Source organism: Lissotriton vulgaris, chromosome 10 (genome assembly GCF_964263255.1).
Source record: "Lissotriton vulgaris chromosome 10, aLisVul1.2, whole genome shotgun sequence".
NCBI lineage: Eukaryota > Metazoa > Chordata > Amphibia > Caudata > Salamandridae > Lissotriton > Lissotriton vulgaris.
The window spans coordinates 197,607,000-197,679,088 of NC_141698.1; the positions used below are offsets into that span (position 1 = coordinate 197,607,000).

A 72,089-nucleotide genomic window follows, 5' to 3' on the forward strand; every position below is an offset into this window, starting at 1 on the left:
CTTTGTCCATAATATTTTCAAAATTAACATGACAGATTCATTTCAATTTAGACTTCCTAGCTACTAATGCTAAAATATATTTTTCTTCTCAAATTCCACCACACCATATACAGAGTCAAAACTTTTACATGAATGCACGTACATGTTGGAGCTTCATAGAGTAAATATAATTTATTTTTCTATGTATTTACTTTCAGGTCCGGACTGGTCATAGCAGGCATCGGGCAATCCCCCGGTGTGCCGCACGGGTGGGGGCCGGTTTTGGGCCCCTGGGGGGCGTTTTTGTTACAAGGCCGTTTTTGCAGCATTGCTGCAAAATCGGCCCTGTACCAAAATCTGCCGAAAACCGGCCCCAGTGGGGAGGGGGGGGGGGGGGCAGCACCTTCTTGTCAGGGCCTGTTGGGGTTCCAGTCCAGCCCTGTTTTCTTTTTTCTCTTCTGTGGCTCGCTACACCCCAGATAAATCAGAGTGCATTAGTGAGTAGAGAATGAACTGGGGCTCAGTATGAAGTTAGTTTTCTGGCCTATAATGGGTTACTACGACCTCGTCAAGATTTCTCACTAAACCTATGTTGCCCGTGGTCCACAGCCACTGCTATATCAGTCACTAAGATGTTCCACTTGTCCCAGAATTGTTCACTAGTATCTACCTCAACTGTAATGTATCATCTATCTATCTATCTATCTATCTATCTATCTATCTATCTATCTATCTATCTATCTATCTATCTATCTATCTATCTATCTATCTGTCTGTCTGTCTGTCTGTCTGTCTGTCTGTCTGTCTGTCTGTCTGTCTGTCTGTCTATTTATTACCTTCTGGCAGTCATCAGTAGGTAGTTATAGTTAGGATATAGTTTCCATAGGAAAAGTGTGTTTTGTTTTGCTAATAGCTATAGTACTGTTTGACGAATCTTCACAAGATTTTCAAAACTAGCACACTCCTGAGTTGAGCTGCTGTGTGGAAAGTTTCAGAGTGAATCATCAAGCTGGCACCAATGAAAAAGAGGGGGTCCCAAAACGCGTTTTCCCTACAACCCGAACCGCTGAAAGGAATTACACCAAATTTGGCAGACAGCTATCTCTTGGTCCAGAAAGAGCACTTTTTGTGACTTGGTGTAAATTGTTCCAGAAGTTTTGGAATTATAAAACAAAAAGATATCTAGGGACTTGAACCCTTCTGCGGATCTGACAGATCTCATGCTGAGATATGATTGGCTGCCAACACTTCAACCAGGAAGTGTTGGCAGACAATTGAAGACTCAACTCAGCGGAGTCCCAATGAAAACGTTTAAAAAAGAGAAGGGAGCAGGATAGGAATACCCTGACTCCCAAGGTCTAGTAGTGGGGTTCCCACCACGGGACAAAAAGCTTTTTTTTTAAAACATGTTCCAGCGATATTCACAGTGGATCTGTGAATATCCGAAAATTATTTTTAAAAAAACAAGCATGGTCTCCCATACTTGTTTCAACCCCAGCCCCCGAGAGGGCCAGGTCCCGGGGGCATAATATAATAATTATAATGGAAGGGGGATGCTTGCGTCTCCCTTCCCCAGGGCTGATTTCCACCTGGAAACACCACCTCCCCTGGGCATGCCAGTAATAAGTGTGAGGGGGGCCACAGAGTTCCCCTCCAACGGCCGTTTATGGCCCAAGGACCGTTACCTTCCCAGGGAAAGGTCCATTATCTCAGAATGGAGGGGGCCGCATGGACCCCCCTACAGGGGCGTAACGAAACTTGAGGGGGTCCCCCTGGAAAGCACATGGAGGGGCCCCCCCGCGACGCGACCCACCATGCCTCCCCGGTGGCGCGGCCCACCATGTACCACTTTGCCCTACCACCCAGAAATCTAGCATATTTTGCTTTGAAACCTCCAACATTTAAATGAAATGCCTCTATATTGTCTTTCTGTAAGTTCTAGTGAGAAAGTGGGAAACATCACCGTTCTTTAGCCCACTCTGCCACCCCAGTTCAGACATGGCCATATGCAAATCAGTCTGACCCCGTGCCTCATGGGAACATGGAAACAGTCCAGCCCGAACTGCCAAGCCATGTCATAACATCTAACATTTGGGCCTAATTGCGACAGAGCAACCTGTCCAACAACCGACAAGCTCTAAATCAGGCCCTAAGCTTTCATAAGACCTGGAAGCCGCACAAAATGCCAGTGTGTAACTTGTTTATTCTGGCAATAAGTCATAGTGGTCATTTTGTGGTAGAGTGTCTGGCATAGCAATGCCTTCCTGGCCTAGCCTCGCTACCATCTCATTCTCTACAGTCTGCCTGCAGACAGACTTTGGCTTACGTTTGTAACAATTTGTATGGCACTAAAGGGTTGTTGACATCGATATTACATGCCGAATATCTATGCAGACCCAGGATTGTAAGATCACAGTCCGTTACCCTTGTTTGTGTAATAGCACAATGCCAGGACAACAGTACTCTCATGAGGACTCCAAAGGCTACTGTAGGGAATCCTACTTTCAGACAAACAATTAGGAATGAGATGGAATACAATTTTAGGAAAATGATGAGTTGACCTGTGAGGTGCTACGGACAAGTCACTGAATCATACATTAATCATACATGCTGCTACCCAAGTTTATGAATATCGAAAGCTAGTGCGCCAGTCCGTCATGATTTATGAAGTCAAAGTGCTGTTATTTACAATTCAACGCTGTTTTGCCATCACGTTTAAACAAAAGGGATTTTTTTTAAATGCGTCTTATCCATTCTCATCAAAGTTGCCGTTTTGACACAAGGACATTTCTCTATTTTAAAAATGTTGCCAGCTTAGCGTGTACCATAACCTTTTATCAAAACTTTCAAAGCGTCATTCCCAAGATTTGCCCAGTTCAATATTGCTGCTTCAGTTGCATGCATGTGTTGGTGCCCCTCCTCGCGCGCAGCAGCGCACCTGTAAGGACCTTAACATTCTTATGAAGAGGTTCTGCGCTGGTAAAGCAAAAGACACAGTTGAAACAAACATGCACTCACCAGCATGTAGAGCACAGCGCAGTGACTCTGTGACCATCGGACCTCGTGGCTGCTCGAGCTAGATACCTCAAAATCACTTGAGTACCCTTTCCAATGAGATAGGGAAGAAAGCAATCACTGGCAAATGCCATTGAGTTAGACTTGTGTTTGCTGAAAGGTTTTAACAAGCTTCACTGGCCTACAGCAGGGTTACAGCATGGGCAGCAACAGTTTAAGCTTCCCTAACACGAGGAGCAAGAGCAAGCTAGCAGACAAATTTGTAAAATATGAAGTCCAGGTGCTCAAATGTTTGTCAGAGGCCACACCCACTTCCCCCAGCTCCACCCACTTCCTATATTTGCTCCACTCACATCCTCGTCTGGCACTGCTAAAAGCCAGATGTAATACCACCATGCAATTCTTGGGGATGTCAAGGCTGGAGAGTGAAACAATATCTTTAATGCTCCCACCCTGCTCACTGCCCAATTTCTGTATTATGTGTGTAATCCCTGGTTCTCGCGGGTGTGCAAACAAAACTCTTTTGTTCTGAGTTTGCACTGGTGACCCTAGAACCAGCAGCCCATTGACTCAGCAGCTCAGCCTTCAAGGCACCTACACTGAGTCAGAACTTAGTTCGAACAGAGCTTCAAATGCACCTACACCTGGGTTGAATGCAGAAAAAGGGTCACCACATTACAACATTGGAGAAGATTGTACCTTAGCAATCCAGATTCTAACATACCATAAAATGTGCATTTGTAGCACACACGCTCGCCCTAGAGAAAGCCTCTTGGCGCTACTGGCAGGCATTGGATGTTTATTGATACCCAACTCAATGATACTGATTTATTTTGATCTTTTTTCAGTTGTCATAGGGAGAAGTGAACTTGTTCAGGGGCATTAAAGCGATTTACGCAAGTACCAGATTACATTCCACAAGGTCTGTTTTTTTTAGGCAGGGAAGATTAAGTGATTTGTCCAGAATCACAAAAGGACCCAATGCCGGACTCAAACCTGGTTCCACAGTTCCAATCTAGGCAGCTCAGGCCCTTTGGCCCCCATCTCCTTAGAAAGATGAAAGTCTGAGAGGACACAGAGAGAACATTAGTTTCAACAAATGTCCCTGCAATGGATGTGCAAGTCCAGGAGGAGGGACTAAGTCCAGCTATAACTCAACTGACTCTGAGAGAGCCTCCTTTACCTTCAACATTTTTAGAGCCCTGAAGTACCCAGAAAGGAGACATGCAGGGTGCTGTAAAACTCCCACACAGATAAAAAAATAATAACTCACCCCCAAACTACCCGTCCTAACTGTTCAGCTGCTGATCGCAGTGGTCCAGGCCCCCTCACAGCACAGATTACCTTTGACTTGAGATAACCCAGTTTAACCAGCTGTGCTTCTTCCCCAAACAACCATTTCTGCTGCAACTTCCAGCTGGGCCATTATAGGGCTGGTGTGCTCTTATCCCGAAACACATTTAGCCCATATTTTTAAGAATGTTTGTAAACATTTTGGTATCTTGTTTTTCCTCTGTAATTACTTTCCCCTTCTATCAGTTTGCTGCTGGACAAGCCCACCTCAGCGCCGAAAAGCCCTGACTGGACTTGCTGATCCAGGTACAGGGAGAATTTCTGGCCCAGCACCTGCAATGCAGGCTCATTACGCCTAACAAAACCACAAAAAACATAAATGATTAAACAAAATATTGCAAGGCATGATCTGACATGAGGATGACGCACCCCCCCTACTGGGCTCGTTGTGCTCCCGGGGACCACCACCTCCCAGGGCAAGACCAATTTAGTAAGAGGGGGAGGAGTGCTTCGGGCCCCCTCCCATGGTGTTTTCGGCCCCGGGAATCATCACCTCCCCGGGGCAGGCCCTGAAAATAGAAAGGCGGATGCTACACGGCCCATTCCTGGACCCATTAATGGCCCTGGGGACAGCCACTCTCCAGGGCCAGCTCCTTTTGTCCTGAGGTGCCAACCCTGTGGACATAAATGTTTTTTTTGCTTGGTGGGAGCTTTGACTGCTCCCGCCAACTGAGAGAAAACAGTAAATCCGCTCCCAGTGGGCGGGAGCAGGAAAACTGCTCCAGCCCGCTGGAAGCAGACTTTTCATATGTGTCCCTGCCCGCTATCAAGCAGGCAGGAAAACAAATGAACGAGTTGTTCCTTCATCGGGAGCAGCATTCCATGCTACTCTCTTTGTGCAGGAGCAATCGCCCCCGCTGGTGGCAGGGAGCTGGCAGGGACAGTGGACACTACGTGCCCTGGGTGGGGCCAGGGCACCCAAGATGAACTGGCCAGGCCCGGGGGATGGGCTGTGTGGAGTCAAAATTGGCCGAGGGAGGGGGGCCGCATGGACCTCCCCCTTTTCAAAAATTGCCCAGACCCCGTTTGGTGATGTCCCCAAGGTCCAAACTGGCCCAGTGAGTGGGTTTCATGTGGCCCCTTTCACAAATTGGCCTGGCCCTGGGGTATGGGGTCCATGTGGCCAAAGGCAGACTAGCGAGGGGGACCTCTTGGCCATCATCCCCCAAACTAACTGGGCCTCGAGGGATGGGGTCCCCGGGTCCAAAATTGGTTTGGGGAGGGGGGTGCCTCCGCCATGTGCACCCTCCTTCTTAAGGCTTAATAGGACCTGGGACCCCTTCACCTGAGGCCAAATACTAAGGGGAAGGGGCGTGAAACCCCCTACCCCTTGCTTAGGTGTAGTATCCCCATACCTACCTTTACATATAGACACATATATACCTATAAGTCACTCCTATGGCAGGACTTAACAATCCTGGAGGCAGAGTGCTTGGTTTTATGTGAGGGGAGGCTCTAGCATGAGCTGAGCCTGTCTGCAGCTTTCGGAACCATGTCCTTATAGCTGTTCTATGATATAGACATACCATTTCCCCTCTGGCCTGAAGGAAGTGGTTAACATACATGATACCCTGTTCGCCAAGATTAAAAAACATTTCTTGAAACCTGCTAGGCCAAATGGGGCTAGAGCTAGTAAAGATGCTAAATGGTACAATGCCGAATGTAGGGCTGCACGTCTGGCTCTAGGGCAGGCAATTAAAATGAGGGTGGCTGAAAACACTCGTCTAGCCAGAAAGAATTATAAAACCTGCATAGTGAAAGCTAAAAGAGACTGGGATGAGCTACACTGGTGTAAACTGAAAAAAGCAAGTGATAGAAAGGATTCCAGAGCGTTCTGGAATATCGTTACGTAAATGGGGTAGCGAGAGAGTAGAGGAATCCCCTAATAATAACGTACCTCAGGAAGCTTGGGTAGAATTTTTTAGCTCGCAGTATGCTCTCAATACACAGATTAGAGGGGAGGACAGTATTAATATGTCTTTTTCCCACGGTAGTCTTTTTAATGATAAAGAGGTTTTGACTGCTATAAACGCTGTGCACAGAGGACGCGCACCAGGATCAGATGGCGTTCCCGCAGATATCTTTTTAAATGATAAAGAGCGGTGGTGTAAATACATCTATATGCTTATTAATTTTATTGCCAAGGGTGCTGATGTCCCTGCCTCTTGGAGAGGTGCGGTGATTATCCCTGTGTTTAAAAAGGGAGACCGTGTACAGCTGGGTAATTATAGGCCAATAAGCCTTATCGACACTGTACAAAAAATAGTCAGCCGTGCAGTGGTAAATAGGCTCCTAGATTGGGCAGAGGACAACAATATTCTATCACCGTACCAAGCAGGATTCAGAAGGGCAACTAGCACGGTTGACCAAGTGTTCCGTTTTCAACTGCTTCAGTGGAAGACTGTGGTGCTGGGAGGAGGCAGCCTTTATGCAGCATTTGTTGATTTGAGGGCTGACTTCGACCTGGTCCCACGGGCAAAACTGTGGCAAGTTCTACAGAGTTTGGGGGTCCCTGAGTGTTGGATTTCACCCAACTCGACCCACACCACGGAAGCGAGGATGGCCCCAATCCTCTGCCCCTATCCGGAACGCAACACGCCCATTGTATCACAGCGTGACAGCGGACCGAACAAAGGAAGAAGGTAGGAAAAAACAAAAAGAAAGAGAAACACCAAGACTCCTTCTATGTTTCAGCTAGGCAGACCCTGTTCTTGTGGGTATATATAGGTCTTCTAACCTGCAGCAGAACAAGAGAAGAAACAAAGAAAAAACAGAATGTCAACACAGTTCCCCGTGTCCTCTCACCTGTTTCCTCCACAGTACACACTTATCACTGCCCAACACAACCCAAGTCCCCTCCTTACTTGTGTAACACAGAAGAATCCTCAGGAAAGAGACTTGTGGTGGAAAGTCCAAAAGGTAAAAGTAGACAAGCTCCCTTTGTTACTAGCGTTTCGTTACAGGGGGAAAAAAGTCATAAATTTGACAGAAAAAAACCCTTAAAAAGCTATTAACAGCAAAACCGCTGTATTTGCATAGCGTTTAACCTAACTTGTGGCCACAAACTAAAAGCGCGTTCCTCGCAAAACGCCAGAAGCAAACTGCTTCGTGAAATCGTCCAAAGTTTCACATAACGATGTGAAACGGGTTACACTAAACCCGGAAATCGGCACTGCCGTGTATATCAATATCCACACACGGTCTAAGCAAAAAGACGTACACTATCCAAAAAAGAAATATCCCAATCCTTCCTAGTTCACAAGCGGTCTGAAGCACACCGTCCAACTCCGACTGAGAACAGCTGACTGGAAGGCGTCCGACGCGTCCCGACTCCAGGAAGCAGAACGAAGCCTCGTTCTGCTCGGCAAAGATTCCCAGCGTTCACTTGAATCCGAATGCGGTGGAACACAACAAGAAGGAGAAACGCTAACTCCCCAAAACACAAACTGGATATAAAAAACCAACCAGGTTAGAAACCAAGCCCCGAGTACTGGCTCTGGCTCCTAGATAAGGAAGGAGGAGAAAAAGGGGCGGAGGCTACCGGAAAGGAGGAAACAGAGAGAGGACACCGATGATACCATGCACAAAGAAGCACAGAAAAAGAAAAATCGGCTAACATCAGCTAATTCCCAACACTGAGGAATTATTGACCTTGGTAATGCGATTACACAAACTCACTTTTGCCAAAATCCAGTGGGGAGGGCATGACATGGTCACAGATGAATTTCCAGTTGAAAGGGGGGGTTCGACAGGGGCGTTCAATGGCCCCAACCTTGTTCACTCTGTATATAAACGGCGTTGTCCCCCGTATGGTAACAGCTCCTGTAGACGCTCCATCTCTCTCAGGGTTAAAAATCCCTATATTAATGTTTGCGGACGACACGCTTATTATGTCAAAAACGCCTAGTGGTTTGCAGCGTGCTCTGTGTATTTTTGAGAATTTCTGTGGGGAGCATGGGTTAGAGGTGAAGGCCACTAAAACCAAACTCATGGCTTTTAAACCACATTGTAGCTGTAAGTCCAACATCATCATGAGTGGGCGGCCTCTTGAGGTGGTAAACTCATTTACATATCTAGGAATTCTCATTGCAGATAACAGTCGATGGAGCCAGCATATAAACATCGCCACTCTGCGACATAAGCAATTGTCGGGTGCCATTAATATGGAACATAGGAAATCTCTGATCAAACCTATTAAGCCAGCTTTATTGGTTTACGAAGCGAAGGCTATAGGGTCGGCACTTTATGGTGCGGAGATATGGGGCTTGGAAAACTTGAACTCACTACAGGGATCTGAGAATAAATTCTTAAAATTACTCACTGGTACCCCAAAAAGCACCCCTCTCCTGCCTTTAAGATATGAGCTTGGTAGGAAGCAAATCAAGGATCTAGCCAGACTACGTCCAATTTTATATTGACGAAGATTATGGACTACCCCCGAGCTTGCGCATTATGCCGAAGGTTTTATTGATGTCATAAAGGCGGACTGTTTTCATAGAATTAGTTGGCTCAATTCACTGAAGGCAATACTGTACGAGCTTGGGTTAAGTTCTATATGGCTTGATCCAACAGGTGCATCATTTCCTACCAAGTCAGCCCTAAAAATTATATTCTGGGAACATGTTGCTAATAAGAGCTTGAGTAATCTGAGTAATGGGTCTATGTCCGTTGGTTTCCTTGAGGTAAAACTGTACCCGGTCTTGGAGTCGTACTGGGACATTGTTTCTAAACCAGGAAACAGGAAGCTCCTATTCCAACTGAGAGCTGGAGCCCTCACTATAAGATCATTGACAGCCAAATGGCGCTCAGGGGGGAGTGACATCTGCCCAGCCTGTGGAACGGGGAAGGAAACTCTTGGACATTTTCTGTTCGCTTGTAAAGCATATTGTGTCCCTCGACGTGTTTGGTTAGCCCCTATGTGTAGGAACCTTGGTACTACTTGCAGTTCCGTTGCTCTACACATTATATGCTCAAGCCCATTAACATGGATATCAATAGCGACAGCTAAATATATTGGCTGGGCATGGGCGATCCGTCAGAGATTGCTAGTCAATTAACTATTCTCTGGGTGATCAGGCAGAGACTGCTAGTTATTTAACTATTCACTGCCTGTAAAATTTGTTTAAAAAATTTTTTCTTTAGTTTTTAGAATAATAATGAACTTGATAGATATTCAGAGACTGCTAGTTATTTGACTATTCTCTGTATGTAAAATTTCCACTGAAACTGACACCGCTCGCTTTTTAAATTGTATATATTCTTTTTAATGTATAAATCAAACCTCTTATGAATTCTTTTTAAATTTTTTGTAATACTGCGAGACTTTGTTCTAACCAAATGTATTGTATGTATTTACTAGTGCTTTGTAAATGTGTCTGATTGTAGATTTAATTCTATTTTAATATTGTCAATATTTTGTGTATGTTTGCTTTTATGAGTATACACTCGATTAAACACTTTTGAATTGAATTGCCATACCATATACTCTTAAGTGCATTATAATCCTCGTGGTTGAATGCTAACTTTGGTTTGGCTTTATCAAAACATGTCGTGTAAGGTGTCCAACGCTTTGGAATAGTACCCCCTCGCCAGTTCTGGCGACGGGGGTAGCATTCCACCCTTCTAGAGAGAGAAGACATGTTGTTCCCACTAAACCCGGTTAAAGTTAACCAGAGCCTCAGCATCACACAATGGATGCTGCTGCCACAGACACAAGTCTGACCTCCTGCTGCTGGGAGTCCTTCTAGCGAGGGAGGCTTGGACAATAGGTTTCCTGTCTTGGGAGGTGCTAGCACCACCCCAGACATGCCATAGTGTATTGGGGCAGGGAGGGCTGAATGAAATGAGACACTGCCTGGGGCACACAAGGTGTCCCATGCATAGCCCGGTTCAAACCAGTTGCTGGGGCACTCCAGCCCCAGCTCTGGCGCGAAACTGGACAAAGGGAAAGGGGTGTAACCACCCCCTTCCCTGGTCCCACCCATAGGAGGGACCTAGCAGGTAATCCAGCCCCTTAGATTAGTATATAGGTAGGAGCTGAGTCTAGAGACTTTAGATTTATCCTGACTGAAACTTGAAAAGAAACTCTGGACCTTCGACATTCTACTTGAAGATAGAAGACTGAAGAATCTCCCTTGTGGTCAAGGAGTGACCACCCTGTGCAAGCAGGCACCATCAAGCGATCAACGGTTTGCTTTGTCGTCGCTCCCGCCGAAGCCCGCACCCAGAGCCTGACAAGACTCGGACTTCCAGACTTCCTTCAGCCCGATCCACAGCCACAGCAAAGCTGAGACCCGTGGAGGCGACGAGAGATGAGAGACGTGGGACCGGCCATCTTGGAAAGCCAGCGAATTGCAACTTCTGAGGCACCCTCGAAGTTGTGCATTGGGGACTGAAAAGCCCCAGCCCCGAGCATCATCTGCACCAAAGACCAGCCCTCCACACTCCACGAGTGCCGCGTGGGGCCCTTTTGCATTTTCCTGCTCGACGCGTCTGTCCGGTCACTGGCCCGTTGGCTAGTGGCCTCTGTGACGGTGAACCTTTGAATTTCCACTGCTTGCCTGATTGCTCCAGGCTGGCCCTTGCTTCCCTGATAAGGAGAAGCCCATCAGACCTTGCTGGTCCGATCCAGAAGCCATCTTCGATTCCTGCGTGGGTTGCCTTAGCCAAGGCTTGTTGACTCCAGTCCGGAAGCCGACACCGCCGACAGCGAGATCCTTCGTGGGACAGTCCGTGCCCAGCTCCTAGTCATCGTTGTCACCTCCTGGTCCACGTGGCTGCAGAGACAAGCTTCACAACATCACCTGATTTCTTCGCGACATCGCCTGGTTCCTTCCTGGTCACTGGCTAGTGACCCAGACTCTGTCCCCTCTGCTTTCAGGTACTCTTCATCCTCGATCGGCCCTTGGATCCAACCGGACACTTCTCTCCTAGTTGCCTGCAGCATCTTTCGCCAAGGCTCCATAGGATTCAGTGATGAAATCCGACACACTTTGACACCTATGCACCCGCTTCCTGTGGGTGAGGTAACGCGAGTACTCCAGTGCTCCTGTGGGTATTAACTATCCTAGTGTCCCAGTTTTCAGTAGCTTCCTCCTAGTCCATCCGGAAGTGACCTAAAAGAACTAGTTTCCAATTCTTTTGTTCCCATTCTAACTCTATGGTAACTCGTTTGTATGTAAAGACACTGCACACGCCTCCCATGGGCCTCCTACTTCCTATCCTTTGGTAGTACAGTGTAGCCCCAGCGATTCCCAAGGCCCTAGGCCTATCCTTTGATCGTGACGTGGTTCTTATACCACTATTTTAGTATATGGTTTGAAGTGCCCCTAGGGTGCTACTGTATATTGTGCAACTTATTGTATGATAATTAAGTATCTTGTTATGTGCTTGTGCCTCTGACCTCTTAAAGATTTCAGAGGGGTTGTGTTAGAAATAAATACATCTATATTTTATACATAACCTGTGTGGTGTCCTTTCATCCTTTCATCTATACTACTATAATAAAGCAAGAACTTTGGACCTTTGAGGCGGGTAAACTCGGGAACCACAGCGCCAATCCACACACCCGATACATCATTGTAATCGTCAGGGTGTGCAGATGGACATAGTCTATATAAATAAAAAAAATATACGTTATTTAAAAAATTGACAATAAAAAAAAAGTAGCCCCTTGCAAGTAGCGCGGGCCGCGACCTGCGTGGTGACATCAGGAGCGCGGAGAGGAGCGGCGTAAAGGAGCAGAAGAGGAGCGGCAGACATCAGCGCGGGGAGGAGCGGCGAGGAGCGGCGGAGCGGTGAACTGAAGAGCAAGGGGGAGGAGCGGCGGCAGAGGTAAGGCTTCAGGGGACCCAGGGACAATGTCGGGGCGGGCGGGGGCCGAGCTTCTACTACGGGGGACCCAGGGACAATGTCGGGGTGGGCGGGGGCCCTGAAGACTCATTGCGAGGAGCGGCGGCTGAGGTAAGGCTCCAAGGGACCCAGGGACAATGTCGTCGGGGGCCTGGCTTCTACTCCGGGGGACCCACGGACAATGTCGGGGCGGGCGGGGGCCCTGAAGCCTCATTGCTTCCCGGACAAGGTTGGGACAGGCTATTAAAGCGGTTACATATGGTAAAACAGCTGGCTTCACATGCCCTCTTGAGTTTAGCCTAAGACTACTTTGTCCATGCTACCACTAGGATAGCTGGTCTATAAGGTTGACTTTACACGCATCACCATAAGGGTTGTTTGGACTGATACAGGGTGCCCACTAGAATAGTGGACATCACATATCAGGCCAACTTCTCACAACTACAACCATTTGACAATGCCCCCCAAGTCTCCATAACCACTGTCTCCTAGATTCATTTGGTTTTAGAGCGCCACTCAAGCCAGTTTAAGGTGTTAGAACACTTTACATCAAACATACGTTGCACGGAGACAATCAAACGTATATAAATCAGTGTATAGGATATGTTACATTTGGCAGGGTCCTACACGGTGTAGGAGTCACATGGCATCCATACTGGTAGGCGCTATAGTTTAAGAGTCCTTGGTCTCAAAAAGCACAAATTCAAAATTTAAAATGTAACACCATTGTTAGAGGTTTTGTTTAATATTAAGAATTGATTTCTACCCAAATGAACCCTTTTTGCAATATTAGGATGAGGAAAGACTGGGCAAAAAAACATGTAGCTGTAATATATTCCTTGCAGTTGACAGTTATTAGCCCACTGCTCTATAATAGGAATTTAACTTTTAAACTGCACATAACATAGGGGTCTCTCTGACAAAAGCGATAGCCTATTGACCTCTTTATATTATATGCACTTTGTGATGTGAATGGGACACGTTCTTTGCAGCAGGCATATTAACCTTCGCTATGATGAGTCAAAACTTCCACCACCAGACAAAGCTCAGGGCTGTCTCCAGGAAGAACATTAATTACTGGCGTTATGGTGACATTTTTAGGGCTTGTCCTTTCCTATTCTGTAGGAATAGGAAACGAGCCCTAATGCAGTCAACCCATTTCTTAAAGCCAAGGGCTATCAGAGGATTTTGGGAAGTGCACGCCGCCTCGTGCACGAGCTTGCCTGAGCCGTCTGCCTATCAGCCTGCCAGTTCTCCTCCCCTAATTATTCACTTCACTTGTGACTCCCCACATCAAAGCCTCAGCCTCCCTCCCTTGCCATTTGCTTCCTAACCAGCCTGCCTCCCATAATTGCATCAGACCCGACACTTCAAAGGAATGCGCCCTCCCCACTTTCACGGCCGTGCATTTCTCTTCCCCCCCTCCCCACAGCAATGCCAGGAGCTTGTTCTTCACTTTTTCTTGTTAGTACAGCCGTGTTTCCAGTCATGAATATTGTTACTGGGCCTTACGAGTATTAAAAGCCTTAATTATAACACACTTCTTTAATATACTTTAGATCCCTCATACGTGCCAAGTAATGTTGTCTGAAAGGTGTTTGTTTGGGGTGCTTGTGCATGTGGTTAGCCACAACCTTACCCCGAGGGTCATGGAAGTGCACTAGGCAGAGGAACAGATAACTTTGGGAGATACACATACAGTGGGGAGACTGAAAGGGAACAGTTGGATGAGAAACATATATTAGCTGGATAAACATGAGATTATAGAGGTCTTTTAGGGTAACGTTAGTATGCGCAGATCTCGCCATTTAAGGCAAATTAGGGAGCCTTCCACTCACCCATTAAGCTCTTCATGTAATAGAGTACTCTTTGGCTTTCTTAATGGTATCTCGAAAAATCCCTTTTTCATCAATGGCAACAGTGTTTATTGATTTTGAAATGCATTTTACATTGAACATGACATTATTTACGATGTAGTAATTTTGCATTATCCTTTCAAGATTTGCTAAGTATTTTGAAAAGAATACAATGTGAACGAGAAAAGAAATTGTGCCTGCAACAAACAACGTGTTGAATGTAATGCTTGCGTTAATCTCAGGCACTGGTGAGCACTGTGGCCTCAATCCAGTCCATCATTGTTGCTCATTATGTCACTACAAAAAAACCTGCGAAATGCAAATCAACCGTGAGCGTCTCCAGTAAGATTGTCAAACTTGATCTGCTCGGTCTGGCCCCCTCTTTAAAGGAACACCATAACCCCAGATTCGTTTCAGCCTACTTAGGCCAGAGAGGGAATAATAGCATGTGTGCTGCGACCCACGTCTGGGCATAATTGTCGCATTTAGGACATTAACTTCAACAAACAATACGATTATAGATGGAATACTTAAATTCCTCTCAGCCATTGGCGATCGCTTAGTTCACATTCCAGTCTATCACAAAAGTGAGTGACCATTCCTAAAAACGACCCCCTGTCGCCAGCGCTTCCCTCCCACTCGCTCACTCCCCTGGTCCTTTTGCGGCCGATTTTCGTTTCGCGGCCGCTATTGCTGCCGCTAATGTTTGTTTTTTTCGGAAGGTCATATCATCAGTTTGTAAACTCTGAATTGTCATTTGTCCCTTGGTTTTCTTTTCACCTTTTAAACATGAATTCAGTCTAATGTATTTTCAAGTGAAACCTACCCGCTTTTGAAACTGTTTCGCACGCAAATCTCCCGTTCTTCAAGTTTAAGGTAACAAGAAGTTCTGGCCGCTGTGGCGCAGAGTAATAATAGTGTCAGAGGTTTTTGGCATGGTGATCCTTGCTTGCCTCGTTTGTCACCATTTTGTTTTTACTAAGTTACTTCATCAATATAATTATACATGTTTGTTGTTTTGTCTATTGACAAGAACGTAATTTACAGCTTAAAAGATGGAAATCCTATTTTGAGGTCCCTCCCCTGTCTGGCACTCCCAGACTGACCCGTTTAACCTAATTCGTGAAAGCTTGACTCCGCATTTCATCATGCTGAGGTTGAAAAGCATCAGCACTCGAATGAGGTAATATCACCTATTGTTTCCAGTGCTTTAATTTAGTGCTCATAATTAACCATTATGGTATCTATATCTACTTACAACTAGCTTTTTCCTCGCTTGCCAATTTTTATTTCCAAGTTGTTAGAACCTGGGATGTCAGGTCACCTAGGGTAGCCTGGCCTAGGGCAAGACATGCAATTCTAGAGGCACAAGTGTGAAGGTTGCAAACCACCCAGCAGTAAATCCACGCAATAACACTCAAAAAGGACACTACACCAATTTGTTATGAAAATATGTACTGGTTTATAAAAATAATATCTCTGCTCTTTGGTTTCAAAATTTACACTTTAGGCATTTCAGTTTGTCATGGAAGCATTAACTACACTCTTAAGTGCTAAAACATATTAACAACCAGCATTTATAGTACATTACATTTAGTAAGACCTCTTAACCAACCCTGGCAGGTAACTCCTATACTTCAATAGCTCAGTTATGCATTTACTGTACTCTGCTTTACTCTACAGCATCTCTCATTACAGCATTACTTTAAAAGAGGCAAGATCAGCACTTATATTAGATCAGGTAAGCAATCCCCTTTACATGAATAACTCTACAATTCTCCTTCTTAACTTGTTACAGAGGAATTTGTTATAACCACTTAAATCAGCTTTCAATAAAGCCCTGTCAGGGATTCCTCATGGACTCTGCACTCCTGGAGACAGAGTCTCTGTTTACTCACTGGTAAAGTCTCAAGCTATGACACCAGTTTCTCATGTGGCAGTCACTTCCCCCACGTGTTTACCTCCTTACTTGTAACGGAGTATGCTGGAATCGTCTTGCGCCAGACACCAAGGGGGAATAGCAGAAGATGGGGCCAAGGAACCGAGGCTGGAAAGGCTCACTCGCCTCAGAGGACTCCTCTAAGCTTCCTCCCCTGCTCGGGCCGACTTCTCAGTGAGGCACTCGAGCGGAAGGCAACCAAGGCAGACACCACGATGCTCCCCAGGCCCCTACCGGGCCTCTAAACTCTCCCTCCCTGCTCGGGCCAGCTCTTCAGTGTGGCGCTCGAGCAGGAGGAAAAGGGCAGATCACTCGGCAAGCTGAGGAAGCCCCCGGCGCCTCTCCTCAGCGCTGGTCGGCGAAGACACTCCTCCAGCGGGCATGCGCGGTAGCGCTCGTGCTGGTGCTGCCTCCCACTGCGCCCGCTCGAAGGAAGGACGCTTCACTCCCGGGCCTGCTCACTTCTTTGCCCCTCCTTCCGGGGATAACTGCGTCAGACTGGGCATGCGCGAAGGCGCCTTCACTTTCCCCTGACAACCGGGGCGCTGCAGGCAACGCGTCTGAAGAGCGGTAGGGGCCCCCAGGGTCCCGCTCACGAAGGGAAGCCTCGCAAGGCTTCTCAGGCTCAGTGGATCCCGGGGAGGCGCTGTCACAGAGCGCGATCAGTGCCCCAGGGGTCCCGCTCACAGCCAAGGCGGCGCTGCCTCCGGGAAACCGGCACCCTTCACCCCTCGTCAGTTCCCAAGAAAATCAGGGGATCTGCTGACTGCACGTCCGGCCAGGATCTTCTGGGACACAGGGGCACAAGTCTTCCCCCACACCAAGGAAGGTAGGAACAGCGCTGGATCTCTTCTCACATCAGCTCCCACTTCCTAGCCCTACAAAGTCCTTTTACCACTCAACACTGAAGGGAGGCTGGTGTCAAGGGATGAGGGTTATTCTTTCAGAGTTCCTTCCACTGGGCAGAGGACTGCGCTCCACAGCGCCACAGTCTCCTTCTCCTGTTTACACCCCACTATTTTGAAGCTAGGGGTCAGTCAGGCACCCAGGGTCTCCCTTAAACATCCACAGCGGGGACAAGACAAGGATCCCAAAGGAGGAGTAGAGAAGTGGATTAATTAGGCTGCTTCCCAGTCCAGGAGATCAACCCTTTCACTAGTCTCCCCCCACCTTCCAGGATAGCCTGTCCTCCAGCTGACTCTCTCAGGTAGACAAAATGGCTGCCCAGCATTCCGCCTTATATAGGCTGACCCTCAGTGGTCCAGAGGGGACCAGAAGGTTCTGGAACGCCCTATACTAGTCTATGGGCAAGTTCTGGGTTTGGCAGTTAGGGCAGTTGGTAGCCACCATTTTGCGGTTCCAACTTTTCCTGTCAGAACAGACCTCTGGGCCTGAGGTGAAAAGCTATGAGGGGAAAAAGAACACCTATCCCCTTGACCAACACCTAGAAAAAGTTAGTGGACAAAAATTATTAAAGGTATGAGGGGCAAAAAGGGGACAAAATAAATAATAATTTGGAGGGACTACGCAAAAAGCCAGACAGGTCTAACACGCGTCCCCCCCAGCTGAAAGTGGGGAGAACTACCCAACCCCTTGGGAGTCCTCATCACTAAGGCGGAAATACCTGGAGAGACCATCTGCATTGGCGTGGTCCACTCCAGGCCGATGTTCCACCCGGAAGTCCATTCCCTGTAGGGAAATGGACCACCTCAACAGCTTGGGATTTTCCCCCTTCATTTGCATCAGCCAACGAAGGGGTCGGTGGTCAGTCTGAACCAGGAAGTGCGAGCCAAAGAGGTATGGCCGCAGCTTCTTCAGAGCCCACACCACCGCAATAGCTTCCCTCTCAATTGCACTCCACTTCTGTTCCCGGGGAAGCAGTCTCCTGGATAAGAAGACTACAGGCTGATCCAGGCCCTCTTCATTTAGTTGCGATAACACTGCCCCAATGCCATGTTCTGATGCATCTGTTTGGACAATGAACTCCTTGGAGAAGTCTGGGGCCTTCAGGACCGGTGCCGCACACATCGCCTGCTTCAATTTCTCAAAAGCTTGCTGACAAGCTCCCGTCCAAACTACCCGTTGAGGTTGTTTCTTTGAGGTGAGCTCTGTGAGGGGCGCTACAATAGTGCCATACCCCTTCACAAAGCGACAGTAGTAGCCTGTGAGGCCCAGGAAAGCTCGGACCTCAGTCTGTGTCTTGGGGGGTTCCCAGGCCATGATTGCCTCAATCTTCACCTGCAGGGGCTGCACAGTCCCCCTGCCCACCAAGTGTCCAAGGTACACAACCGACCCCTGCCCAATCTGGCATTTGCTGGCCTTGATTGTCAATCCAGCTTGTTTCAGGGCCTGGAGAACTGCTTGCAAATGCTGCAAATGGTCCTCCCAACTGGAGAAGTGTGGCTCAGGGGTTAGAGGCGGCAGACCCGGAAGCTGAGATCGGCCCTGGACCAGGGTTCAATTCCCCGCCTCGACGGGGCTTGGGCTCAATAATTCCACGGACTCGATAATTCTCGCTCCGGTGCCTACTCGACTCACGGGTTCACACTCTACGACTCTGGGCAATAGCTTGCTTAATCTCCACAACGGCCCCTCGCGGCGGGATGCCTGGCTTTCACCTTGTGGATACCCTTCCGGGGTTATCTCACAGGGAAATACCAGCACGGGTTCCCTAAGCAAGCGCTTAGATGCCTGCGATGTGGGTAATTTGCGCTATATAAATACATGTACATTTACATTTACATTTACTGCTACTGAAGACAGCAATGTCATCAAGGTAAGCAGCAGAGAAACTCTCCATTCCAGAGAGGACCTGGTTCACCAGCCGCTGAAATGTGGCAGGGGCATTTTTGAGCCCAAAGGGCATCACGCAAAACTGGATGTGTCCCTCAGGCGTGGAGAAGGCTGACCTTTCCTTTGCTCCATCTGTCAAGGAGATCTGCCAGTACCCCGAAGTGAGGTCAAAGGTACTCAGATATTGGGCAGCTCCTAGCCAGTCAATTAATTCATCCGCCCTAGAGATCGGATGAGCATCAGTCTTTGTGACTGAGTTCAGTCCTCGGTAATCCACACAGAACCTCAGTTCGGGTGTGGTTCCTGGTGGTGCGGCTTTTGGCACGAGCACCACCGGACTGGACCAAGGGCTGTTAGAAGGTTCAATAACTCCCAGCTCTAGCATCTTGGCAACCTCTCCATGGATGCTAGCCTTCACCTTGTCGGACAGCCGGTAGGTCTTTGACTTCACTGGTGGGCTGTCCCCTGTGTCCACATCATGGGTACACAGGTGAGTCCTTCCCGGGACAAGGGAGAACAACGTAGAGTACTGCTCCAGGACCTGGCGGCAGTCCTCCCGTTGCTCAGGAGTTAGAGTGGGAGAGAGAATCACTCTCTCCACTGACCCATCCTTCTCTTGAGACGAGAATAGATCTGGGAGAGGTTCGCTTTCCGCTTCCTCTTCCCCGTCAGTCACCATCATCAACATGACTTTGGGCCTCTCATGGTGGGGTTTGAGACGGTTGGCATGCAGCACCCGTAGGGGCTGTCGAGGGGTCTTAAGGTCCACCAGGTATGTGGCCTTACCCTTCTTCTCCAACACTTCAAAGTGACCTGTCCAGCGATCCTGGAGGGCACTAAGCTCTCCAGGCTCCATCACCCACACTTTCTGGCCAGGCTCCAATTCCACCTGGTGAGCATTGTGGTCATACCACTCTTTCATGACTGCCTGGCTGGCCTCCAAGTTGTCAGAAGCCTGCTTCCACAACTTCGCCATTTGGCTCCTGAAGGCCAGCATGTAGCTCACCACATCCTGGGGGGTTTCCTGGGAGACTTCTCCCAACCTTCCTTCACCAGGCTGAGAGGACCGCGTACAGGGTGCCCATACAGAAGTTCAAAGGGGCTGAAGCCCACTCCCTTCTGTGGCACTTCCCTGTAGGAAAAGAGCAAACAGGGTAGGAGGACGTCCCATTTCCTCCGCAGGCTTTCGGGCAGACTCCTGATCATGCCCTTCAAGGTTTTATTGAACCTCTCAACCAGTCCATTTGACTGGGGGTGATAAAGAGTGGTGAACCGGTAGGTCACTCCACACTCCTTCCACATTGCCCGCATGTAAGCTGACATGAAGTTGGTCCCCCTGTCGGACACAACTTCCTTGGGGAATCCCACTCGGGTAAAGATCCCCATTATGGCTCTAGCCACTACAGGTGCAGTGACTGTCCTCAGAGGAATTGCCTCTGGGTACCGTGTGGCATGATCCACCAGTACCAGGATAAACCTGTGACCAGCTGTTGTTGGTGGATCTAAAGGCCCTACAATGTCGATGCCCACCCTCTCAAAGGGTGTGCTAACGACTGGAAGTGGTTCCAGGGGAGCCTTTAGCTTCACCCCTGTTTTCCCACTGGCCTGGCAGGTTACACATGTCCGACAGTAAGTGTTGGACGCCACTTTCATCTGAGGCCAGTAAAAGTGGAGGACAAGACGTGCAAAGGTCTTGTCCTGGCCTAAGTGTCCTGCCAGGGGTATAGCATGAGCCAATCCAAAAGAAAGGCTCGGTATTGTTGCGGGACTACCAAGGCCCTTGACGAACCAGGTAAGGGTACCTTGGGTTCACTGTAGAGGAGTCCATCCTCCCAGTAAATATGGTAGTGTCCCGTAACATCACCTGCTGCTTGGGCTTCAGCCTGTCGCCTCAGTCCCTCAATGGTGGGGCACTCTCTCTGCCCCTTACAGAATTCCTCTCTGGTAGGACCTCCCTCCACATGTCACTCAGCAGGGATGGGTAAATCCTCCAGAGAGTCTACTTCCCCCTCCAAGGACTCCTGGTCCACCACCGCAGGTGGCCGATCTGTCACATGGGGTGTGGAAGCCGGAGCAGGCTCTCCCTGTCTCCGGGTCTGTCCCTTTTTAGCAGCGGGTTGGGCCATTGTTCCAGGCTCCAACCCAGGCGAACTCCCTCTCCGGGCAGTCGCAGACCGTGTGCTCACACAGGCCCAGTCAGGTGTACCCAGCATCGCAGAATGCGTCCGGTATTCCACCTCTCTCCAAGTGTTGTGTTCCATGTCATTGCCCAACAGACAATCGACTGGCACGGCAGGGCTTACGGCAACTCGAAGTGAACCTGCAACCCCCTCCCACTCAAAGGGAACCTCATCCACTGGATAGTGGCCCATTCTGCCGTCAGCCATCGCGGCGGGGTGGAGTACATTGGGAACCACCTGCTCTGAAGACACCAGTTGACTTCTCACCATAGTCATACTGGCTCCTGTATCTCTCAGAGCCTCCCCTCTCTGGCCATTGATGGTGACCCATTGCCCATACTTTGTAGTATTTGGGGGCACCTGGATCTTTGGAACCATCTCCCGCTCTCCCAGGGACACTAAGGTGACACCCGCCCACTCACCCCCCTTATCTAAGGGCAACTCCTCCCCGAGCGCTACACTAGCTACTCCCAGTGACTTTCCTCCGGTGGGAGGGGGTGGTCTCTTTGGGCATCTGACATCTCCCTTACAATGTCCAACACCACCACATTCAAAACAGTGGAGAACCCTTGGCTGCCGGCTTTGGCCAGGATTAGGGTTTCTGGGCGGGTTTGCCCTAGGGGTGAAACCTGCTCCCTTTCCTTGGAAATTATTTTGGGGACCTTTGGAGAACTCCTTCTTTTTATCTCCCCCCTCCTTCTTCTGGGGGGCACCCTTTCCGGCTTTTTGAGAATCCCCTCCAGTCCCCTTTGAGGACACCCGGGTACTTGCCCAGGTATCCGCCTCCTCTGCAAGCTTCCGGGGATTGGTCAGCTTGCTGTCCACCAGGTGTTGGCGCAGCTCGGGAAAACATTTCTCGAGGAGGTGTTCTTTCAAAAATAGGTTGTACAGCCCCTCATAATCCTTCACCTCGCTGCCCTTGACCCAACCCTCCAAAGCTTTCTTGGCGTAGTCTAAGAAATCTACCCAATTCTGGGTACTCAGTTTGTGACTTCCCCTGAATTTCTGTCTGTATCTTTCAGGGGTAAGTCCAAACTTCTTCACCAGTGCCACCTTCATTGTAGGGTAGTGGGTTTGCTCATCCTGCTCCAGAGCCAACAAGGTGTCCCTGCCAGCAGGTGGCATGTATTTATACAGCCCACCCCCCAGTGAGTTTCTAAGATCCCGTGAGCCCTTAAAGAAACTTCGTATGCGGCTAACCATTTGGCAATGTCATCGCCTGTGGTGTAACTGGCAATGACATCCTTGGGTAGATAGGGTCTGGGTTCCCTGGTATTCACCTTAGTTTCGCTGCCACCATTATCTGGATTGGGAGACCTTAGGGTTAAAGCTTGTAGGTCCATCTCTTTTATGGTTCGCTCATGGGCTAACCTCTTGTCCTCCCTTTCCATATCCATTCTAGCTAATTCCAACCTCATTCTCCTCTCCTCCTTCCTATCTTCTAGCTCGGCGTCAGTTAAACCCCTCTCTGAGACGCTGCTGCCCACCCTCGAAGGTGTCCTGGGACCTGTCAGCAGATTCCCCCCTCCAGCTTGGTACAACATTGCAGTCTCAAGGACAGTGTCCCTGTCACTCCCCTCTGTGTCCGGTTCCTCCCCTGAATGAGCTTCCACCCATGCCCTTATGCTTGTCAGCAACTCGCCTTTCCTGGCACCTTTTTAAAGAATACCCCCTGTTGCTGACACCATTCCTTGAGTTGGGTCACGGTGTAAGACTCTAGCTCTTCAAAATGTAATTCCATTTTTCACTATGGAATAAAATAAGCACACAGGAGAAAACCAAGAAGTGACCTGAGGATAACCTCCACCCACCACCAGAAACAAATTTGAAAAAAACAAAATTCAAATTAGGAGGGCCGCAAGGAGAAAACTCCTGGTGTAGGTCAGTGTATTGCGTTGAATTACTATTGAGTAGCTGCAACCAAGTCAGGATCCCACCGCTAGGCACCAATCTGTTAGAACCTGGGATGTCAGGTCACCTAGGGTAGCCTGGCCTAGGGCAAGACAAGACAATTCTAGAGGCACAAGTGTGAAGGTTGCAAACCACCCAGCAGTAAATCCACGCAATAACACTCAAAAAGGACACTACACCAATTTGTTATGAAAATATGTACTGGTTTATAAAAATAATATCTCTGCTCTTTGGTTTCAAAATTTACACTTTAGGCATTTCAGTTTGTCATGGAAGCATTAACTACACTCTTAAGTGCTAAAACATATTAACAACCAGCATTTATAGTACATTACATTTAGTAAGACCTCTTAACCAACCCTGGCAGGTAACTCCTATACTTCAATAGCTCAGTTATGCATTTACTGTACTCTGCTTTACTCTACAGCATCTCTCATTACAGCATTACTTTAAAAGAGGCAAGATCAGCACTTATATTAGATCAGGTAAGCAATCCCCTTTACATGAACAACTCTACAATTCTCCTTCTTAACTTGTTACAGAGGAATTGGTTATAACCACTTAAATCAGCTTTCAATAAAGCCCTGTCAGGGATTCCTCATGGACTCTGCACTCCTGGGGACAGAGTCTCTGTTTACTCACTGGTAAAGTCTCAAGCTATGACACCAGTTTCTCATGTGGCAGTCACTTCCCCCACGTGTTTACCTCCTTACTTGTAACGGAGTATGCTGGAATCGTCTTGCGCCAGACACCAAGGGGGAATAGCAGAAGATGGGGCCGAGGAACCGAGGCTGGAAAGGCTCACTCGCCTCAGAGGACTCCTCTAAGCTTCCTCCCCTGCTCGGGCTGACTTCTCAGTGAGGCACTCGAGCGGAAGGCAACCAAGGCAGACACAACGATGCTCCCCAGGCCCCTACCGGGCCTCTAAACTCTCCCTCCCTGCTCAGGCCAGCTCTTCAGTGTGGCGCTCGAGCAGGAGGAAAAGGGCAGATCACTCGGCAAGCTGAGGAAGCCCCTGGCGCCTCTCCTCAGCGCTGGTCGGCGAAGACACTCCTCCAGCGGGCATGCGCGGTAGCGCTCGTGCTGGTGCCGCCTCCCACTGAGCCCGCTCGAAGGAAGGACGCTTCACTCCCGGGCCTGCTCACTTCTTTGCCCCTCCTTCCGGGGATAACTGCGTCGGACTGGGAATGCGCAAAGGCGCCTTCACTTTCCCCTGACAACCGGGGCGCTGCAGGCAACGCGTCTGAAGCGCGGTAGGCGCCCCCGGGGTCCCGCTCACGAAGGGAAGCCTCGCAAGGCTTCTCAGGCTCAGTGTATCCCGGGGAGGCGCTGTCACAGAGCGCGATCAGTGCCCCAGGGGTCCCGCTCACAGCCAAGGCGGCGCTGCCTCCGGGAAACCGGCACCCTTCACCCCTCGTCAGTTCCCAAGAAAATCAGGGGATCTGCTGACTGCACGTCGGGCCAGGATCTTCTGGGACACAGGGGCACAAGTCTTCCCCCACACCCAGGAAGGTAGGAACAGCGCTGGATCTCTTCTCACATCAGCTCCCACTTCCTAGCCCTACAAAGTCCTTTTACCACTCAACACTGAAGGGAGGCTGGTGTCAAGGGATGAGGGTTATTCTTTCAGAGTTCCTTCCACTGGGCAGAGGACTGCGCTCCACAGCGCCACAGTCTCCTTCTCCTGTTTACACCCAACTATTTTGAAGCTAGGGGTCAGTCAGGCGCCCAGGGTCTCCCTTAAACATCCACAGCGGGGACAAGACAAGGATCCCAAAGGAGGAGTAGAGAAGTGGATTAATTAGGCTGCTTCCCAGTCCAGGAGATCAACCCTTTCACTAGTCTCCCCCCAGCTTCCAGGATAGCCTGTCCTCCAGCTGACTCTCTCAGGTAGACAAAATGGCTGCCCAGCATTCCGCCTTATATAGGCTGACCCTCAGTGGTCCAGAAGGGACCAGAAGGTTCTGGAACGCCCTATACTAGTCTATGGGCAAGTTCTGGGTTTGGCAGTTAGGGCAGTTGGTAGCCACCATTTTGTGGTTCCAACTTTTCCTGTCAGAACAGGCCTCTGGGCCTGAGGTGAAAAGCTATGAGGGGAAAAAGAACAGCTATCCCCTTGACCAACACCTAGAAAAAGTTAGTGGACAATAATTATTAAAGGTATGAGGGGCAAAAAGGGGACAAAATAAATAATAATTTGGAGGGACTACGCAAAAAGCCAGACAGGTCTAACACAAGTCAATGTTTTTCAACCCCTCATATAACAAGCATTGATAAGGTCAATAGGTCTGGCACTGGCTGCCGAGCTACCGACTTATTCAACCCTCACTTTATTTTGGTTAAGTATAGAAAAAACCTTTCAAGCTGTTCCCCCTACACAGATACACGTTTATGGGCAGACGGGTGGCCATCTTGCAATTTTTTTTGTTATAATTTGTTATGAAACCAAGAGATGTGCCGAGGCAGGGTGCACCCAAAGGTTTTCTGAGCTGCAACAGGCCCCTTACAATGTAAAACAAGCTTTGGAAACGCCAATAGGGTTAATGTCTGAATGGTGCCTGATGTCATGCACCTAGCTAAAGTCACACACTATCCAGTTGGAAATGGCATGGTGACCTGTGGAAACTATCTCATGCTGATTGAAAATAAAAAAGGCAAGTGAGAATGGAGTGCCTTCACATCTTGATTTCATTCACATTAGGAACAAGGTGTAGCTTTTATTTAATGGTAATTCACTGAACTGCTATTATTTGCGATGTTATTCGGGTTGCTGATAAATTGAGTCAACCATTCACCATCCTTGTGATCACTCAGCCATACATTCATGAATGCATATGCTCACTCTCACACTCATCCACTCATGGTAACACACTACTATTATATGGAGACGGATGGAGGGCTGAGTCAGAAACTCTGGGATTGAAATCGTTGATTTTGCAGGTTACCACATCATTGATACAGCAATACGTCAACCCACGGAGTTGGCTGTCCAGTTTTCACTCAGATCCACTAACCTTTCAGTGGGCATCGAGCCCACAGCATACCTGTCACACGACTGGCTCTACCCCAGCCCTGCTGGCCATTCAGATGCATGGACATTTCATCCTATCTCTAGATGTTCCCCTAGACTAGTCGCTGGCACGGGGACTCCTCATTTCAGCAGCCTTTCCGGAAACACACAAGCATTGAATTTGCCAGCTGCCACAACCTTTCCCGCGGCCGCCGTGCGGTTGTGTAGCGTTTTCTGCACAGCCTGCAATCAGCCAGGTCGCTTCACAGACCGAGGAAGAATCCCTGAGATTAGCATCTGTTTTATTGTACTGTGTTTTTTTTCTGAAGCGTTCAGAAATCTTAGCGCTTCCGTGTAACACTATTGCGTGTTGTTTAGTTTGCAAAAGAATCTGTGGAAATCGCAACTAGACGTAAATAACGCCCTCCTACTGGAAGATGCAAATCCTACATAACAAGAACGTAATACGAAGTGTTTTACAGTTGGCAAAAGGGTTCAGAAAATTACACGTGTCCCCGTTGTATTCCGATCATGGGCTTGACGGTCGTGGGTTCGAATGCCAGTATCACCCACTCTCTCTGCCGACTTCCGTAAATGACTTGCCTTTAAATATGGAAATAATGACGCGCTGTTTGCAGCTCAAACGGAATAGCGCTCCGAACGGCTGTATGCAGCGCTATAAAAGACAAGTTATTGTTCAGACTCATAGTGAACCATTCCATTCGCCGTGATGAGATCTGCGCGTCGATATATCTCGCATTGCCAGGGAAGTGTCCAGGCACTAAGCATAGTGGATAAAGGAAAACATCTGTATACTGCCCTGAGAGGAAACGATCCCTATGTTCTATTCATTGGAGCGACTGCGGGTTAATAGGTGTGACGTCATAAATACGGCACTCAGTTCATTTAGACATGTTGGCGCTAAAGCTTTGTGCACTAGCGCCTTGGGAATACTGCAATCTAGCGCTCAACGCGGCCGGAGAGCTTTGTTTCATCCCCTCGAGCACAGACCCTATGCACAAACACAGGGGCAACCCTGACACCCAAAAGCTCACTTAAGTACATTTGTAGTAAAACGATACATTTTTAAGGTAGTAAACATTTTACTAACTTACATGCACACATCTAATACATTTTGGGGCATATTTACTAACATTACACGCAACGCAGAGCCGCAAGCTAAGTTGCTGCGCTGCGGGAAACAGAGAAATGTTGGCACATCTACTCACACTACTACAACCACACACACACTACCACAACCACAACCACACACACACTACCACAACCACACACACACTACCACCACACACACCCACACACACACTACCACCACACACACACACACAACCACAAACACTCCCACACACAACCACACACAACCACACACAAACACAACACACACAACCACAACCACACACAACCACACACACAACCACCAGCACACACAAAACCACACACACAACCACACACAACCCCACACACACAACACACACACAACCACACACACAACACACACACACAACCACACACACAACCACACACAATCACACACACACAAACAACCACACACAACCACACACACACACACACACACAACCACACACACAACCACACACAACCACACACAATCACACACACACAACCGCACACAAACAACCACACACACAACCACACACACAACCACACACACACAACCACACACAACCACACACAAACACAACACACACAACCACAACCACACACAACCACACACACACAACCACACACACAACCACAAGCACACACACAACCACCAGCACACATAAAACCACACACACAACCACACACAACCACAAGCACACACACAACCGCAAACACACACACAACCACACACACAACACACACACACAATCACACACACAACCACACACAATCACACACACACAACCACACACAAACAACCACACACAACCACACACAACCACACACACACACACACACACACACAACCACACACACAACCACACACAACCACACACAATCACACACACACAACCACACACAAACAACCACACACAAACAACCACACACACAACCACACACACACACACACAACCACACATACAGCCACACACACAGCCACACAAACAGCCACACAGCAATTGCACACTTACAACAGGCACAGACACCATCAGTCGTCAGTGCACGCTTTCACCAGGCACAAACACCACCAGCCGCCAGTGCACGCTTTCACCGGGCACAAACACCACCAGCCATCAGTGCACGCTTGCACTGGCACACACCACTAGACGTCAGTGCACACTTTCACCAGGCCCACACACACCACCAGCCATCAGTGCACGCTTTCACCAGGCCCACACACACCACCAGCCGTCAGTGCACGCTTTCACCAGGCACGGACACACCACCAGCCGTCAGTGCGCGCTTTTTCCAGGCACACAACACCAGCCGTCAGTGCACGCTTTCACCAGGCACACACACCACCAGCCATCAGTGCACGCTTCCACCTGGCACACACACCATCAGCCGGCAGTGCACACTTCCACCAGGAATACACACCATCAGTGCACCATTTCTACAGGCACAAACACCACCAGCCATCAGTGCACACATCAATTGTTAACGCATCCACAATTAACTATTGTAGCAATCGCAGTATGGCACACTTTACTTTTAATACAATGCATGTAGGTGGTCTGCACACCATTTTCTCCCATTATATTCAGTTTTTACTTCGACCGAAAACTTTTGACCAATTGCGTGCAACCCAGAATTGTGCAAGCCCGAATACACTCAAAGTCAGTAATGTATGTGGGGAGCGCGTGGCTACACGCTCCACTTCCAGGTGCACTGCGCTTAGGGATTCCAGATCCCGCTTCTTTTTAAACCATTCAAACTCTTCTCAATTATTACTGCGTTTTTCACACTTATTTTTCATTCTTTTGTCGTTTCCCACATCAAATCCAATCCACAAGTATATCGTCCTGTATTTCAGAAACTTCTCATATTTCCTTGTGTCCATCCGGACTTCTTTGAAAATAAGATCTTCATACACATAACAGTTCAGAGCAGCACTCTTTTATTTCATTTCTTTCAGACCCAATGCATTTCGGGCTACTTTCTAGCCCTTCGTCAGGGGTAGCTGTAAATGGATAGTTTTAAACAATACGTTATTCATACATGAAATCAATATCTTGTTTCAAGTCATTTTAAAAGGACACTTTAAATACTAGCAGCAACATTCAAAATTAATCAATGCTATTAACACCTTGGCTGCTAGGCGTTTTCCCCCTCCTGCGCTGAAAATTGCCATTTTGCTGTTGTCATGACGAGCTCAGCTCGTCATCAGCACAGCTCAACTGTGCATCATGACGAGCTGAGCTCGTCATGAGCATCAAAAGGGTTAAATAAACAACCAAAAAGCGTCACTACTCTACGCTATACTTTTCATACTAAAACCATGGATCTTAACTTGACCCCTTATCTAATCGTGCAAGAAAGTATGAAAAGTATAGCGTAGAGTAGTGACGCTTTTTGGTTAGGGCTAGAAAGTAGCCCGAAATGCATTGGGTCTGAAAGAAATGAAATAAAAGAGTGCTGCTCTGAACTATTATGTGTATGAAGATCTTATTTTCAAAGAAGTCCGGATGGACACAAGGAAATATGAGAAGTTTCTGAAATACAGGACAATATACTTGTGGATTGGATTTGATGTGGGAAACGACAAAAGAATGAAAAATAAGTGTGAAAAACGCAGTAATAATTGAGAAGGGTTTGAATGGTTTAAAACGAAGCGGGATCTGGAATCCCTAAGCGCAGTGCACCTGGAAGTGGAGCGTGTAGCCACGCGCTCCCCACATACATTACTGACTTTGAGTGTATTCGGGCTTGCACAATTCTGGGTTGCACGCAATTGGTCAAAAGTTTTCGGTCGAAGTAAAAACTGAATATAATGGGAGAAAATGGTGTGCAGACCACCTACATGCATCGTATTAAAAATTAGCCCTATCGCTGGTTATTGCACCCGCAGTAAAGCAAATTCGTAAGATGTTTGATGATGAACCACAATTCCACAAGAAGCTGAACAACAAGTTGGGAGCCGCAATCTTTATTGATGATTATTATAGACGCATATGGAAGTATAACAAATACATTTTCAAATATGAAAAAACGGACACTGTTTACAAGCATGAGTTGTATTATCATATCATTTTGTGTTAGAATCGTAATTTGGCATGCATAGTAGGATGCACTGTGGGAAATGTAGTTTAGACTTTTAATTGGGCAATCAGTTTAAGTGGGGAGGAGTTGGGCGTAGTAGGATGCGCTTATTTAAACGTTAGACTTACACACGTGGAAATAGAAACGACTCGCAGCGTGCACAGCGGGCTGAGAGAGATGACGAAAAATAATCAGGTATGAGAACAGAGAAACATCATAATGATTATTTAAGAGTGTTGCACTCGATGCTAAAGTAGGTGAAATGTATACGATTAGAAAGAGAACTCTCCGAGTGTAACCGCAATTGCTATAATGATATAAGCAATGGAGTGTCGAATAAGCTTTTTTCAAATGCCCAGAAAAAGGACCTCCCAAGAGGTGCACGATTAGATAAGGGGTCAAGTTAAGATCCATGGTTTTAGTATGAAAAGTATAGCGTAGAATAGTGACGCTTTTTGGTTGTTTATTTAATAGCATTGATTAATTTTGAATGTTGCTGCTAGTATTTAAAGTGTCCTTTTAAAATGACTTGAAACAAGATATTGATTTCATGTATGAATAACGTATTGTTTAAAACTATCCATTTACAGCTACCCCTGACGAAGGGCTAGAAAGTAGCCCGAAATGCATTGGGTCTGAAAGAAATGAAATAAAAGAGTGCTGCTCTGAACTATTATGTGTATGAAGATCTTATTTTCAAAGAAGTCCGGATGGACACAAGGAAATATGAGAAGTTTCTGAAATACAGGACGATATACTTGTGGATTGGATTTGATTGATGTGGGAAACGACAAAAGAATGAAAAATAAGTGTGAAAAACGCAGTTTGAATGGTTTAAAACGAAGCGGGATCTGGAATCCCTAAGCGCAGTGCACCTGGAAGTGGGGCGTGTAGCCACGCGCTCCCCACATACATTACACACTTTACCTTTAAACATATTCATCTAAAGCACAGCATGCCACCATTGCTACAAAAATAATTACACATTTTTTTGGCCTACAATTTATAGACTTTTGTTTCAATTGGTGTTGCAATATTTAGCAATGCCAATAGCTCAAACTTAATTAATGCGAGCCCTATTGCATTGCAAATGCTTGTTATTGATGCTTGAAAATTGCTGGGAGCCAATGAGCCCTGACGGTGATTCCATTTGCACATTTCGCCCCAGGAGTGTTACGATACGTAGCACCAAGTGGTCACTGGCACTGCTTGGGGTCACTGGCACTGCTAGGGGGCACTTTTGGACACCGTACCTGACATCAGAGGAGGCTCCGGATTGTTGTCGCCTTCCCCTGCAGCCGAGTCCCCACGGCCGCCGAGAGGGGAGGAGCGCTGCACCAGCTGCACCAGGACTACACTTCCCAGCACTACCGGGACCGGGACGCCGCCTCCTGACCTGTGCAGCTTACGCCCGGAGGTGCATAAACACCAGGAGCACCTCCGGTGGAGCGGGGGTCACTGGCACTGCTTGGGGTCACTGGCACTGCTATGGGGCACTTTTGGACACCGTACCTGACATCAGAGGAGGCTCCGGATTGTTGTCGCCTTCCCCTGCAGCCGAGTCCGACGGCCGCCGAGAGGGGAGGAGCGCTGCACCAGCTGCACCAGGACTACACTTCCCAGCACTACCGGGACCGGGACGCCGCCTCCTGACCCGTGCAGCTTACGCCCGGAGGTGCATAAACACCAGGAGCACCTCCGGTGGAGCGGGGGTCACTGGCACTGCTTGGGGTCACTGGCACTGCTAGGGGGCACTTTTGGACACCGTACCTGACATCAGAGGAGGCTCCGGATTGTTGTCGCCTTCCCCTGCAGCCGAGTCCCCACGGCCGCCGAGAGGGGAGGAGCGCTGCACCAGCTGCACCAGGACTACACTTCCCAGCACTACCGGGACCGGGACGCCGCCTCCTGACCCGTGCAGCTTACGCCCGGAGGTGCATAAACACCAGGAGCACCTCCCGCATCGCGGTACGCGCGCGGGCGACACCGGGCGGAGCCCGGGCAGAGGGCGGGCCGTCTGTGGCCGTCCGGGGACGCCAAGGGACGGGACGGGCAACCCCCCTTGGCCCCAACGCTTGCATCTGAGATTAGATCCAGGTACTGTACTACCTGTTTGCGCAGGGAAGCTGGACAGGGTATTGAATCCCTTTGAAATACAGTGCTCTTACCCTTGTCCTCAGGGGAATTATGTCTACTCATCCCAACACTCGCTCGGCTGGGAATAAATCAAATAAAAAACCCACCCCTAAACCAACCCGGGGGGAAACAACAAAGGAGGGCGCCCTTGTAAGTGGGAAGAAACCAACTGCAATTGACTTAATGCTAAAGAAAGTGACTGGCGAAATTGAACGTATGGAAAGGAGTTTATCCTCCTCGCCTAACCTTAACGCCATCACTCAAACACCCTCTAGAGATGTCTCAATAGTAGATAGCCCAAATACTCAGGGCAGTGTATCCCAAACAACCAACGATATAGAGGACGTCCCCTGTGCACAAACCGCAGGCTTAGAAACCTCTGAGCGGATTGATATGACCCTTAAGAAAAAAAGGAAGCGTTTGGGGAGAAATAAGGGACATCAGAGACAGAGGAAAGAACCATCAAGAGACAATTCTCTATCATGGACCCAAGAGCACACAATAGCAGCAAATGACTCTCAAGTAGAATCCGCACCACCAGGGTGGATTGACACTGTAGTTTTGGATTTGAAAAAACAGCTAGAATCTTTCATCACAACACAATTAAAGCCTATCATAAGTAAGGTGGATAAAATAATGTGTGAGCTCGCCAAACTATCTAAAGCTCTAGAGCAGACACTTACTAAAACTCCACTTGCTCCACCCCAATCAATTGAGGTAACCACAAATGATAAGGCAGACTCAAAGAGAGCACAAAATAACAATTGTGTTAGTCATTCCCACCAAGAAATAGTCCAGGTTCACGAGGCCCCCAAAATTGCCCAAAACCCCAAAGGGGGTACTAACGATAACTCCAGAGGGAGACACAATCAAGGTGTAAGTAATACCCAAAGAGAGAAACCGATCCCACAACCTTTAATGCAATGGAGACAGGACGATCGCACCCAGAGGGAAGGAAATTATAATAACTGTTACACAGACCCTGACCCCTTTTATAACAACAACGCTCCACACATAGATCTCCCCCCCCGAGGAGTGTCCCTTTGTAGTTATTTTTGCAGGGGTCCCGGAAATTAGGCCAAATGAGAGAGAAACCCAATATCAATTGCTCTCCAAAATTTCCAAGTGGCTGAACATCCATAGACCCTTAAGCATGGGGGAGAGAGGAGAGATAGCAAGTGTAAGAAGGGCAAGCTGGATTGGGGGAAGAAATAAAGACATCAGAGGTGACTGCATAGTTGCACACTTCACGGACACTAGTCTGGTTGAGTACATTCTGAAGAACTCTAATAGGAACCAAACAAGTACCATTTGTGCACTCCCACTCGGGTATTTTTACCCTAGATCTAGGAATAACAATTATGGGGGTGACGAGGGAGGGTGGACGCGGGTTAGAGCACAGCGCCCACATAGACCGAGACTAGCAAGCCGCCCTGAACAGCCCTATCCCCCCAGAGATCGTGCGCAATGGACAAATAGATTTGCCCCATTCCAATCACTAGAAGATATTGATTGACTTACACCCATAGTAATCACCAGTGTAGTAAGCCTGGCTACCAGTGGCTGCTCTGGCCTAGATTCACGGGGTACACGTGGGATTGAGGAAAGTACCCAATCTGGGAGATTGGACTTACCTCGGAGGCAGGGGGGAACCAAATCACCCAATATCGATCTACCTATAGCTGGGGAGGACAGATTAACTTTGACACCCACAACAAAAGGCAAGGACAAGATGGAGGGTCTGACCATCCTTTCTTGGAATATTGCAGGGTTGGAAGCCAAATTTAAAAGTAAGGAATGGTTAGAATTTATAAAATGCTTCCATGTCATAGCACTCCAAGAAACTTGGGCAAAGGACTCAGGCCCATGTCAATTGGAGGGCTACAAGTGTTTTTTTAGACCCGCCCAAGGAACAAACTCGGGTAGGGCAAAAGGAGGCCTAGTAGTCTATGTGGACTTAGATCTGAAAGGTACCTGGACTTACCCTGATTGTTCGTCAGACAACATACAAACAGTTAGACTTCTCCACAAGGGGGAGAGTCTACTGTTTGTAAACTTTTATAACTCCGGCCCAGTGGAAGGGAAATTCCCAATATTAGTGGAGCTGGAAGGGAGACTAAATGAGGAACTAGAGCAAAGGACGAAGGGGCCAGAACCAACTGTTCTGTTAATGGGTGATTTTAATTGTCATTTATGCCCCAAATTACTCCCCCCAACCCCTGATTGGTCAGCTTGCCCATTAGAAAAGGGCCCCCACTTTTCTCATTGCAAAGAGGGAACAACTTTGATGAAGTTATTAGAAGACTTTGCCCTCAGTCATGTCATGGACTTAGCTGCTCTCAAGGTAGGCGAATCCCTAACACCGACATTCAAGGGCAGAGGTGGGGGGTCTATAATAGATTACATAATGATCTCAGCTAGCGCAAGAGATCAGATCTTAAATACCAGGACAGAGTGGAGTCCCTTCAGTGATCATAATCCCATTATAATAGAATTCAAAGGGAATGATTTAACTAAAAAAGACCCAGGGTTGATTCACCAATCTGAAATTCAACCAATAGCCCAAGGAAGACGCTTAAGGTGGTCAGTGATCAACCCCCAGGAATTTTATGTCAAATTAGTGGATGAAGGGAAAGCCCACATAGAGACCTGTTTAGAACACACTACCGAGGACAAAGGAGTAGTAGAGGCGTTTGAGAACTTGACTAAAATAATCGAGAGACTCCTAACAACCAAGAAGCCCGCGATGCAGTCATCTACGCCAAGATGGTTTGACTCTACCTGTTCCAAAGCGCTAAGAGATCTAAAACTCAGCCTGAAAAAAACCCCAAGGGACAAGGTAGAAATTGCTCGCTGCAGAAAAAACTATAAAAACCAATTACAGATCAGGAAAGGGACCCTTCAAAAAGAAGTATGGGCAGACCTAAGGGAGGCTGGTGAGAACAAAGATTATGCCCAGTTCTGGAAAATTATAAATAGACCTTGCTTCCACGACTCAAACTCTCCAGTCATCAGCTCTAACATCTTACCAGAACACTGGATTGCTCATTTCAAATCCCTGTATAATCAACAGGAGACGGACACTGGTGATGGAATATGGAGGGGACCAAGGGCAGATAAATTTGAACTATCTTTGGATGAAGTTCGCAAAGCAATCTTAGGTCTAACACGAAACAAAGCCCCGGGCCCGGACGGGACCCCCCCGGATCTTTTTCTTAGCAACACTGAGCTATGGGTCCCAATGGTAACAAGAGTGTTGAATGCAGCAATTAAAACGGGTCTGCCGTGATCATGGTCCACTGCGGTGATTGTCCCTATTTATAAAAAAGGCTGTAGGGACAGCCCGCAGTGTTATCGACCAATCTCGCTCATTGACGTGTCCGCCAAGATACTAGGAAGGGCACTCCTCAATCGATTAATAGATTGGACTGACATCAATAACACCCTGGTGGACACCCAGTATGGGTTCAGAACAGGCAGGTCAACCACCGACCAATGCCTTAACCTATACCTGATTACTGCTAAGTATACCAAGACGTCTGAAGGCACCATGTACATGGGGTTTATGGACTTAGCAGCAGCTTTTGACAATGTCAACAGAGCTAAACTCTGGATACTTATGTCTAACCTAGGCATTGACCCGGATCTCATTAACATCTTAAGGGAGCTACATTGGAACACCACTGCCAAGGTCCGCTACAGTGCGGGGGGGTGAGTACTGATCCCTTCCCATGCTCGGGCGGGGTGAGGCAGGGGTGTATCCTGGCGCCATTCTTGTTCTCCCTCTACATAAATGGCCTGGAGAACGACCTCGTTGCACTGGGAACTGACTGCCCTAAGGTGGACACGCGTCATCTGCCAGTACTTCTGTACGCCGATGACGCGGTGCTCCTAGCCCGAACAGCTGTTGGTCTGCAACTTTTAATCAAGGGTTTCGCGGATTTCATGAGGAATTTGGATCTCTCCGTCAACTTGAAAAAATCATTCATTATGATAGCGGGGAAGAAACCACAAAAGAAATTTGTATTCAAACTGGGGGATCAGGTCCTGGACACTGTTAAAACATTTCCATATCTGGGCCTCTTATTTGACGATAAGTTAAACTTTGTCCCTCTGATTGAGGAGAGGGCAAGGAGACTAGTCTCAGCTAATGGGGCTATACTGAGCTTTGCACGTCGAATGGGTCGTTGGTCACCAGAACAGGTGATGACTTTGTATAGATCAGTTAGTATTTCAAAGACCATCTATGGAGCAGAAGTGTGGGGCTGCAGAGATGCACAACTAATTCAAAGTGAGGAAGACAAATTTTTAAAAAAACTGTTAAAACTTCCGCCGAGCATCACTGCAGCAATTACTCATGAAGAGCTGGAAACCACATATATTGCTGACATTATTAGACTGAGACCTATACTGGCCTGGCTCAAAATTTGGACAAATCCAAATGCAGGATTATCCAGACAGATCATCCAGGATTGTTTGTTGAAAGAGAAATGCCTTCAAATCCCATGGCTGAAATATGTTAAAGACACTCTGGGGGATATTGATGAACAAATGCTATTCCTGGACCCCTCCAGGGTGGACATATATTCCAGACACTACGTTCAAAGCTTATTGTTGGACAAATTTAATGGCAGGAGGAGGGAGTTGGATTTAGCTAAATCCTCGGCAGTTGCCCACTTCCTTGTCTCTAATCAAGCTGGCATGGAACCGTACCTCTTTTTATTGTACAGTCAGCACGAGAGGTTTTTAATGACTCGTTTTAGGCTCAATTTGTTGCACCATATTTTAGCTTATCCATCAGGTTTCACTCAAACAATTGAGCAGAAGGGTGCCTGCGGCTGCGACAATAGGTCTCCGCAGGACACCCTTCATTTTGTATTATTGTGTCCTTTTTATAAAACACCGCGCCAAAGATTTTTAGTGGATGTCTTGAAGGACTCAAATATTATCCATGCTAAATCTGCCTTATTGTTTTTGCAAAGAGCCGCTGAAACGCGAACCCTATTTGCTGTTATAAGTTTCCTCAAAATTGCTTTTAAATTGAGAAACACAAGGGAATGAAGAATGATGGGTTAGGGAGGTACCGGAAATTTTATTATAATACGGGGTCTTGTATCACTGTTGCTTACAGGTTTTTATCTTTTACAAAAACCCAACTTTTTTATTGGATACACTTTTTCTCTGTCTTCTTTTTAACAATTGTCACGTTGCTCAGAATGTTCTTTTTTTGTGATTACATATTATGATTATTATTATGTATTTTTATGATGGTTTTTAACCTTCGAAACAAATAAATGAACTGAACTGAACTGAAATTGCTGGGAAAAGGAACGTGGCCTTTGGTGTTTTTAAAACGATAAACATGACGCCCCCACCCCAAGTCAGCACCAGGTGCGGTGGCACCGATCGCACCGCCTGGCGTCGACTGTTGGTCCTTTGGCCATTGTTCATCATTGTATTGGAAAAATTGATCCTCTAACCTTCATCCTTCTGTATTGACATGGACAGAGACATTTTCCTAAGAGGACCCTACGCTCCTAGATTATTCTCCATCTCTGCATCCCACGATTCTGCAAAGCAAACCTGTGGCAGAAACCTCTCTGTACAAGCACCCTTGTTTTGGAAAAATCTTCGTAAAGAGCGCCAAATGATCTACAGTGAATTAGGAGGACTCCTAAACTGGCTCTTTATCTAAGCTATGTTCTTCTTGCTTAACCTACTGAAACCAATTCTTTGGTGAACTTTCTTTCCCATTTCTGATCTGATATCTATAGATCATTAGAACTAGATGTAAGGAAACCACCAGCATCATTGACTTCAGTTTCTCTATGGATGTTGTCAGTGATTAATGAAGAACAAGGAGGGGTTTGGCCCAGTAGGGAAGAGGGTAGGTAGGGCCCGTTAATGCCAAAGGAGAAAAATGTACCTATGCCTCTATACACATAATTGCAACATTTAATGTAATTAAAGAGTAAACCACAATGTTAGTCAACTCAGACAATTGATTTATGTCAGTTATTTATCAAAAATCATAAATTATTCATACTTTGTGGCAAGAGAAAAATACATAGTCAACTTTACATTGAACACACAAAAAGAGATTTTTGCAAGGGAAAAAGCAAAACAAACAACATATGAACCATGATTGTGTGGATTATAGTGAACAAATCATCAATAAGTGCGTATACATTGTACACAGTGAATAAATTGTGTCAAAACAGTAAACAACAGTTTTCCAGAATTTATGATGGGATCCAAACAAGGGCTTTGGGGGTACGTCTTATTCAATGCTTGCCCCCCTACCTGTAACACTATTAATTATGAATACTATTTGTGTACAGGACAAAAGGTAGAACCCAACATGAATTGGGACATGCCAAGCAATTTGGGCAAAACAATGATGCTGAATGCCAACGCGTTTCGAATGCCAATGTGTGAATCATCGGATTCTCATCAGGGCGTGGAATGCATCCATTGAAACTTATACGACCAAAGTGCTATGGTCGATTGGGTCTTTTGTTATGTAAAAACAGTCATCATAAGCCGTGGAAGTCAACCTCTGTGTTAGGAGCAGCCGCTCCGAGGTCGAGGCTGGGAAGGCACAGTTTTCAATTTAATAATGTCCCTTTAATTAGGATTTGTGTCCAAAGGCAAAAAGGCTCTTCGCCGTATTCGTGGACTCGGACCCTCAAGGCATCGGGTCACCCGTTTGCTAGGACGGAATCGTCTCTTGTTAAAAATTAATTCCTGGGTTGTTGAGTAACCGCTTTGTGTATTTGGGTTCTGGAAGGACACAACCTTCCAGAACCCAAATACACAAAGCGGTTACTCAACAACCCAGGAATTAATTTTTAACAAGAGACGATTCCGTCCTAGCAAACGGGTGACCCGATGCCTTGAGGGTCCGAGTCCACGAATACGGCGAAGAGCCTTTTTGCCTTTGGACACAAATCCTAATTAAAGGGACATTATTAAATTGAAAACTGTGCCTTCCCAGCCTCGACCTCGGAGCGGCTGCTCCTAACACAGAGGTTGACTTCCACGGCTTATGATGACTGTTTTTACATAACAAAAGACCCAATCGACCATAGCACTTTGGTCGTATAAGTTTCAATGGATTCATTCCACGCCCTGATGAGAATCCGATGATTCACACATTGGCATTCGAAACGGGTTGGCATTCAGCATCATTGTTTTGCCCAAATTGCTTGGCATGTCCCAATTCATGTTGGGTTCTACCTTTTGTCCTGTACACAAATAGTATTCATAATTAATAGTGTTACAGGTAGTGGGGCAAGCATTGAATAAGACGTACCCCCAAAGCCCTTGTTTGGATCCCATCATAAATTCTGGAAAACTGTTGTTTACTGTTTTGACACAATTTATTCACTGTGTACAATGTATACGCACTTATTGATGATTTGTTCACTATAATCCACACAATCATGGTTCATATGTTGTTTGTTTTGCTTTTTCCCTTGCAAAAATCTCTTTTTGTGTGTTCAATGTAAAGTTGACTATGTATTTTTCTCTTGCCACAAAGTATGAATAATTTATGATTTTTGATAAATAACTGACATAAATCAATTGTCTGAGTTGACTAACATTGTGGTTTACTCTTTAATTACATTAAATGTTGCAATTATGTGTATAGAGGCATAGGTAAATTTTTCTCCTTTGTCAGTGATTAATGGCAGTGGTGTAGACAATCAGATCTCCAACTGGTGCTGGTCAGTTCTAAATAATTTTGTCTCCATTTCCAGTGATGGACATGGGTCTCTCAACCCTTTGTGGTGCTCCTAGGACTCACGCTATGACCATAACTATTACAGTACTAAGATACAGTAGTTCGTCCATGGGTAACTCAAAATTGACCAATAGGAAACCATTTCGCCGCCCACCCGTTTTGGTCAAAAATACCCTATCAGTCTTCAGTCCAGTGCTTAATTTGAGCTGGTGATTTCCGCTGCTCAGCACTGGTACTTAATCATCAACACTGGCTCTTTAGTTTCACACTCATTTTTGGTAGGCACAGAGATAAAGTGATTTCCCCCGAATCACAGGGTCTTGAGCTGATGCCGAGACTCGAATCTGGCTCCCTAGCTCCGAAGTAGGCAGCTCTGGCCATTAGGCCACACCCTCTCCCCACTTCCCGGTTAGTAGTTGGCTCTGTTTTAGGCTACATTACAGGAGAAATGTGCTGGTGCAAGCTGCCTCCTGACAAGAGCCCGGCACTTATGTTTTTTACAAATTAACTAGCGTTTCAGTCCTTTTACCTTCTCTTACACAAGTGTTTTTGAGTGTGGTGTTCCATACTGTTTTCTCTTTTCTAAGTTTGTGTAGATAAATAAATAGACTCAGAGTGGGCTTCAAAGAGAGATTAAAAAGACTGGTGACAAAAGGTATCGCAATATTGACATATGAAGCCATGGTAGCAAACATCTGAAGCTGAATGAGAGATGTGATAGCCTAAACTGGAAGTGACCAAGGTCGAACTGAGAACCAAAAGAAGCCCTGTCAATTTTGTCAGACCAGCCCACAGGGGGTGCGCAAGTGTGCAATGCTGCTTTGGTTACTGGGGGCTAATATAGCAGCACCACTACAAAACCGGAACTCAGTAACAACACCAGCCACCACCACTGAAAACATGCCCCCCACCCTTCCAGCCTCCCGGGAAAACACCTGATGCCCGTTGCGGCCAGTTCGGCTCTGGAAGGGACCTCAGGTTCTTGGGAGGAATGTACAATTATAGAAGGAATGTTTTCAGCTTGCTAAGGCAGGTTGATTATTCTTGAAAAGTCTCTAAGACGGTAATTTAAGTCGTGGGTCCTGCTGGAAATATTTACCGGTGACTGGCTGCTGAAATGAGCCTGACTCTCTGAAAGGCCCACCACCTCAGCCAGACTCATCCTCGACATCCCCCGTCGCAGCCACATCTCCGGACATCTGAGAGACCTGCACTGGCTCCCCGTCAACAAGAGAATCACCTTCCGTCTCCTCACCCACGCACACAAAGCCCTACACGACCAAGGCCCGAGCTACCTCAACAACCGCCTCAACTTCTACATTCTACGCTCCCAAACGCCACCTCCGATCGACCAACCACGCCCTCGCTGCCGTCCCCCGCATCCGAAGAGTGACAACAGGAGGAAGGTCCTTCTCCTACCTGGCCGCCAAGACCTGGAACTCCCTCCCTCCCGACCTGCGCCTGACCCAAGACCACCTCTCCTTCAGGAAGAAGCTCAAGACCTGGCTGTTCGAGCAGTAGCAGCACCACCCCCCCCCCAAGCGCCTTGAGACCTCCGGGTAAGTAGTGCGCTCTACAAATGTCTTTGATTGATTGATTGATTGATTGACCTCTAAGATTGCCACCGGCTGCGCTGAGGAGTTTCTTGGTAAACCGCTGCTGGCGGTACGCGGTCCTCAGATGAACCAGTGCACTGGGGTCTGACCTGGAGAGGGGTGCTATTTACTAAGCAATAACCTGCGATTTCAAAGCACCTGCCTCAGAGTTCCTTGTGGGTCCAGCTTTCAGGCATCACTAGAAATGTCACGATAACTCTTGTGATTCAATGTTTCTGCTAGAGAGAGAGATCCGAGTTGTGTCTAGTGGCAGTTTTGACTCGCAAGTAGCGCAGATGGTTAATATGCTGCAAGCAACAGATCTGTATTTATGTAGCTAGCTGAGTGAATTGGATTAGTAAAGCCAAACTTTACCAGCGCTTTAAAACAAATGAAATGTATGTGAGAGGGAGCTATGGAGGGATGAGGGGCACTTTTGCGGGGTGGTAGTAAGGGAATCTGAGAAACAGGTCGGGGGGAGGGGGGGGGGCAAAAAAGATTGTCGCACTGGGTGCCACCAGTGCTAAAGACTGCCCTGGCCCTCGATGTAGAGTTTGAGGCAATTGAGGTGCACTACGTTAGTGAATGGTGTGCCTCAAAATCACACAGTTAATTGAGTCTGGTGGGCGTTAACAGTCTGTCCAGTCTTCATAGGCCAGGTGGTTTGTCATAACAACACTCTTCAGGACACACTTCGTTTAACACACAACTACTGGTAATGGGTAACCAATCTGTGGAATGTGAAGCCAGTTTACATGTACTTGCACTTATACATTGTAATCTTAAACCTACATTTGCTACCGCCAACTGGTCCAAAAAACGACATCTGATCCAAATGACCAATGGAAAAGTACAAATTGTTTTAAGCAATAGTCAGTCAATGCAAAGTCCTATTGAAGAAAATGTTGGCATACATGTGCACTACGGTGGAACTATGTTATTTAATTTGGCACGTGCATTTTCATTTAGTTTCTGCAAATGGGGAAGGCTCCTCGTGGGCATTTTGACACAAAAGAGCTGGTGTTCTTCAGTTTCTGATTAACAGAAATGTATTACCAGTGTACTCAATTAAAGTGCAAAGCACAACCTGTAGAGTGCAATATGTCCGGGTCAAAATGCAAACCACACATGTGAGTCTCAGCCCTATTGCTCCCACGACCGACCAGTTGGCCCCATGCCACTTGCTCAACAGCTGTATCATGACATTTTAGATATTTATTTATTTTTGAATGGAGTTATCAAAACCTCTTCCTTAACGAGGACTGACCCTAATATATAGTTTCCCTAATATGCCGTGGCGTGTTTCCTAGTATGTTAGAAGCAGAATATCTAATGTTTCCTCAAAGTCCACCCTCTTTTATGTCACAGTGTTTTACAGAGCTTATTTTTCCAGACCACTTGGCGGATCAGCCGCTCAGAATATGGTGGCAGCTCTCCTACCTTTTTCGGCCAGTTTATCTTTGCTCCTTGATTATCCAGGTTGTGGACCCAAAGGACTACCTCCAAATAACGGGGCCAATTTACTAACTTGTCATGCAGTGCAGCGCAGAAAGTCAACTTTCTGCGTTGCACTGCATGACAGGGAAAGGGCAGCAATTCGCCATGTTTAAGTAAATAAGGCGCATTCCTGCCTTTTTCCCTGCTCTGGCACCCTTTTGGCACCCTAGCACCAATACAGGCACCCTTGCGCCAGGGCCGTACTGGGAACTGTAATACACTGCTGCTGCTTTTCTTCCAGCGGGCCGATATTGCAGCACTGCTGCAAAACCAGCTCCCTGTATCAAAGGCGGCTACCACCGCTCCTAAACCGGCCCCCACCCTTTCAGCCCACTGGGGAAACACCCAGTGCCCGCTAGGGCCAGTCCATCCCTTCCTTGCACCATGGTCAAGGGTGCCTCAGTTGCATGCAGGGTTGTGTTTGTGCAGGAAGGGACACAAAACAATCCTGAGAGGCATATTCATTTTTCTATATGTCCTGCAGAATGCAGCACACATAAAAAGAGGAAGTAACAAGGAACAAAAACAATCCTGCCTATAATGCAGGCACCTTGCTGGTACAAGGGTGCTTGAATTGGTGCTAGGCTGCGCTCAGTCTGCCGGTGCAGGGGCAGAGCAAGAATGAGTCATATCTTAATAGAAATGGCATATTCCTGCTCTCTCCATGTCATGCAACGCAGCACAGAAAGATGTCTTGCTGCTTTGCGTGACTTTTAGTAAATCTTCTCCCTAGTTTCCGGTACTTTAACTGTGAATTCTTTCCTCTCTCCCAACACAAAGCAGTGTTCTTTCTCCCTCAACCGAGTTATGTGAAGATCTTTCTGATTTCTTTTTTAAGAAAATTCAAGCCATTTACCAGCAACTTCCTGTGCTGGTCCCTCCTGGACATGGGTCTTTACTTTTTACTCTACTTACTAGGTTTGACCCTATTTCTTTAGAGGAGTCAGCGGTGGGGTAAATTGTAAATCTGGTTCCCCTCTGGACCCTTGGCCTCCCACTAATTTAAATTTTGCCTCTTCTGCGGTTAACCCCGTCCTTAATAAGCTGATGAATGACTCTGGAATTGGCACTGGTTCCTAATAGTTGGAAGCAAGCTTTATTCTTTCTTCTGTTAAAAAACACATCTGTTGACCAAAGGTCTTAAGTAACTTTAGACTGATTTCTCTTCTTCCCACAGTTGCTAAACTTTTAGCAAAAACTGTCAACAGACAGCTATCCTATTTCCTAGAGTCTAAACTCCTTTTGCATGACTCCCAAGCGGATGTTTGTGCAGGCTACAGTTCTGAGTCTGCCCTACTTGAGGAATCAGAATTCATAAAGGAAAATCTTGACCTGAGCTACCTTGTTATGGTTATGCTACTGGATTTGACTTCCGCGCTCGATACTGTTACCCATGCAATTTTGACAGATAGACTCGAGAGGACTGAAATCAGAGATCAGGCTCTGTTGTGGCTGAAATCTTTCAATAAGTATCGCTCTCAAGCAGTCTTCCTCCCACCTTTTGCTTCCTCATCGAAACCACTTGAGTGTTGCATGCCTCAGGGTTCGGCGCTCATCTCCACACTTTTTTAATATCTACCTTGAGCCATCGGGTGAAGCAGTGGAGGCTTTGGGGGTGCGGATAGTCTCCTATGCAGATGACACACAACTCTTTCTGGCTTTTAATGGAAATGTCCTACTACTTACCGGTAATCTTCATTACTCCGGGTCCCGTAGTCCTCAACTCCTTCATAATTACAAGTGGAGATGATCATCTCCCGACAGAAAAAAACAAGAGGAATGCTGGTATACTAATACTGCCCCTCCCCCCGGGAGTACATAAGCAGTACTTACCCAGCAGCCCTCCTGTACTAACAAGCCCAGACAGGAAGGCAGGCCGCCCGGGAGGGAGGGGCGTATGAAGGAGTCGAGGACTACGGGACCCGGAGTAATGAAGATTACCGGTAAGTAATAGGACATTACCCCTAGGTCCCTCCGTCCTCAACACCTTCATAATTACAAGTGGAGAATACCAAAGCAGAAAACCCGGCCTTCCAAACACACAAGCACACCCAGGAAACCACAACAAAAGCAGCCACCCAAGGTAGCACCGGGAAGGAGGAAAGGAAGACCGCAGGAAACACCTGGCCCGCAACCCAGAACAGGACAGCAGGGACAAGGACCGGAGACAAAGAAAAAGGCCAGGGCTCCAAGAAAAGGAGGCCGCCAACACGAGAAATCGGCAACTGGGACCCGGACCAGGACACCAAGATCAGCCAAAACAACCCAAAACAACCCACTGTAGAAGATCGCCAAGGTCAGAACCAGCAGGAAGGCACACAGGGCCAGGCAGACCCACCAGGAAGATGAGACAAACCGAAAGAAAGCCAAAGAAAGAAATGGCCAACAGAGCGCAGGCACAAGCCCCCAGCCCAAAAAGGAAGGAGAAGCACAGGCCAGAAACACGGCCAAACTCCCAAAAGGAAAGGACTCGAGCCCAAGAGACCCGAGGAGGAAACCCGGCCGAGGAGGCCCAGGAAGCAACAAGCACCCAGGAGCCGAACAGGATCGAGAACCCGACCCAAAAGACAGGGACGGGGAAGAACCCCAAAACCCAGCCCACCAAACAAGGAGAGGCCAACAAGACCGGAAACCAGAAACAAAGAAAACACAACCAGGTCGGGAACAGAGAAACCGACCACAAGCCCAGAAAACCCCAACCTCAAAGGGATGGAACACAAGGCAGGAGGGGAGCACACAGCAACTGGGAAACCCCAGCAACCGCCCAACGAGGCACAGAGGGCAGCACAAAGAAGGCGCCCAAAAGACACAGGACCACCCAGGAACCCCACACCCAGGCCAGGCCAGCAGCAAGGGCAGGAGCAGCGGGAAAAAGAATGCCCAGGGAGCACAGCACCCAGACCATCACCACAATGCTCCAACCCAGCAACGCCGGAGAGGAGCCAAGCAACCCGCTAAAAAGAGGTCAACAAACGCCAACAGAACCGGGAAGCCAGGACCAGAGCCAAGCCACCCGACCACGCAGGAGGAACAGCAGGCCCAAGCAAACCCCAGAAGGAGAGGAGAGGACCAAGCAGCAGGAAACCACAGACAACCCGCAGCCAGGAGGGAGGGACTCGCAGAGGCACGAGCACCACAGAACAGCACCCCAACCAGAGAGGGAGGGGCACCCAAACAGACCCACACCGGGAACAAAGTCCGGGAAAGCAAGGGAGGAAGGAGCGAGCCAGGACCACAGAACCAGGAAATAACCCGGAAACGGCCGGCAACAAACCCCCAGAGCAGGCCGAAAAGGGACAGCACAGCCCGAAACCCAGGAGGCACAGCCCGAGGCCACACACAACCAGCAAGAAGCCGGCAGAACCGGAGCCACAGAACCCCACACAGGCCCACAACACCGGGAAAACAAGCCGGGGAAGAGAAGCAACAGCAGGAGAAGGCCCAGAAGGAACCACCAGGAAGCGGCCCCAACGCAGAAGACCCCGCCAGGACCCAAAGGGAGACCAGCAAGGAAGCAGAGCCCAAAAAGGAGCCCAACAGGCCAGAGCGGCACGCCCCAGCCAAAACCTCAGCCAGGCACCCACCAAGGGAACCAGACGAGACCAGAACAACCCAGGGAGTAAACACCCCCGCGAGCAGAAGGACCAAGAAGCCAACAGCACCCAGCAGCCCCAGGAGGCCTTGCAGGCACCAACCCGGCCCGACCAGGCACACCCACCGAGCAGACAGCGGAGCACAGGGAGAGCACACCACACCGGAGAACAGGTGTCACGACAGGACACGGCAGCAGCCAGGAACAAACCAGGCAGGCACCAACGTCAGGAAACACCAGAAGCAAACCAAAGGTACGCACGGGGAGAGCCAGAGCAGAAGCAACCAGGCCAGGCACACAGAAGGCCCCGGGACAAACACCAGAAGGCCCAGGTCGGAGCAAAGGGAAGCCCAGAGCACCAGGAAGACCCAGACGGGCGCCCAAGCAGCCACCAACCAGGCCAGACCCAGCAAAACCGCAGGAAACAGAGGAGAACAGGCGCAGGCAGGGTGGAACAGAACAGAATAGCCGAACTCAAGGCAGCAAAAGCCACCCAGGCACAGGTAGAGGGGACAAAGCACCCCAGAGAGCCCCCGGCACGACACCAGCAAGCATCCAAGGACAGGAACCAGGTGCAGCCCAAAAGCAGACCAACCCCATAGAAGCCAGGAAGCGAAGGCGAAGAACCAGGGCACCACCGGAGCAAGGCCACCACAGCCAGCCCGTCGTGGAGACAAAGCCACCCACAGAGAAGGCAGACGCCGAAGAAGCGACCCAAACAGACGAGCAGCAGAGGGCAAGGCACAAGCAAGCAGGCAGGGAGAACCCAACAACACAGAGAAAACCCCAGGAGCAAGCAAAAAAGGCAGAGCTAGCAAAAAGGAACCAGCCCCCACAGAGGCGACAGGAACCCACGCCAACCCTGGAGGGGAAAGCCCCCAAGCTCAAAGCGGCCAAGAGCAGGGGCACCTCCAAAGTGAGAAGCCTCGTGACATGCCCGCCCCCAGAGAACAGACCAGAGCCGGGGCGGGCAGGCGGCAAGGCAGCGGTATACACCCGTTACAACGCATCTTTTACTCCGCAATACCATTACAACGCGACTTTTACAACGCATACCATTACAACGCATTGTGCTGGGGGGCGCTCTAGGATAGGGAATAAGTATAATTTACTATCCAACACCTTCCCTAGGGTCCACGGGGACTGGAGTTAGAATAGTAAATTATACTTACCACTATCCAGCACCTCAAAGCGCTATGCGTTGTAATGGTATGCGTTGTAATGGTCGCGTTGTAACGGTAGGTAGTTGTAATAGTATGCGTTGTAACATGGAACATCCCAAGGCAGCAGGCCAGGAACAGAAACGTGACCCCGCAGACAAAAAAGAGGAGCACAGGAACCACAGCGCCCAACCGACCAGCACCCATCAGACACCCATGCACCGCGGGGGGAGGGGGGGAGCACCAGAGAACACCAGTGCGTCCGAGCATCACAAACACACGGAAGCACCTGCCACTGAGTACACACAGGAAGCAAGCAGCGCGGGCACCGGTGGCAGCAGCAGGACAACCCAAAAAAGAAGAGGGGACGAAGCACAGCGCCGAACACATGCACCCCAAGTAGGAGGCCAAACCACGGCACCCCCAGGAGACAATGACGCCGGAACACAGCACATCCAGAAGCATAGCCAGCCACCACATCCAGGACCAGCCCACGAGACACATAGAAGAAGAAAAGGGGGCGAAACAGCCAGAGCGGGGGCCAACAGCCCAAGGCCGCCACCCGCACAGGGAAAAAAAATCACAGACCCAGAGAAGGGCGCATGTGAAGCCACAGCCAAGCTCGAGCAGCAATAGAGATCCCAGTACACCGATAGGCGAGGGACAGGGAAAGTAACACAGCACCCCAGCGCCCGAGACCACCAGCCATAAATCCTTCCAGCAGCACGCAAAAAAGAAAGGCATCCCAGGGACACCAACTCCTCGAAACCCAACTGGCCGAGCACGGAAAGGCCTGGGCCAAATGGACGAGTCACACAGGGACCCCAGAAGAAAGTACTGCACTGGCTCCAGCCACGTGTGTGTCCAGAAGAAACATCACCGAAGCCCCCACCAACACAGCCACCATGCCCAGGAAGGAGCTGGGGGCCTGCCCGGAGGACAGAGGGTCCACAGGAAACGAATCGCACGGGACACATCCACACGGAAAGTAGCGCAGATAGTAAAGGAAACGGTCACCACGAAGGGCATCTCGGAGCTGAATAACAGAAGTGCATTGTTACCCAACTCAATGGCATTCATATGATCAAACTGAGAAGGAGAAGAGGCTGAGGGGACTGGCAGGAACCCGAAAACATCCACAGTTCCTGAGCTTGAAGCCCGGTCCCCAAATCTGCAGCCCCACCAAGAACGGGACATTACATGCACAGAGCCGATGTAACCCAAATCCCAGGCGTGCCATAAACAGAGGGGTAAACCTGGGCCCCAGGACGGGTTAGAGGAGGTCCCCGGTAGGTCTGGTCTCCCCCTACATCAGAGGGGAGCTTACAAAAAGAGCCACAAGCTAACCAATACAGCTCCCCCATCGGTTCGGTCTCCCCCTATGGGGCTGAGAAACACAGCAACAACTGCTTCCTTGTTCCCGGAACTGAGGCAGCCCGGGAGTAGGGAGGGGCTGCAGAGGCACAGAGCCTGGCCGGTGACAGGAAATCGAACAAGTAGGAAGCACAGAGCGAGGCAACACAGAAAGCAAATGCCAGGCACGGGAAGAAACAACATGAACAGCGCCATCGCCGAGACTCGAACACTGCTCCCCAATCGAAGTCGGCTGAATGACTCTCAGAAATGCTCTTGAAAAACCCTGCAAGCGGGACTCACCCAGAGTGGGGGCTAACCCCAGGAACAAGGCCCCCACTCCACATTCTCCACAGCCAGGAACAGCAGGAGCCCATCGAGCGAGGCATGTCTCTCCGGCCAAGCTCGGGAAGACGAGCCCGTGTCCCGGAAGCAACTTCCCGGGAACTCCAGCCCCAGCCGCAAAGGACCGGTAGGTGCACGAAGTGCACAGCAGAACATCGGCTCCAAGACAGACTGACTCCCAGCAAGCCTGGCAGGCCAGGAGGCAGTCCAGGGAACACCCCGCCCGCACAGCCAGGCAGCCGGGCGGGGGGGAAGAGAGAAGCAACGCCACTCCAGCCCAGCAGGAGCAGCACCAGCACACCATCCAATCTGTCGAGAGACAGAAAAAAAGAACAGGAGGGCTGCTGGGTAAGTACTGCTTATGTACTCCCGGGGGGAGGGGCAGTATTAGTTTACCAGCATTCCTCTTGTTTTTTCTGTCGTGAGATGATCATCTCCACTTGTAATTATGAAGGTGTCAAGGACGGAGGGACCTGGGGGTAATGCACCAGCATCCCGGAGTTCTTTCAAGCTCTGTTTGAGGGCAGTGGTGGAATGGATGAATGTAAGATGTCTTAAGCTTAATTCAGGAAAAACTTAGATTCTCTTCTTTGGCACCAAGGATTGTCCGGATTCTAGTATCGGTGGCTGTCTGAACTGGGTGCTCCTCACCCTGGCATCTTCAGTTAGAAACCTAGGTGCAAAATTCAATTTGAATCTTACTTTTGAGCCGCAAATCAAGTCTATCTCCTCTACTTCTTTTGCTACTCTTAGGTCACTTCGAGAGATGCTTCATCTAATTCTGGAGAACTTTTGTAAAACGATTGTCCATGGCTTGGTAACATTCAAATTGAACTATGCCACCAGTCTGTAGTTGGGTCAACCAGTTTACCTAATTCAATGGTTACAAAATAATCCAGAACTCCACCTCATGCCTAATTTTAAAGATTCCTCTATGCACTCCAGTGTTCCATCAACTTTGCCATCTCCACTGGCTCCCAGTCAAGAAGATCTCATTTAAAGTGCTCATCTTTGCCTTTAGGGCCTTTATTCATAAAAAGTCTCACTACCTTACGAAAAGATTTTGGTCTACCTCCAAGTCAGAACCCTAAGATCTAATAACCTCAATGATTTCAAGTACCCTGCATTCGTAAGGATAGAAGAACCGGTTGATCTTTCATTTACCTGGCTTCCAAATTATGGAATGCTCTGCCTCTCAGCTTGCAGTACAGTCCCTCTGAATCTGCTTTCAGCAAGAATCTCAAAACTCTGATTTTTGACTCCTGTGGAGTGGGCATCTAAGGCCGTGTTATTGTGTTTTTCTTTTTCTGGAGCTTGCCGATAGCACTGGGACGCCTCTTCGGAGGCAGCTGTGCGCTTCACAAGTGTCTTGTCTTGTATTGCATTGCATTGTATTCTATCACTGCGGTATGTGACTGACCCAGTGAGGAAGGGGTCACAGGAGAGTTTGCTGAATTTCTATGTCTCTCTGTAGCAATCAAATCAAATCATTTATTTGTTTCGAAGGTTAAAAACCATCATGAAAATACATAATCATCATAATACATAATCACAAGAAAGCACATTCTGATCAACATGACAATTGTTAAAAAGAAGACAGAGAAAAAGACATCCGGTTAAAAAAGAAAAAAGGAAGGATTTTGTTTGTGACAGATAAAAACCTGTGAGCAAATGTGATACAGGACCCCCTATAACATTTCAGATACCTCCCTAACCCACCAATTCATCATCCCCTTGTGTTTCTCAGTTTAAAAACAGTTTTAAGGAAACTTATAACAGCAAATAGGGTTCGCGTTTCAGTGGCTCTTTGCAGGAACAATAAGGCAGCTTTAGCATGGATAATATTTGAGTCCTTCAAGGCGCCCACCAGAAATCTTTGGCGCGGTGTTTTATAAAAAGGACACAATAAAACGAAGTGAAGGGTATCCTGCGGAGACCTATTGTCGCAGCCGCAGGCACCCTTCTGCTCAATTGTTTGTGTAAAACCTGATGGATAAGCTAAAATATGGTGCAACAAATTGAGCCTAAAACGAGTCATTAAAAACCTCTCGTGCTGACTGTACATTAAAAAGAGGTACGGTTCCATGCCAACTTGATTAGAGACCAGGGAGTGGGCAACTGCCGAGGATTTAGTTAAATCCAACTCCCTCCTCCTGCCATTAAATTTATCCAACAATAGGCTTTGTACAGAGTGTCTAGCGTATATATCCACCCTGGTAGGGTCCAAGAATAGCATTTGCTCATCAATATCCCCCAGAGTATCTTTGACGTATTTCAGCCATGGGATTTGAAGGTGTTTCTCTTTCAGCAAGCAATCCTGGATGATCTGTCTGGATAATTCTGCCTTAGGATTTGTCCATATTTTGAGCCAGGCCATTATAGGTCTCAGTCTAATAATATCAGCAATATATGTGGTTCCCAGCTCCTCGTGAGTAATTGCTGCTGTGTTGCACAGCGGGAGTTTTAGTAGTTTTTTTAGAAATTTATCTTCCTCACTTTGAATTAATTTTGCATCTCTGCAGCCCCACACTTCTGCTCCGTAAGTGGTCTTTGAGATACTCACTGATCTGTACAAAGTCATCACTTGTTCTGGGGACCAACGACCCATTCGACGTGCAAAGTTCAGTATGGCCCCATTAGCTGAGACTAGTCTCCTCGCCCTCTCCTCGATCAAAGGGGCGAAGTTTAACTTCTCGTCAAATAAAAGGCCCAGATATGGGAATGTTTTAACAGTGTCCAGGACATGATTCCCCAGTTTGAATACAAATTTCTTTTGAGGTTTCTTCCCCACTATCATGACAAATGATTTTGTCATATTGACAGAGAGGTCCAATTTCCTCATGAAATCCGAGAAACCCTTGATTAACAGTTGCAGACCAACCGCCGTTCGGGCTAGGAGAACCGCGTCATCGGCGTACAAAAGTACTGGCAGATGACGCGTGCCTACCTTAGGGCAGTCGGTTCCCAATGCTATGAGGTCATTCTCCAGGCCATTTATATAGAGGGAGAACAGGAATGGCGCCAGGATACACCCCTGCCTCACCCCGCCCGAGCACAGGAAGGGATCAGTACTCACCCCCCCCGCACTGTAGCGGACCTTGGCCGTGGTGTTCCAGTGTAGCTCCCTTAAGATGTTAATGAGATCCGGGTCAATGCCTAGGTTTGACATGAGTGTCCAGAGTTTGGCTCGGTTAACATTATCGAAAGCGGCTGCTAAGTCCATAAACCCCATGTAAATGGTGCCATCCGATGCCTTGGTGTACTTAGCGGAGAGCAAGTATAGGCTGAGGCATTGGTCGGTGGTTGACTTGCCTGTAGCAATCGAAATGGTTCATTGTCTCTGGTGCAGTCACTCTTAGACACTAGACCAGTGCAGGGGTTTCTGTATTTTCCTTTGTACCAGTGCAGTGTTGTAAAACGGCCCATGTAAAGTCCATCGAGTGTTGAAGAGAAAATATCTTTACGGGATGGAAAGGAAAAATCCCCTGAGCGCGTGGGGAGTAGGAAAAAGGTTTTCTCCAAGGGGAAAGACAATTTCTCTTTGGAGAAAAAACTAAACACGTTAGCAATTTGCACAAACTACACTTGTTCGGCTTGATTCTTTCATGAGCAAATATAAATGTGTATTAACGCAGGCAAAAGTGGAAGACACAAATGTCTTACAGCATCATGTCTGGAAGCCTGTCACTTTTGCAGGTTTACATGCATTTTCTGGCACACCTTTGTGAATGGCACAAATAAGTAGGGACCCCACTGTGAATGTTTCTAAAAAAAAGGCCCTAGTATCCCATTATCCTTCTCTAGGGCTTTTGTTACCACAGGATTAGGTCATTACAGGGAGAGGGCAGAAAATAGTAACTTGAATGTGTTCTTGAGTAATAACGTGAAAATGAGGACTTAAATCTACAACCATGCAAAATTACAGTACTAGCGTGTTTTGAATCATTTTTAGGTCAATCCTGGGCAGCGCATGGTCCTGCGAGGCATGCTGTACATAGGTACAGCATAGATTGTCTGCTCATTTCCCACCTATCTTTTCAATTGGCTCCTGTTACTGTATTTGCAAAATCGTTACTTTTCATTTGTGAATAGACTTAGAAGTCTATTCACAAATGTACCGCCTTGTCTGCATTTGTAACCTCCCATAACAACTGGGCTTTTTACTTGTGTTGTTACACAATCGCTTTATAAGTCGTGGAGCACTATTTTCTTTAATGATCTTCCCCTATTCGATCCACAACATTGCAGCAGGTTACCAGCTCTATATTATTTGTATTCAAATTATAGTGCAGTCCGTTTGAACTATGGCGGCCACGCTTATGTAAATATTCAATTTACAGCGCAGGCCGCTTTCAGTATTGCGGCACACTTATTTCAATATTTAGTTTACAGTGCGGGCTGCTTTCACTTTGGCAGTAGTGCTTGTTTATTTGTTTAATTAACAGCGCTGGCCCCTTTCATTTTAGCGGGCTTTACAGAATCTTTTTAATTAATAATTTTTTTTGCTTTGGGTGAATGCGCACCATACACGCTTTCACTTTAATGTTGTCCGCGCCCTTTTCTTTAGACGCTGCTCGCTGTAACCTGCATACAGTGAGCAGCGTCTAAAGAAAGGGGCATGGCCGCCATGAGAGTAGTCTCGCTTTTGCAAGAGTTTGAGCTATTGCCATTAAAAATTACAATGCCTTTTATATATGTGCTGCTTTAAAAAACGGATAAATAAAAGGCATTGTCATTTACAATGCCAATAACTTAACCCCTTGGCCGCAGCGGTAATTCTGCCGCGGCGCTGGGGGGGAGGTGGGCCGCGCAGCGCCGCCATGCTCGTGACAGAACTACTCCGTCACGAGCCTCGGGCGCACTGTTCTTGTGACGGAGTGGTTTCATCACGGCCCGCCCGCTCATTAGAACGGCTGCGCAGGCGCGGAATTCCTGCAGCGTGCGCAGGGCGGCTCTTCCGTGACGGAACCACTCCGTCACCAGAAGAGCGCGTCCGTGGCTCGTGACGGAGTGGGTCTGTCAAGAGCACGGAAGGGGTTAAACGCTCACACATGCAAGACGTACTGCACTAAATTTGATTGTTCTATGAGCTTTGAGTCCATTGACAACAAGTTGGTTTTCTCTTTCTTTAGTAAATCATTATCTGGTTCCCACCTTCTTTCTGTGCAGTGAAAATCAACTCCATTCAGGGCCTTCAAGTTCTGAATATACATTATAGCTGTTGATGTCTTTCCTGCAAAATCGAAAATTGCTTTGTATGCTATTTGATCTGTGTACTTTGTTTTTTTAGGAAAATGAATCTGCTGGCAGAAAGGTTTCGGAAGCAAGAGTTCAGGCTCTTCCAGAAGCATTAAGTGTTTTGACGAATCGAAAGCACTGTAAGTCTCTTACAATTAGCTGTACATTGGACATTTTACTACCATGTTATCACAGATTACTGTGAAAGTAATTAATTTGTGTAGAAATGCTTTTTTTTGTGTTTAACCGATATGCAAAACTTTGAGAAGTCGGTAAATATAGTTTTAAACAAATCTACTCCCTCTAGTTCCTAATACACAACAAATCCTAGAGAGGTTTGATTGTAATCATACGGCGATAATTGACTATTGCGGGATATTCTAAACAACAGTCTAAAATTACAGCGGGCCTCTATCATTCCATGGTTAAAATATGTGAAAGAATTTATAAAAGACCTCGGGCACCCAGAATACTACGACAACCCTGGTACCATAATTTCAGTCACGAGAAATCATTTAAAAAGAAATTGTTTGATGCTCCTTGAGACAAACAGATTCTCAACTGAAATATTAAACCCAACGGTACTGGCGTATCAAATGATGTTAACCACTTACAGTATTCAGCAGTATCTTTAAGAAATCTTAGGTGGCTATGAAAGAATGAGGTGATATGCATTAGACGGGGGATTTTTCACACGTTAACCAGTTTCCCCATTATGAATGATTGGTCTAGAACCATGAGTATGTGCCCATGTGATGATAAATCTTTGCAAACAACAATGCATGTTCTTTTATTTTGTACATTTTATTCAGTACTAAGAAAGAGGCGGATTCTACCAATGTTAAGACTACTTGGTCTCAGACAATGTTGTCCTGCGTTTTTAGTATTACAATTATTAAAGAACAAATATTTTACAAGGTCAATAGCTTTAGTATTAAAAAGTATAATTAAATACAGGAAAGAATAATCATGTGCTTTTATGTTTTCTTGCAAAAATCAAATAAAGCTATTTTTTAATTGAATTGACTATTACCATGAAGTTTGAATGCTACGATAATTGAACATAAAATGGTCAATGTTAGTATTGGGGTTCTCTAGTTGGCAAAGGTAGGATACCTTTGACTAAATAGGGACCCTTGCTTCTAGTCGGTAAGGGGGATACACACTTTAGATAATCCCTGCTCACCCCCTTGGTAGCTTGGCACGAGCAGACAGGCTTATCCCAAAGGCAAAGTGTAAAGTATTTGTACCAACACTCACAGTAACACAGTGAAAACACCACAAATGGACACCACACCAGTTTAGAAAAAAAATATATCTTTATCTAAACTAAACAAGACCAAACCGACAAAAATCCAACATACAGAAACTCAGTAGAATATCTTTAAAAAGGTTGTTGGAAGAATAAGCTTGTAGATGATCAAATGCGACACTCAGTCTCAAAGTACCTGAAATGCGTAACGCAAAACAACCAAAAGGGGTGCAGAGAAGTCGATGAGTCGGTTCTTCCTGCACTCCAGTAGCAATGGGACAAGATGGCGCCTTGATGCGTTGCAACGATCCGTGCGATGCAACAAAATTGCATCTTTGTTGCGATGCAACAACATAGAGGCGATGCGTGCACGCCCGACAGCCGTTTGGCGAACGGCGAACTCAGTGGTTTTCTGAGCCCCGACAGGCCCTGCGACAAGCTTCTCAAGTGAGGCGACGACACCCTCAGTGAAGGCGACACGCTTCTCCGGTGTTAAGGCGGTGAGCAGCGGCAGCACGCTTCCTCAGCGATGCGACGGCCCTGCGACATGCTTCTCTGGTGATGCGACGGCACCCTCTGTGCGGTGGCACGCTTCTACGGTGATGTGACAGCGAACAGCAGCAGCGGCGATACACTTTCTCAAGGATGTGACGGAGGCTGCTGCGGCGTCGTCACGCTTCTCTCTCGTTGTGTCGCGCTTCCAGCTCCTTACAGTAAAATTGCCTCAAATTTAGTTACAGACCCTCCTGGCAGACTGGAACTCCAATCAAGGAAGTTCAGGGAAGTTAGGGGTGAAGTCCTTTTGTGCCTGGACTTCAGAAAATGGGAGGCCAGCTCTTCTCAGGCCCTTGGAGACTTTTCTTCAGATAGACACAGCACACAGCAAAGTCCTTCTTCAAGCAGGGGACACAGCACACAGCAAAGTCCCTTAGTTTTCTCCTCAGTAGAAACAGCAAACTGCAGGCCAATCCCAGACACTCAGCAAGGGCACTACTTCTACTCAGTCTCTTCAGCTGATCTTCTTTGACAGAGCTTCCTCTTGATCTCGAAGAAGTCTAACTTTCAGGGGTCTCAGCTCTCAAATGTATACCCCGAAAGTCTTTTTTCTCTTTGTGTGAGAGGTCCTGGACCCAGTCCAAACCTGTTCTGGGTGCACTCTGACAGTGCACATCTTCTTCCTTTGTGAGTGTGGGCCAGGACCATCAGACACACCGCAGGAGGTGGATCCAGTATTGTGGAAGGCAGGCACAGCCCTATTCAGGCCCAGGTGCTACTCCTCCCACCACTCCAAATGCAGATCAGTCTATTCAGCCAAGCGCCGACTCACCCAGACTCCTGGAGCTACCCCAGCCCCTGTCACTCTCAAACCTGACAGTCAATCCACAAACAGGCATATTTGTTACACAGAAAGGGTTAAACCCATTAGAGTCAAGGGACCTGGGTAGTTATGAGGTACAAGGGAAAAGGGTCCCAGACAGAGAACAAATAATTAATTAAATTGTAATTATTTGTTCTCTGTCTGGGACCCTTTTCCCTTGTACCTCACAAACATGCAGAGGCACACAGAAACGTTGAACAAGAAAAAAGACACTTTCTAAAAGTGCTATTTTCAAACTCAGAATTTAAATACCATCCACCCTAAAAATGTGTTATTAAATTCTGAGTTCAGGGATACCAGATTCCAAAATGTGTACACTGGCCAGGTCAACATGGCAGTTAACAAACTGCACACAGAAACTGCAGAGGAAGGCCTGAGACACCATCTTAGGGCTACTCCTGTGGGTGGCACAATCAGGGCTGTAGGTCCACTAGTAGCATTTGAATCACCAGCCCTGGCATGCTCAGTGCACTTTACTAAGGACCTACTGGTAAAACAAATATGCCAATCATGGATAACCAATCACAATAACAATTTAACCAGGGAGCACTTGCACTTTGGCACTGATCAGCAGTGGCAAAGTGCCCAAAGCATCTAAACCAGCAAAAACGAATTCCAGCACAGTGTCAAAAATACAGGAGGTAGAGGGAAAAAGCCAGAGGAAACCACGCCAAGGATGCCAGGTCTAACACGTGTCCCCTCCAGCTGACAAATGGGGAGAACTACCCACCCTCTTGGGAGTTCTCATCTCTAAGGCGGAAGAAACTGGACAGACCATCAGCATTGGCGTGTTCTGTACCAGGGCAGTGTTCCACCGTTAAGACCATTCCCTGTAGGGAGATGGACCACCTCAACAGTTTTGGGTCCTCACCCCCCATTTGCATTATCCATCTGAGGGGCCTGTGGTCTGTCTGAACCCAGAAGTGAGTCCCAAACAAGTTGGGCCTTAGCTTCTTCAGTGCCCAGAACACAGCAAAAGCTTCCCTTTCAATTGCTCTCCACCTCTGTTCCTTGGGAAGTAGTGTCCTACTAATGAAAGCTACCGGTTGGTCCAAGCCCTCGTCATTCAATTGTGAGAGTACTGCTCCCATTCCATGCTCTGAAGCATCTGTCTGCACCACAAACTCTTTGGAGAAATCAGCCGCATTGAGCACAGGTGCCGTGCACATGGCAGCTTTCAGGGCATAAAACTTGGTCTGGCAGGCATTGGTCCAGATCACCTTCCTGGGCTGCTTCCTTGAAGTCAGCTCTGTCAAGTGCCATACCCCTTGACAAACCTTCTGTAATACCTGGTGAGACCTAAGAAGGCTCTTCCCGCCGTCTGGGTCTTGGGGGGGCTCCCAAGCCAGAATGGTATAAATCCTTGCTTGTAGGGACCCACCTGGCCTCTCCTTACCTGGTGTCCCAAGTACACCACAGATCCATGCCCTATCTGGCACTAACTGACCTTGATAGTGAGGCCAAAACTTTGCAGAGCCTTCAACACTTCACAGAGGTGTTGCAAATGTTCTACCCAACTGGAGCTGAACACAGCAATGTCATCCAAGTAAGCAGCGCTGAATTCCTCCAGCCCGGACAGTACCCTGTTGACCAGTTTCTGGAAGGTGGCAGGAGGGTTCTTCAACCCAAAGGGCATGACGCTGAACTGGAAGTGCCCCTCTGGTGTTGAAAACGCTGACCTCTCTGTGGCCCCCTCAGTTAAGGCAATTTACAAGTACCCAGATGTCAAATCAAACGTACTGAGGTACTGGGCATCGCCCAACCGATCCACGAGCTCATCAACTCTGGGGATGGTGTGTGTGTTGGTCTTGGTAACCACATTGAGACCCTAGTAGTCCACACAAAAACTGGAGTTCTCGAGTGGCACCGGGTGCAGCAGCTTTTGGTACTAAGACCACTGGGCTAGCCCACAGGCTGCTGGAGGGCTCAATTACCCCAAGCGCCAATATCTTGGAAACTTTGTCAGTGATGCTGGCCCTGACCTTGTCAGCTACCATGTAAAATTTCTGTTTCCCTGGCACACTGTTCCCAGTGTCCACATCATGTACGCACCAATCGGTGACTCCTGGAGTCAGGGAGAACAGGGAGGCGAACTGACCCAACACAAGGCCCATTATCTTGCCTTTCGGGGTTCGGTTGAATCTCTCAACCAACCCATTCCCCTGAGGATGGTAAGGAGTGGTGAACTTATACGTCACCCCATACTCCTCCCAAAAAAAGTCATGTATTTTGAGATGAAGTTGGTTCCCCGGTCGGAGAATACGTCTCTGGGGAACCCCACACGAGAAAAGATTCCCTTCAATGCACGGCCCACCATGGGGGCTGTGATTATCCGGAGAGGAACAGCTTCCGAGTACCTGGTGGCATGGTCTACCAAGACCAAGATAAACTTGTTGCTGAAGGCTGTCTTGGTTCCAGGGGCCCCATAATATAAATCCCCACCCATTCAAAAGGGGTGCTCACCATGGGAAAGGGTTGGAGGGGAGCCTTACACTGCCCTCCACTCTTGCCACTTGCCTGGCAAGTCTGGCAAATCCTGCAGTGAGTACTGATGTACTTCCTCATTTGGGGCCAGTGAAAGCGAGTGGCAAGCCTCTGAAAGGTCTTGTCACACCCCAAATGTCCTGCGAGAGGCACATCATGAGCCCGATCCAGTAGGAAGGTCCTGAAGCGCTCGGGTACCACCAGCACATAGGCTGCACCGGGCTCAGTGACCTTAGGCTCGCTATAGAGTAATCCATCTTCCCAGTAAATTAAATGAGTCTTGGACCCACCACCTGTTGCCTGGTCTGTAGCCTGTTGCTGCAGACCAATGAGAGAAGGGCATTCCACCTGCGCCTTGCAAAAATCCTCCCTGGAGGGACCTTCTTCCTGCTGTCAATGGGTCAGCTCAGGCAGGTCTACCTGTTCCCCTGTAGGTTCCTGGGCATCCCCCTCAGGTTCTGCTTCATCCTGGACCGTGGGAACGGCTGGGGCTGGTTTCCAGCGCACCCTGCTCCTTCTCTTCCTGGCAAGCACCTGGGCCACTGTTTCAGGCTCCAGGTCCACTTGATTACCCCTACTGGTTGCCATTGACCGAGTGGTCACACAAACCCACTCAGGCAGACCCAAGATCTCCAGATGAGCCTGGCGTTCCACCTCCCTCCATGGGGAACTCTCCAGGTCATTTCCTAGCAGACAGTCTACAGGCATGGATGCTCTTACAATGACCTTCAAGGAACCTGAGACCACCTCCCACTCAAAGGGAACTAGTGCCACCTTGCAGAGGCACACTGAGTTGTCTGCTGCAACTACCGGGTGAAGTGCATCAGGAATGACCTGCTCCTCAGACACCCACTGGCACCTAACAGATGTCACACTGGCTCATGTGTCTCTCATAGCCTCCACCCTCCTCCCATTGATGGTCACCCACTGCCTGTATTTTTTAGTGTTCTCAGGCAGGTAGGTTTCCTGGACCATCTCTCTGTCTCCTAAAGTGACAAGGGTCATAACTGCTTGCTCCTCCCCTTCACTGGAAACTAATTCCTCCCCCTAAAGCTACACTCACTAAACCCTCGTGTCTGAGCACCAGTGCATGCTTGGGATTTCTTGGGGCACCTAGAGGCAATGTGACCCTTCTCACCACAGTTGTAACTCCTGGTAAAAGTTACACCTGCCCTTAGGGGGTTGCAACGTTTTAGGCTGAGCTTGCTGGGACTCATTTCCCTCTGAACTGTTTTGGGGCCCTTTCAAGAACTCCTTTTGGTTACCTTTGTCCCCCGCACTCTTCTGATGGGGACCCTGCCCACCTTTGGCTGTGGTGCCTCAGTCCCCTTGTGGACCCTGGTGCTAGTCCAGTGGTCTGCCTCCTTAGCAAGCTCACTGGGATAAGTTAACCTACTGTCCAAAAGATGCTGGCACAGCTCTGGAACACATAGACTGCTCAAGTGCTCCCAAATAATTAGATGGCACAAGCCCTCATAATCAGTAACTTTTCTGCCCTTCATCCAACCTTCCAGTGGACACGTACACACCCTCATACATTCAACCCAAGTGTCTGAATCATTCTTCTTGGAGTTCCTGAACCTCACTCTGTACTATTCTGGGGTGAGCCCATACTTGAGACATAAGGCCTCCTTCATATTGGTGTAGGCCAGGGTACCCTCCTTCTCTAAAGGTGGTAAAACAGCCTTCTCAGAAGCCTCAAAGTGTTTCCATAGGGCCGCCCCCCAGTTCTTTTCAGGCACCTCATTCATCTAAAATGCAAGCTCATATGATTCAAACCATGCACAAATATCTGCTCCCTTCTGGCAATTCTGCACTAAATCCTTGGGTATGTACACCTTACCCCCAAGCACTGACTGTGCGCTGCCACCATTTGAACTGGACTCCAATTGTTTTCCCTTAAGGTCCAGTTCTCTAATGCTTAACTCATGAGCCAAAAGCAATTTCCTTTCTTTCAAGGCATGAGCCGTCTTGCTCTCCTTCGCCTTGGCCTGGAGCCTTATGACCTCCAGCTCATATTCCCTGATCCTCTGGTTCTCCTCCTGCTCCTTTCTGGAGAGACTTCCTGCGGAAAGGACCCTAGCAGCCTCTGAAGCTGCCCTGAGCACAGGCAAATCTTGTGACCTGAACCCATCCTCATCCACATTTGTATCATCTTCATCCACATTTGTATCATTTCCCTCCTCAGCTCCTTTGGCCTCCCACCAGGCTTTTAAGACCTTCTGTAGCTCATCCTTTTTAGCGTTACTCCTTGTGGGACATCCCAAATCTTTGCTAAATGGTTTCAGTTGATCCACCTTGGAGGATTACAACTCCTCAATTATAAACTCCAAAATTGCCTTCTCACTTGCTGCTTTACCGTTTTGGGACATGATGCGTGGATGACTCAAGGATCAAAAATAGAACCCAAAAATCAAAACAGTATGTGGTTGCGTAGTGGTCTGCACTAATCTAGTGATGTACACCAATTATCGTGGGTCAAGTACAAATACAAGTTCAAATCCTCACCACTGGCCGCCAATTTTAGAACTGGGGCCTCTATTTGGCAGAGGTAGGTATCTTTGACCAAATAGGGACCCTTACTTTTAGTCAGGGTAAGGGGGATACACACTTTAGATAACCCCTGCTCACCCCCTTCTGTTTTTTGACAAAATAAGCCCTGGAGGCAATCAACTTCTATTCTAAAATTATCCTTACAACTAACTTGCATGTTTGTAAAATCACTTGTACTTAGTACATTATCTTCCTGTCCTCTTTTTCATTTAAAAAGAGCCATTATTGGACTCCAGCCTTTAATGTTCTTACAGAAACAAATATATCACCTCACTCATATGTCTGTCCCCCACATCATCTTCAATTTAAATTCTATATTTAGAAACTAATTATCTATCAACATAAAAAGTAGAGCCTGGAAAGTCAAGGCAGGGTGTCACCCATTATTATAGTTTTTTGCCATTTTAGCTCTCACACTAAACATTCAATCAAAATAAGTGTATTTAGTGCAAGTTGTCTCATAATTGCTGCATATGGCAATCATGGACGCAAACAAATAAAATGGATCAATTACCACAGAGCATGTTCTCGATCGCAGTAGTCAGAATTAAATATCCACAGCTTCTAATCTCTGTAAGCAAAAAGGAGTTTCGGTCACTGTTTGTTTATCTTAATGGTCCATAGCAAAGCTGTTGTACTGATTAAGATAACACTTCACCCTGTTTTAATTGACTCCCATTTTCTTTGAACATTTGTGACAGTGAAGGAACAGTAAAAGAATCGTAAGGGACCTAGCCCCAAGGAGGGCCCCATAAACACGACCAAGCATAAACATGAGTGTGCACTTTAAAGAGTCAGATTGCATAGCCCTGTCGACAAGCAGGCACACCAGGGGCGTAGCTGTCACTGATGCAGTAGGTGCAGTGGCACCAGAGCTCTGAGGTGCTAATGCACCCTGATAAATGCTGTATTTTACTACCCTAACAGCAGTCAAATGGGACATTTTTCTTGTTTACACCAGAGCAGGGCCCATGATATATATCCTTGCTACGGTACTGATGCACACTACACACATGTGTGTGGGCACTTTAAAGACCCAGTCTAAGTAGCCTTGTTCTCTCTAATAACACCCACATCAGTGAATTCCATGTTATACTTTGACAGAGGTATTAAAATTAAAGGTTGGTTTTAGCTGTCCCAGAGTCTTCTCTGTTAAAAGTTTTCTGTCGAACAGTTGCATTCTCTTCAGGCCTATCAAAGATTACACATTGCTTTACCATGCAGACTATAGAGAAATGCAATAATTGCAAAGAAAGGATTTTTATCAAAGGAAAGCAGATGTTCGAGGAGCCGCAGGGGGATGAAGACAACAGAACAACGGGGGATGAATGAAAAAGAATGTCCGAGACATGGAAGGAGGGGGGAGGGACGAATGCTTCAATAACATGCAAGAAGCTGTGGGCGCCAAAGCTGAACACCACCCACTGAAACACGAGCAGGAAACAAAAGTAAAAAAATAGTTCCTCACAACAAGCACATACAGAACCAAAGCGTAAACATATAGGCTTGGGCTGTGCTACGTGGAAGGAAACAAAAGACAGAAACGAAGGACAAAGAGGAAGAATTCACCAATAGCAAGCAAGCATTTTGGAAGGACAATCCAATGGATAATTAAAAGCAATGGGCAGGATTGAAATCTACAAAGTGTATAGACACAGGTCTCAAAGGCTCAACCTAAAAAGTACCCATTTGACTGCTGTTGGAGTAGAATAATACAGTAATCTTCAGGGTTCATTAGGAACCTTCGAGCTCTGGTGCAACTTCACCTGCTGCACCAGTGGTAGATTGGCCCCTGTGTGTGTACTTGTCGACAGGGCTCTGTAATCTGGCCCTTTAACGTGCGCATGTATGCTTATGTGTGCTCGCATTAATTGGGCCCTCCTTGGGGCTAGGTTTCTCATGATTCTTTTCCTGTTTCTTCGCTGTGACATATGTTCAAAGAAAATGGAAGTCAATTTAAAGGGGTGAATTGTTATCTTAATCAGTACAATAACTTTGCTATGGAACTCTAACCAGTAGAACCATAGATATTACATTTTAAAGTTGTTAGTGAAAATACCACTAGGAAGCACAAAGCGCCACTCGTAGTTATCAGGTCGCATTGCACAATCAGAAAGTCACAAGTTCAGGCAAAACGCAATGGAGCGTAGGTCAGTGACAGGAACTAGGTTAGTCCCACAGAAGAGTTACCTTCTGAAGTCCAGCACAAAGGGTTGCGTTCGTATTGGAGGATGCCACAAAGAGGAGGTTGTTGGTGCTAAAAGCAGGTGGAGCATCGCAGACAGAGAGTCGTTGCTGTAGTGCGAAAAGCAAGACATCCTGGAACTTTGTGTCAGTGTTCGCTGCACTCTGTCGTTGCGGGTGCGAGAAGTGCTGGTCTCGCATTGCTGATTGAGGTGGATGGTCACTGTTGGCACGAAGAGCAGATGTCACCGGAGCCTTGCAGGGCGGTCATTGTGGGTGGCTTTGGTGCTAACTCCTCCGTTCACGGTTTTGAAGAGCCCAAGCTCCGGGATTTTCACCTTCTTCTTGTGGAGGAGTTCTCACTGATACCAAGCATGGCTCCAGGTCCTGGGAGGCACCTCTTGGGGCCAAGATGCACTCCAGCAGAGGCCAGCATCAGGCCTCAGGCAGGTGCAGGAAGGTCGAGTTGGTGCTGGTCAGCTGGACTGTTGCAGGAGGCCTCTGGAAGTTTGTTGTGTCCCTGAAGCACACACAGGTAGTCAGGCAATTGACCCTTGGAGTCACTCCGGGTAGCCTAGGATCAAGACAATCAGGTCGAATATTCCTTCTCCAGAAAGCACCAGAGTACGTCAAGCAGCCAGGCAGTCTTTCTGGTAGCAGGGCAGTCCTTCTCAACCTTCCACGGTTCCAGGAGTCTTCCTAAGGTCATATTTTTATTTGAGGTGGCAGTGTTTGTGTGGTGGAATTGTATGACCTATCTTCAAAACTGGTTTTGGTCAGTTCTTCCACTCCCCCTGGTCCTGGCTCTAAACTGTTTAAGGGGGAAAAGGCAAGGGCAGGCCTGGTGTCAGGTTTCTTCGTGGGCAAGTTCCTTTGAAATGCAATCAGGACAGGGAAAAGCTTCCCCCCAGCCAACCTGTCAGTAAGACCCTCTCCCCGATATAGCCAGGTTTCATTTTCTACTCTCTGGACCTAGTACACTTTCTTAAAGGCAAAACCATTACCAGACTGCCCAGGCAGCTTGAAACTCCTAGAAATACATCAGAAACTTTTGAAGCCAACTTTCTAAAACTGTATTTTTCAAAATGATAAGCTAAAATTGGACTTTACCATTAAAGATGATTTTTAATTACAATGCATTTAAGTGTGAACATCATATCTCTTTCTGCTCCCAATCTAAAGGTAGGACTTAGTAAGTGTAATAAGGTAACCCAGTATGTAGATCAAAGATCCACCACAATAAAAATCCAATAAGGGGAACCGGATATATACATTTCTAAAGGTTTAAGTGAAAATTGTGCCAAAAAGTGCAAAGCACCAATTATAGTCAATGGTCATTGTAGATGAGAGCCTATGTGCAATTTGAAGTTCACTCTGATCGAGCCTGTGTTGGATACACCAACTGGATTTGTCCCAGTGAAAGTCTGGAAGGCAAAACGTTTCAAAGCCCCACTTCAGAAAGAAACTTTGTCACTTTAAAAAACAAATTGACATTTTGGCAAAGTCCCCATGCAGAAATGGACTTTGTCACTTTTTGAGAAGAAATATCATCCCTGAATGGGCCAACACTGAAACTGTAGCTGCTGTGGTGGAAGCAAAAGCTGGATACTTGAAGCAAGTTGGTCCAGCAGATTTCTTGCTGAATATTTTGTAAGTCCCAATGCAGAATGGGACCCAGTCGTTTTTTCACAGGTGCTAGGAGCCTTCACCTAACATTTACTTGGGACAGGGAAGGCCCCTTTGAAGTAAATAAGGTTCTTGGGCCCACCCCCAAAAGGTTTTACTGCCGGGGAAAGTGAACAACTCCCCACTGCCAGGCTATTGTTCCTTATCTGGTAGCAGTTTTCACACCTAATTCAGGCCATGTTCATGCTGGACAGTTGCTGGATAGCTGATGTTAATCTGCCTCCAGTGGCTTCAGGCAGGGTACAGGCAACATTCTAAAAGATAAATTTCCCATATATTTCATGATATTCTGACTTTACCTTTAGATTGGATTTTTTGTAAATTTGAAGAATAAGCTTTTGAATGGATTCTGTAGCTGGTACAGGTCAAACGTTATATAAGTTTATACTCTATCATTTGACTTTACCTATGCTCCAGTTTCAGCCTAATCAGTGACAATGTAATTTTGAACGTGGTCACTGGAGGAACATTTATAATGTCACACATGTTCAACTCCTAAATGTAATACATCCTACCTTATGGCCAGCAAGGTGTACATAGGGAGGACTTATTTAATATTGAAAGTCAGGTTTTCCTACCTGTTAAAATTGTGATTTTGACAGGTCTATGCACCAAAGTTCAATCTACTGCTGTCAGGCTGCACATGGTAGGCCTGAAGCCATGTTTTCCCTGTCACGCTAGTGCACTGCACACTTAGGGGCATATCAGCAACAGCCGGCGATAATTATCGCTAAGCAGACATAGCACTAGGATAATTATCGCAGGCTATCGCTGGATTCTATCGCGGCGATAGCGTGCTATCATCAACACTTATCTCCAAAGCGATAGAAAGCCAAGTGTTAGCTACAAAACTGTGCGATTATTGCTGGAAATCCAGCGATAATCGCACTGCGACAGGCGATACCTTGCTTATAGGACAGGGTGGACTTAGCCATGTAATCCACCTCCCATTGGATTACATGGCTAAATCAGATTGAAAGCAGGCGTACAGGAACCTGCGTTAAGCGCGGTTAGTGCTTCTTTATTAATTGCTAAGCAGGTTAGCGGTTCAAAAGGTTCAAAATAAGCTTTATTCGATATTCAAAAGAAATATCATATAAGCATAAGTATACATAAATATAAAAACACAAGGTACAATAAATCCACGGTACATATTTACAAAATGCTGAATTTCATAGTTTCAGTGTCAGTGACTAATAACAAGAGCTGATCTAATGGGGGTCGGGAAATTGATGGTACCCCTACCTAGCAAATGTTTGTGTATGGCTGTTAGTCTTGGTGGAGGGGATATGTGGGGTACTCGGATAAAAGTCATACAGATCCCAAACTGAGATAGGGCTGTCATTTTCATGGGGCTGGGAGGATCGTAGGTAAGGGACTGTGTGCCTGTCCCTAAATTTTACTAGAACTAGGTCCCCGGGAATTTCTTTGGGTGTTGACCCTAACCAACCCACCCTTCTAACGCACAGAATGCCACCGTCTTTGTTGGGTGGGAGGGGTCTATTCTTTGATAACCAAAACAGGACCTTGGAGAATAGGTCCTCATGTCTTTCAAATTTCCAGTGGGTGGGTGCAGGTACTCCAGCAAGAACAAGCACAAAGGGGGCGGCTTCGGGAGGCAAATCTATGCAAGCTACTCTGTTAGGTTCTGCTCTAATCGCAGAGTATTTAGATTTACAGGCAGTTTTGGTGGTAGTTGGCGGTTGTCTCTTGGGAGGTTGTCTAACGATAGGGACATTTTTAGTGGTGTTGATCACAGGTGAATGAATGATTTTGGTAACAGTGTGAGATAGGCAATTGAGAGATTGATTTACAATTGGAACAGTTTTTGTAATGTGAGGTACTTTGGGAACAGAAGGGAGAGTAGAACAATTAGATCTAACGGTCTTTGCTGACGGGCACGAATTGGCTTTGATAATAGTCTCTAGTCTTGTCAATCTATCCCCTAGGATGTTGATGTGGTCGAGCAGGGGTGCTATTACAGATCTTAGCATCGATTCAAACTGGGGTAATAGTTGCAAATTGGTGGATGCTACTTCTTCATCCAGAGTTTTGGTGTGCATCTTAGGTGAAATTGAATTTATGGCAAGCAATGAGGGATCAGTACAGAGTTTTTGTGTTTTAGCTTCTGTTTCGTGATCATTAACCACGTCGTGCTTCCCTTTCGCACTTTGTCCTTGTGACAGACCACTAGCTTGGCCCTGTGACAGTCCAAATGCTTGGCTGCTATCCTCCTTGGGTGATCGGGATGGATCGCGAGGTCCAACTGCGTGAGGGTCGATAGTAAAGTCCTTCACAGGGGAAGGAGCTATAATAGGAAGAAAATTAGTCCCGCACAGAGCATTTAGTTCCTCCCAATAGGACATTTTTTTCGAACTGACGGGGATTAGTGGCAGGGATTGAGTTGGATCTAGGGGTTGACAACAATCATCGGTATCTGTTTCGCTGATGGTGATAAGGGTATTATGGTTCTGGGTGTAAGTGTCCATGTTCGAGCCCGGGCGACGTTTTTGAGAGAAAATTGGAAAGGCCCCCTTAGATGTCATGACTTATGGTTTATGTACAATGACTATGTTGGTGAAACGGAAAATCCATAAGTCGTCTACAAATGAGAATAGGCACTATACCTTCTCTTGTGGGGATGCCAAGGGGAGTAGCCCGTCCCCGTCCTTCTCGTGCCGCTGAGGGCCGTAGAGGGCCCGCCCTTTGCCCGGGCTTGAGGGCCCGCCCTTTGCCCGGGCTTAGCCCGGCGCTGCCCGCTCGCTCCCGCGGCGCGGGGAGTGCCGCGTCAATTTCAGCGCCGCCTGGCGCGTGTCCCAGGTGTGCGGCTTCCGGCCGCGATGGTTGCAGGGAAGTGTAGTGCCCTTTCACGCTCTCCCCTTCTCAGCGGCCGCAGTACGGTGTTGAAAGCGGCGGCGGGGGGTGAGCGTTCACGGCATACAAGGACCTGTCCCTCCTCAATATGGCAGCCCCCACGGTCAGAGGTCTGGCAGCAAGGTATGTCTGGGGTATTATGCTGAGACCCCCGCTCTGCCGGGAATGCTGCGTCAATTTCAGCGCCGCCTGGCGTGTGTCCCAGGTGTGCGGCTTCCGGCCGCGATGGTTGCAGGGAAGTGTAGTGCCCTTTCACGCTCTCCCCTTCTCAGCGGCCGCAGTACAGTGTTGAAAGCGGCGGCGGGGGGTGAGCGTTCACGGCATACAAGGACCTGTCCCTCCTCAATATGGCAGCCCCCACGGTCAGAGGTCTGGCAGCAAGGTATGTCTGGGGTATTATGCTGAGCAGGTTAGCGATTTCCTTGTTAATTGGAGAAATGTAATTTAGCGTCATTCTCCGTGTAAGTTTGGCAAGTTACGCCTACTTTGCATCTTATTAGAGATGCAAATCTGGGCAATGGGGAAAAGGGCCCTAAGGCAAGGATTCACGCGATAGCGTGACCTTGCTGATAGTCCGATATAATTATTGCCGCTTTTCGCCCAAAAATGGACGCCAAAGCGGCGATAATAATATAGCGGCCCCTTGATGATATGGATATGCCCCTAAGTGCTGCAGTCCACAGCTAACTGTGTAAATGGATGTTATTTCGACACCATAAACTATGGCTTTAGAGGGGGGTTACATAGGCCAGTCATGTATTAAACAATATATCTACATGTTTTAGGTGATCACAGCACATATATCGGGCACTGGTCAGCAGTGCCCCAGTTTGCAGAGTCTAAAAACCATTAATAAAATTCAGCAAAAAATGGGGATGATCACACAAAAATTTACTTTTTCTCACAACACATTCTCCTTAAAAGCTTTTGCTTCTCCTGTACAAAAACGATGCTGCAGCCTTTCCAGAACGTTAGTTACACTGTCCTTACAGCCATATACGTACCTGGATCGTCTGCAATGAATAAATATATAGTTTATTGGGCACAGAGTTCCGTGATATGATGGTGTGCAGTCTTTGTAGGGTTGTATCTGGAGGCGGCAGGCTCTCGAGCTGTGGTATCTCAATATGACACATCCACTAGTGCCTCTATGAAGCTACTCATATGGCTTGACTGCACCAATAATCATGTGTACATGGCTCCTATATTTCAGCATAAAGATTGTAGGCTCACAGAACGTCTCTCTTAAGTTGAGGCAATTCTTGTAGTCTTTCTGAAGTATTAAGGACAGTGGGCACAAATCACACACACAAATGAAAACCAATGTTGTTGCTTGTGTCAAAGTGGTGCCCCCTAGTAGTGCCACCACAGGTGGCCATGTAGCTGGAGTTGCCAGTTTATCCAAGTCTACATTAGCATAAGAAAAAACATTGGCGCTAATATTGAGAGAGTGTACAGAGGGGGAAGGGGTAGTACTGGACAATGTGAAGAAATGTAGTCATCATTTTATTGAAATGTTTACAGATAATTAGTATATTTTTCTGAGCCATACCACGTCCCATTGTATTTTTTGCGTCTTTTCGTCTTTTTCTTGTTTTTTTTACCTTCTACTAGTCGGGAGATTACAGGATCGTACAGTTTTGAAGTCACAACTTCCTTATGATTTTCAAAATACAAAATGCAGTGTCTATGGTGGATACTTTCGTATCCAGGGTCGGATTGGCCCACGGAGCAGTCAGGCAGTGCCTAATGGGCTGGTCTGGATCAGTGTGAGGGCCATTTTTTGTGGCTATTTGTGAGGCCTATTTATGGTCTGCCGGGCCAATTTTTACTGCTAATTTTCATCAAATTAAAACAAACATTGTATGCAGAAAGCTCAAATCTTTTCAGTCTTCCACACCTTGCTAAAACTTTTACACAGCGTGTCTTTACAAGTTCAAAACTTCCCCAAATGGCAAACATGAACAGCTTTTTTTGCTGTCTAATTTACTAATGGGGCCACTTTTGGTTTTTCTGACCTAGTCTGATAATGCGCGTATATCTGTGTTCATCCTAGATATTTTTTGTATATGAAAACCTAATAAAAACTCATAAATAGAAAAGACGATATTGAGCGAGTGCCGTGTCATGCACGCTTGAATTATAACGCGGGCCAAAGGAAAGGCAGCATGAGGAACCAGGCCTCTTTTACCATGACAGTCATCTCATGTTTATAAATAGCTAGAGTCCCATTTAGGCTGCGTGTTTGGACTGTTTTCAAGATGAGAACTGTATGACTTGCACTGCAGTCGTTCACCTATTCAGAAATGGCAGTTTGTTCTGGGAAGCTGGCGAAGTCAGTTCCCTGGACTTGGTTCCAGTCATATCTTGTTCACATAATGACGCACACTAGGTCTGCAGTGAGTAAAACACACGTGTCTGTGAGGACACTGTGGATGCTGAAAATCTGGTCATACTGTTTGCACTTTTGAAATCCTGGGCTGCAATAGGCTATGATTCTGAGTGGCCCAGAAAAGTGTGTGGTATTCACCGCCCTTTGGGAAATACCGGTACCGCTGGCTAAGGAAAGTACCTCATTATTCGAGTTTTCCTCTACGAAATGAGGAAATTACATTACCAAATTCCGAATGTATTGGAATTTACCTGATACATTTTGGTGGGGCAGACCTTCCAAAATTTGCTGTGCAAAATTTACGGGGTTGTAGTAATGATCACATTACTCAGAATAATTCAAATCTATACAGAAAGTCCTGCTTGCACAGGGACAAGGATTTACCACATGGGCATAATAAGGGCCATGGCTTGTTGATTTACCACTTACTCCATTGAAACTCTATGACTGTTTTACTACTTTTAGAATTAATTTCCAGTTTTTTACTACACTATCTTTTTTATTGTTTTGTATTG

At 47.5% G+C, this 72,089-nt stretch overlaps 1 protein-coding gene across 1 annotated transcript; it reads left to right on the forward strand.

Annotated features, from left to right (window-relative positions):
- Positions 1-12,256: 12,256 nt before the first annotated feature.
- On the forward strand, positions 12,257-48,622 carry LOC147684974 (uncharacterized). The gene is made up of 4 exons (XM_086939744.1): positions 12,257-12,309; positions 32,289-33,082; positions 45,546-47,663; positions 47,963-48,622. The coding sequence occupies exons 1-3, from the start codon at positions 12,257-12,259 to the stop codon at positions 47,141-47,143; spliced, it is 2,445 nt and encodes an 814-aa protein (XP_086795870.1). The 3' UTR covers positions 47,144-47,663; positions 47,963-48,622.
- The last annotated feature ends 23,467 nt before the right edge of the window (positions 48,623-72,089 follow it).

Coding starts and splice junctions, on each gene's coding strand:
- LOC147684974 (XM_086939744.1), top strand. CDS start 12,257: ATGTCGGGGTGGGCGGGGGCCCTGAAGACTCATTGCGAGGAGCGGCGG. Junction 12,310..32,288: donor TGCGAGGAGCGGCGGCTGAG/GTAAGGCTCCAA, acceptor CCTTGTCCTCAG/GGGAATTATGTCTACTCATC. Junction 33,083..45,545: donor TGCCCAAAACCCCAAAGGGG/GTACTAACGATA, acceptor AACTCCCAAAAG/GAAAGGACTCGAGCCCAAGA.